This window comes from Ixodes scapularis, unplaced genomic scaffold (assembly GCF_016920785.2).
Source record: "Ixodes scapularis isolate PalLabHiFi unplaced genomic scaffold, ASM1692078v2 ptg001158l_1___fragment_3__unscaffolded, whole genome shotgun sequence".
Lineage (NCBI taxonomy): Eukaryota > Metazoa > Arthropoda > Arachnida > Ixodida > Ixodidae > Ixodes > Ixodes scapularis.
In genome coordinates this window covers 1,027,936-1,100,024 of record NW_024610108.1, presented here as the reverse complement: position 1 = coordinate 1,100,024, position 72,089 = coordinate 1,027,936, and the positions used below count along the sequence as shown (strand labels likewise).

General features: G+C 43.3%; 1 protein-coding gene across 1 annotated transcript; it reads right to left on the bottom strand.

Moving 5' to 3' along the window:
- Positions 1 to 26,658: 26,658 nt before the first annotated feature.
- Positions 26,659 to 63,138, bottom strand: LOC8033227. Its single transcript, XM_029993703.4, has 5 exons — positions 63,018 to 63,138; positions 60,562 to 60,577; positions 41,292 to 41,439; positions 37,963 to 38,347; positions 26,659 to 27,674 (listed from the first exon to the last, which is right to left on the bottom strand). Exons 1-5 carry the CDS (start codon positions 63,066 to 63,068, stop codon positions 27,363 to 27,365), a joined length of 912 nt encoding a protein of 303 aa, XP_029849563.3. The 5' UTR covers positions 63,069 to 63,138; the 3' UTR covers positions 26,659 to 27,362.
- Positions 63,139 to 72,089: the final 8,951 nt, after the last annotated feature.

Below are 72,089 nucleotides of genomic sequence, written 5' to 3'. Positions count from 1 at the left end.
AGTTTGGGTGTTGACCATAAAGTGGCGCTTCAGTTGAAAGCCAACATCATCATCATCATAATTAGCCATTCAGCGTCGTGTCATTTACTTTCATTTACTTAATTTACTCTTAAATTATCATTTACTAGTTGTTGAATTGTCATTTATTGCCATTTACTTTATTTACTGTTGAATATGTATAATTTGGATGGAGGTTGACAAAGAAGAAAACTGTTGTGGAAGTAAATGAGAGCTGTACGCTGTGCTGGTTTTGAGACGGTACTGTGTACGTCCCTTTTTGTTTCCTTGTCTGAAGGTTTTATTTCTTAATTATGACTAAAAATAGACGCGAATTATCATCATCACCAATTACGTCTTCGTCCATCGCTGGATTTTTTTTCCGATATGCTACTCACTTTTCCTTCAGTGGTGCTTGACGTGCTTGCGAAAGCGCCGGCAGTATCCATCGGTCGTGGTTTCGGTTTTTTTTTCGGATTTGGCTCGGCTACAACACCGGCAGCGAAGTGGTCTTCTCAAACAGCTCGCTCCCCCCTCAAAGGCCACGTGAGAGCGTTTCTGAGCGGCCATTGGCGGCGCCCCCAGAGTGATTGACAGGACTCGGCAAAGTTTCAGCAAAAGCTCGCTCCAGAAGCGAGGTGTGCGCGCAACTTTTTTCAGATGCGCGCGTCCTTTTCGGACTCGTTCAGACGGCGCAACCATTTCGCGAAACTACATTTCGCGACACTAGATGCGCGAGAAAAATGCATCGTGTGAACGGGCCTTAACTAGCCCAGTTCTCATCTCTGCCGTCCTTCAATATACAGCCGTAACATAAGGCATACACTGGTGCCACATTTGAGACTGCGCTCGCCTATTTTATAGATATACGTTGGTATAAGAGCATTGCTATTTCGCACAACGCGGGACTGGATTTGCGCTCGCTTTCTTACGGATTCTCTAATGAGGCGACAGCACTTATACAGGAGCTTACAGTCGCTATACTCGGGAACAACTTTCCTGTACAATGAAAGGATTGCCAATGGGAAGAGTTTCTGCACTTGCATTATTCCGCCAAGTTCGCTTTCATTTTCAATATTTTTTCTATGTTTCCGCTATCGGAAGAAAATGCTAGATGAATCCTATTAATACTTCTAAAATTGTTTCTAGGGAGACCTATACACTTCGTTGGCGTCAACACTGAATACCAATTATAAAGAGAAATATGCCACGCGAATATATTCCTCGCAAATAAATATAAACATTCACATGCATTATGAATGCACATGAGGAGGTACGAGGAGTAGATACAAAAATAAATAGAGAGTTTTAGTAGATCGTTCCCATGACTCCGATATCGATACCCCATACTCCGCCACCGCCTCCCTTGTGCATGCATAGTATCGTTATCAGGGCTATCGGAGGTATCGGAACGATCTACTAAAACTCTCTAATATCAGTACTCGTAGCGTTGAGGTGATTTTAAGGAAATATCTCGCTGCACTCATTGTATTTAATCTACCCCCCTCAAGCCACTGACACTTCGTACACCGCACGAGCTCGTACCTATACCAAAATAAATTATCAGACTGGCCAGGTTCGTGTCGATCGCGCCATCGGGTTCCCACGCTTCTAATTCTAGGCGTTTCACAAGGGTGCACTTCCGCCACCAGATATCCTGGTGTACAAGAGCGATGCCTTTGTGCAGCAGTTTCCCTACAGCGGCGAACGAAAAGGTAGCTTTTCGCTAGAAGCCGCTCAGCACAGGGCGGACGCCATTTTCACTTCACTGACCGGGTACTTCCGAAACCTGGGACGGACCTAAACCAATAAAGCCCCGTTTTATCTAGAAAGGGATTTTTTTTTAATTTTTAATATCCAAGATTAAGAGGTATGTTACAATAATTATAATTTAAATCTCAAGCACGACTTCTTGGACTACCTCAAGGACGACGCCTAGAGGACGACGTCTTGGACGACCCCAAGGACCACGTCTAGGACGACCTCAAGGACGGCCTCGAGGACGACCTCAGTGACGACGTCTAGTACGACCTCAAAGACGACGCCCAGGACGACTTCAGGGACGAAGTCTACGACAACCTCAAGGACAACTTCAAGGGCGACCTCAAGTACGACTTTAAGGACGAGCTGAAGGAGGACCTCAAGATGACTTTTAGGACGACCTCAAGAACAACCTCTCGGACGACCTCAAGGACGACGGTGACCTCAAGGACGACTTCTAGGACGACCTCGAGGACGACATCTAGGACGACGCCTAGAAAAATTCAGCCTTTCCACTCGGGTTTTCACCAGAGTGGAAAGGCTGGAAAGGTTGCCGATATCTATGAGCGAGGCCGGCAAGCCGGTTGTCTGGCTGCCGCAGTCGCTCATAGATGGCGGTAGCTGTCCAGTGTTTTGTTTTGACATTTCTTTGTGGGGGACACGATCCAAGTTTTATTCGACGATTGAAATGGATGTCAGGCACGTCTCAGATACTGTTGACCAAGTTCTAGCCCGAATAGAAGTTTCGGTGCCGCACCAATCGAGCAAACAGGCGCGGTAATAATAGCGCCGGGAACGATGCCTGAGACCCCACCGAGGCGGCGGCAGAAAGGTGAACTAAAGTGCGCCGAAGCGTGACGACAACGGGCTCCTCGTCTGGCGATTGGTTCAAAAGATAGACGCGCTCTTGGTTTCGATTTCGGTGGTGAGATGTGATGAAAAAAGTTTATTTGAACGTTGGATAATGTTTTGAAGTTGTACCTGGGAATTAATAGGTTTCATACCGTGTATAAAATCATAATCTGAAGCGATCCCTCCGTTTGTCACTTGTTGAACGCATCCTGCACTGCTACCTCGGGCGCGTAACAATCATCGAGCAACCATGGACAAAAAAAGAAAAAGAGGTACGAGCGCCGGGGGCGGCGGACTTTTGGTTTTGGTTTCGTGGGTAAGTGAGATGGAAGTCATAGGGATAGCTAAAATTGCAGCATTGAGGACGTGGGCGCTAAGCAAATTGGTGACTTCATCAATAGACAGTTTCTTAAGCGGTGTACAAGCGAGCTGGGTTGCCTGGCTGAAGACAGACCAGTTTGCTTCTTCAAACTTCCAACGGGGAGTTTGTGTAGGCACTGTAACAGGTGGATTTAGTCGGTTCAGAATGATAGGAAAGTGATCGCTCCCATAGGGGTTAGGATCGACAGCCCAGGAAAACAAAGGAAATAATGTCGGATCGCAAGGAGACAGATCAATAGATGTAAAATAATGAGTTGGGGCACTGAAATACGTAGACTGCTTTGTTCAGCAAGCTGTTGAGGAAAGAAAACGCTCTATCATCGAGCCACGTGCATCTCGTGTTCTACTACCCCAAAGAGGATTATGAGCGTTGAAGTCACCGAGAATTAGGGCAGGTTGGGGTAATTGGTCGTGAAGTGATTCAAGCTCTTCGCGGGATACAGGATAGCTTGAGGGAATGTAAAGTGAACAGACGGTTATTAAACGGTCCAACAGAACACGAACTGCCACGGCTTCCAGAGTGGTATTCAAAGGAACCTCAATACATGGGGTAGACGGCTGGACAACTATAGCTACTCCACCAGAACTGTGCGACAAAAGAGGTCTGTTCTTGCGAAAATCCTGAAAGCGCCTTAGGATATTAGAGTGACTGTTGTTTAAGTGTGTTTCTTGAAGACAAAATGCTATTGGATGATGCTGGTCTAACAGAGAGTGCACGTCATCGTAGTTTCGAAGCAACCCTCGACAGTTCCACTGCAGGAATTCTGCCGTTTTGCATGAATTAGAAGAAAGACCATTCATCAAGACCTAAAAATCAATTTTGATGCGGAGTGCATTTTTCTTTTTAGATGTGTCCTTCGGCCTACCTGTGTTACTTCAGGAAGTCGAAGGTAAGGACTCCCAGCTTGAGAATTCGGGCGCCTTCAGAGGGACGAGAAGGAGGTCCCCGACCTCGAGGCACCTGGGTTTTGGATGGCGCAGGGATTGAAGAACCCTGCGCTTGAATGTACCCCGAAGCGATAGGATCCACCTTTCGTTTTGGGGTTGAAGTGGTTTGTGCCACTCCAGATGAGGTTGAGGAGGCCTGAGGGGGCGGGGGGGGGGGGGGGGGGGACGCAGGTCGTCCGTTGACGTCTGCGTTCCCGTTGACGCCGTCGACCGCGCCGGTCTCCTGCGCGCGGCCTCGGCGTAAGAGCCTTGATAAATAAAAGAATATATTTTCCGTGCTTCTGAGTAAGAAATATTTTCTTTGGCCTTTAGTAAAAACATTTATTCTCTCTCTTCCACAGGGGACAGCTGCGAAAATATGCTGGGTGTGTTCCTCGGCAGTTGATGCAAAGATGGGTATTGTTGCCACAGTTGTCCGAAGGGTGGTCAGTGCTTGCACATTTTGCACAGGTGGCTTTTCCTCCGCAGGTTAGTGACCCATGTCCAAAGCGCTGGCAGCGGAAGTAACGCCTTGGATTGGGGACGTAGAAGCTAACTTTGCAGTTGAAATACCCGGCTTTAACTGTGGAGGGGAGCGTTGTCGAGTTGAACGTTAGCACAATGTGTTTTGTGTCCCGTTCTTCACCGTCGCGACGGATAGTGATACGTCGCACAGCTACTACCTCTTGATCTTGAACTCCCTCGAGTATCTCGTCGGTAGATATTCCAAGGAGATCATCTTCAGAGATGACACCGTGCGTGCTGTTCAGTGAGCGATGTGGAGTCACTGACACTTTGTAATCTCTTACTTGGTTGAGTGCAAGAAGTGCTTTGCTTTGCTCAGCATTTGTGACCTCCACAAGCAGGTCGCCAGATGGAAGTTTTTTGGCTTTAAAAGATTTTCCTATCACAGTTTCTAGGGTCTTTGCGACCAAGAATGGGGAAAGCTTTGCAAGTGGTTGACCTTTGTTTTCCGAGTGCATTACAATAAATTTAGGAAAATGCATGACTGGCAACGTAAGGTTTCTTGATGTCTCTTCGGTCCGGACCCTTTTCGGGGCCCGATCAAGGAAAGATGTAGTTCTGGTACTCATATGAATGGGAAAAGGATTTCGGCACCTGCGGTGTGCCGCCCACCATGGAGCCCAACTTAGGGAGTAGTCAGCAGCCCATAACAAAATGGGCTTTGCTGGAACCGCTGATCTACTAGCACTTGCCCAGGTGCTATACCCAAGTGTGGTAAGGATAAGGGTATCTGCCACCACACAAGGTTGGCCCTTGCCACCAAAAAAGGTGAAAGCGAGGGAGCGGGAAGGGGAGAAAAGAGAAAGAGGGGATAGTAGAAGAAATGGCGACTAGGCTGAATCCTCCTGGCCGGGCCTTACCAGGGCTCCCGTCTACGAGAAGCGGGGCCGAAGTGGTGTGTTGCCTCACCCGGAGGGCCCTGAAGGGTCCAAACCTACCGCGGGCTCGGCTCAACCACCAGGATGCCCTTTTCCCCGGACACGGGCTCGCCACGCACAGCCAGACGTGGGTGGGTCTAAGCCACTTTTTGCTCAGGGTCTGTGGTGTCGCCAATGTGGCTGGGGTCCGTGGTGACGCTCCTCACCAAGCACCTAGCACCTAATGTGCAGGCGCCCCCTGCGGGGCTCGGGGTCCGTGGAGACGCCACTCTTTAAACCAGGGTGTGGTACCGAAATTTTTATCGGTTCGGTTCCGGTTCGGGTTCACGGCTTTCGGTTCGGTTCCAGTTCAGTTCCGGGGAACAAAAAATAACGGCTCAAAGCGGTTCGAACCGGTTCGAACCGGTTTAAACCACTGAATTGAGAATATCTTTTTCGCGTTGTTCTGGCAATATACACTATTTACGCCGCGAAACGATTAACTCTATTGTTTCTTCGATCGTCCGTGCAATTTAATTTTGTTTTTAGGTGAGAAAATATGAAATTCAGTTATTTAATTTCGACGCAAGAGTAGAAACAAATCTACAGGGTGTCACAAAAGAAGATTTACACGGTCTTTCTTACCGCGAAAATAAACTAAGCATCGTCGAACGCTCATTCTCCGCTCAAAGGTAGAGCTAGAGGTCACAACCAGATGCCAAAGTTTCTGCCCGATCCGATAACTTAATAAAAAGTTACAAGTGAATTTTTCAAAATTTCAATGGGAAAATGGAGCGCATTTTCTCCCGTTTTGGGTTTGTGGTACCATAGAGCCCCATGTATTCGAAAACTCTGTCGGCCGGCATTTTCCCATTCAAAGTTTCAGAAAATCACTTATAACTTTTGATTAAGTTATCGAATCGAGCTGAAACTTTGGCACCTGGTTGTGGCCTCTAGCGCTACCTTTGCGCGGAGAATAAGCGTTGGGCGATGCCTAGTTTATTTTTGTTAAACAAAGACCGTGTAAATTTTCTTTTGTGACACCCTGTACATTAACATACATAACGTCGTGTTCATACGACTCCACATCCCTTTGTTTACCAGTAACATATATTTTACCTGAATCAAAATGTTTAAGTGCAAGAGTAAAGAGTTTAGCCATGGTTGGTACATACCTGTAAATAGATCAGCTTCTAATTTAGAACCATACTGTATTTTATTGTGCTTTCTTCGTGTTTAAGTAAAATTCTAAAGTTCAAGCTTATCTATTTACATGGTATAAAATGTTGTCGCAAAGTGTGTTAGGTCGCCTAAAATACCCGTGATGGGTACTACTTTGTGTCGCAGTGTTAAAAATGAAATCGTGATTGTGTCCTTGAACTAAGGAATGAATTACATCACATAAAATTATGAAATGAGCACTTCGGTGCTCATGCTAATTATGAAATAAGGTTTACGAAATACACTTCACAATATATATGTATATGATGACGACACAACTGAACTAAAAGCAATTAAATTTTCAGAATGTAACAAAAGTTTTAGGATAATTCCTTTCAGTGTATTTTTTATAGAAACACCGAGCGGTAATCCAAATGCTTGTTGTTCTAACCAAACATTTTTTACACTCAGCACCGCATGCATGCCACTAATCATGCAGCAAGAAGTCATCGCAATTGTTCACTCTGATATATACGCACCTTCGCACTCAGATCAAATCCGGCCCAAAATAGCGCTTGTCCAAGTGAACATTTTCTTATGCAGAATAAGCGGCATAGCCTGGCTGTTGAGGTTTGTTCTTGACAAGATGCCGGTCAATTTAATTTGCAAATGAGAATCACTTTTGCTAAGTGATGATTTTAACTCGATAGCGTTAAGGAGCTCATGTCGCAGAAAAACCGATGTCGGTGGCGTGACAGGAAAATCGTGATTGGTCGATAGGTTCATGACGTCAGAGCTGCATACCCTCGCGCAAGAATTTCGAGCAACTCAATATGCTCACGTGAAACGTGACATCACTCGTGGAATGAGAGTGATTAAAACATGACATGTAATGCGAAATAAAGGTCGCCGTATGTCTCAAATGATTTCACTTTTGAAAGTAATTATTTTGCCTTAAAGAAAAAAATTAAGAATTTTTGCGGGATTGGAATTTACGACCCTTTAGTTGCGAGTCAGACGCTTTTCGCTAGGAACGGCGCGAGCGTCTGGCACGACAAAAACGTGCTTTTTGGTAAGAGCGTTTTTGCAAGCAAAGTAGCTTCCGGAGTCACGCTTGTTGGTCTGCGCCAAAGATGCAGGGAAGAGGAACCTTTACAACACAGTATGTTTTTAAAGCTACATCAAGTGACTTCCTCAAATTAAATCGAGTTGACGCGGTGAATCACGTGACGTCACGAGGTCACGTGACAACATGTATTGACACCATGGCGTCACGTGACAACGTGAGACATGGTTAATCATGGTGCCATGAAAACCCACAACTTACCATACTTTTCAATTCTGTATATGACGATTTGATCCATAGATAGAAATACAGCCGCCAATTTTTCATTCCCATATGTTCATTTTGTGATACTAACAAAAAAAGAAAGAAAAAAAAGAAATATTACATTGAACCGTTTTGAACCGGTTACCGTTATATTTTTTTTCGGTTCGGTTCCGGTTCAGTTCCAATATGGTGGCGAAGATTTCGGTTCGGTTCAGTTCCGGTTCGGCTAAAAATAACGGTCCTCTTCCGGTTTTCGGTTCGGTTCGGTTCCGGTTCGACACCCTGCTCCAAACACGTGCTTTCACAGGTGCCCCCGGCGGGGTTTAGATATTTTATATCAAACATAGCAATATTTTGTGTCTCGAGTCACGGTGCTTCAAATGCCACGGAGGAAATAATTAAACTATAATAAAAGATTTTATAACATTTTAAACTACGATGGTTGCCCAAGAAGTGGACGATGGCTTTTCTTCATTTTCAAAGTCATAATGCTTCAAACTTACCTGTTTTCGACGCATTTATTTTATGGACATCAAACAAACTTATTGGCATGTAATAACATTTATTTTATGGAATAGATATAAATCGCGATGTATAAGATTTTCACTGCAATCTTCCTTTGGTTTCTTGATAGGTGTGCAGCTTAGCTGATTTTAAAAACAATATAACTCTTTCGGTGTTTTGTTGCGCTACCTGACGGATGGCAGACAAAACTGCTGATTTCTAATGTTCATGAAATCGTCGAGGGCGGCGTTGGCGTCTGTATCATCGTCAATGTCCGTGTCTTTTTAGCTTCACATTTAGAAAATATATTGGAAGATTTACTATCGACAAATGAATGGTTTAAGGCTGCGGTCCCACGGCAGCCATCTTGAACAAGGCGTTAGTTCAACCAATAGATGGCGACACGCACCCGTGGGTGGCCGAAACATTGGTTCACAGGGGGATGGCTCGAGCACCATCACGTTCCCCTCGTGGCCTTGCTCGCGCGGCTGCCAGCTTTGCTCAGCTAGCTCAAGTAGCGCGGCCCAGCAAACGGATGTATGCGAGAATGTCAGGCTGGGTATAAATTGTTGTCTGATATAGGGAGATGCGGTCGGCGGTTGTAACGTGCTTTCGCAATAAATCTTACCCAGAAGGAATCAAATGTTGATTGACGTGTCAATATTCTATCAATGAAAATTTCCTCTGCAGGAATGCACGCTCAGTAGACTCAACCAGTGGAAGCGGACGTCCAGTAAACTGCTTCGCGATTTACGGTACTTACCTCACCATTTTAATGACGACTAAAATAACGTCACGAAATATTGTGTTTCACGGGGTCCGGAAGATGTTGTAAAGGTTGTTATATTATAGTTCCCGGAAAACAAACGCCGTTGCAATATTTTCGGAAGTACCGACACACATTATGTTGTAAGTACAGCTTAGGGAAACCATCAGAAGAAATAGGAAGACGTTTATTTGCAATGAAGACGCTATGAATGAACGGCGTTTAGCGACGGCAAGTTATGAGCGTTCGGGAATTTATAAGTTGACGTGATTGCTAACCATGGACATGCGGACAATGAAGACCAGTTTTGTCGGGAGATGGTGTTGTGGTGATGACCGATATCGGACGACTCATGGCAGACGAACAAGCAAGTTTCTTCTCAGCGATTGGTAAGTGTCCAGTTTCAAGCACAACACCTGGCTACCGACGTTGTCAACGTTTCGAACACTTACCGCTTTCGACAGAAGTCCTGGCACCGGGGCTAACTTTGTGGAAAGACTCGAACAGTAACTGAAAACGATCCACTATTCTGTCGGTGGGTGGCGAAACGTATCCACATCTGCGGAGTCATGTACGATGCGTACTCTAAGTGGCTGGAAGTTTACACGATGTCTGCCACGACGTCCAAACACGTCATTGACGTTCTACGGTCTCTTTTACCTACTTTTGCCCTACCGAAAATACTTTTCTCTGATAACGCGCCAAATCTTTCTTCAAACAAAATAAACAAGTTTTTGAAGAAAAAAAAAACGGCATCAGGCATCACATTAGTGCACCATACCATCCTGCAACTAATGGGCAAGCAGAACAGATGGTGTGCGAAACAAAAAAAAATCCCTTTTGAAGCTTACGGAAGAAGCAGTTCAGTGAAGAATCGCCAGGTTCTTGTTGCGGCAGCACGCGTCGGTCTCATCTTACACGGAAAAAAACCCGCCGAAGCAATATTCGGCGGAAGAATAGCCACACCCCTCGATCTCATGATACTATCGCTTACGAACAAAGATCGAGAAATAACCACATCGGGAGTAATGGCAGTTTATTCGGTCGGACAACTCGTCTACGTGAGGAATTTCAGCGGAAGTCTGGCCTTCCATGTAAAACTTGAGTAGAAAAGGCTCTATGTTGGTTGACCAGGAGGTGTCATCTCTCTGAATAGGTTGGACATCAATGCCCTTAAGTGTAAATATAACTAAATCACAAACCTTTCTTTGTGTATTGTGTAACTGCCCTTGTATTTGATAGTAGAAGCTATGGTGGTGACTTGACCTTTCGCACCAGACTCCTTTTTCTTATTTTTCGCCTCATACTCCTTTGCGGTTTAAGTATGCTTCAAGAATCTTTTGGAACGGGGACACTTGACGTCAACGAGGCCATTTGTTCCAAGTAGTCAATCAGGGAATGCTGCTAGAAATCCGTCCCTCATATTAACGAATAAGCCGCGCTTCTACACAGTGCAGTTTTCCTGTTCCACGTATAGTTGTAAAGCAACATCCTCATTGATTCTACCATATACTGTTGCGGGTGAAGAAAGTCTTTGGGTACACGATACTTGAAACAAGTCTGGCACTGTACGTTGTGGTTCAACACCCATTAATGTCGTCGTCCTTATAGAGCCTCATCATTTAATTATTACCTCGTCACCTCATATTGCTCTTCATCAACAGTAAGTACAATAGGCTACCGCCAGATTACAATCCAAGAATTGAAAAATTAAGTCGTTCAGTCCTTCAACCAGTTTATAATTTATATAATGTTATTACGTTACATTACCTCGAGACGATCGACGTCCATTGTCGATCTTCAAATACTTATACCTGTATATAAACTAGACGCACAAGGGGGGGTTGGTTGCCGAGTGCATGGTCTAGCGCACACCAGCTCGGAGCACTTGGAGCGAAAGCTCGCGCTGCAGAACCCACTCCGCCCCTGCCCGTTTCGATCTGGAAGAGCATCGTACCGGCGTGCGGTCGTGCATCACTACTGCGTGGCGCACGTTGAAGACCCAAGGTTTTCGGTTGTACCGCACTGGCTAAATTGCTCATCTACAGCTGAGACACCAGACGCCCACTAAGGCAGACTAACTTCCGGCTGAATAAACATACACACAACAATTTGCAATTAGACGCATAATAACAAAGAACACAGTGTGCCGCCTTTTTTCTTTGGATGCCTTTTTTTCTAAACCAGCGCAAGCTCGTGCGTTCTCTCTTTTGAGACGGTTAGAACGGTCGCGTATAAAACCCGCGTTTCTCCTACCCGCCCGCTTCCTCCTCTCATTATGTGTATTTGGTTATAACTAAATAAGCTATAATAATGGTGTATTATTCATATTTACTTTCAGTTTCAGTCAGGGAAAAGGAGTTTCGCGGCAACTAGAGCCAATAAATGAGCTGCGCTTGGAGTATCGGCACTCTCTTCCCCGACAGTGTTGTGAACGCCGCCATTTTGGTGCTTGTGCAGAGCAGGCGACACTGCCGATCGTCATGATTTAAAAGTGCGACATCGTCAGCATTAGATTCGGTGTGAGGAAGCTCATGTAATGTTGCTTTGCTTTGTCGCAAACTGTTTAAAGTGGGGGACGGAAAAGCGTTTCTTGTGATTTCAGATAAAGCTTCAAATAACTGGCAACCATAATTTTAAGCCATACTAAGGCCAAGCGTGGCTACTCTGAAGCGTAGCTTATTTAATAACACTATTCACGCTCTTGTTCAAGAGGCTCGTAATACCTAGGGTGCCTCAATGTCCTTCTGTTTAGGGTGATGCCACCCTCTGTAGTACCCGATGCCGGCAGCACGCGCTCAAGGGGAAAATACAAAGAAATCGACGAAAACAAAATGTCGCCATAGCACAATCAGCGCCACGAGCGCGTGCAGGGACACGCTCTTTCACGCGCTTCTGAACAAAAAATAAAAATAAAAGAGGGGGACAAAATGCCCAGATGTCGTGCTCCACCCTAAGCAAAGGGCACATGAAGTGCTCCACCCAGTAATACCTGGAGGGGCCATATCGTAAGCCCCGTGGATTCCACAAGCCACTACCTTTTGACACCTGCCTCTTCTTCATTGTTCCCGCTTATGCCAGTAAATTAGCTACGGTTCAGAGTAACGACACTTGGCCATATTGTGGCTTAAAATCATGATTGCCAGTTATATGAAGCTTTATCTAAAATCACTGGAAACGCTTTTCCCTCCCTCACAAATGTTTAAACAACCCGCGACAGAGCATTGCAATATTGCATCAGCTTCCTAGCACCGCATCTAATGCTGAGGAAGTCGTACTTTTAGATCACGATGATCGGCAGTTGCGTTTGCTCTGAGCAAGACCCAAAATGGCGGCGCCCGAAACAATTTTGGGGAACGGAGTGCCGATACTTTAAAGCTCATTTAGTGACTCTAGGCATAAAGTGAACTCGGGTGTATTCTTTTCCTCTTCGTCTTCATTGTTTATTGATTTCAATCATATCGAATAATGAACACATTATATCACGCTACGCTTGTGTAAATATTGGTCTTAGATTTATTAGCCTGACCCAGTACTTAAACCATTCAGTTATCGATAGTAAATCTTCCAATATATTTTTTAAATGTGAGGGTAAAAAGACACGGAGATTGATGATGATACAGACGCCAACGCCGCCCTCGGAAATTTTTTGAACATTAGAAATCAGCAGTTTGTCTGCCATCCGCCAGTTAGCGCAACAAAACACCCAAACAGTTTTTAATTGTTTTTAAAATTAGCTAAGCTCTACACCTATTAAGAAACCAAAGCAATATCATTGTGAAAATTTAATACATCGCAATGTATATCTATTCCAAACTATAAATGTTATTAAATGCCAATAAATCTGTTTGATGTCCAAAACAGATATGCGTCAAAAACAGGTAAGTTTGAAGGGCTCCTGGAGCGTTATGACTTTGAAAATGAAAAAAAGCCATCGTCCACCTCTTGGGCAACCATTGTAGCTCTAAATGTTATAAAAGATTTTCTCATAGTTTAAATATTTCTTCAGCGGCATTTGAACTACCATGACACGAAGCACAAAAAAGTGCTACGTTTGATATAAAATATCTAAACAAAAAAAAATTTACACAACATTAAATTTTTTTCTGCATATTACCAATTATAAGCACTACATGTGTAGCTAAGTTCATTGCCCTAGCTCTTGTCATTAAAAACATATTTGTGCGGGAAAATGTCAATTTTAGGGCAATATTTGGAGGGATGAAAAAAACAAAGTAGTGCAAATATCAAAAACGTGGATCGTTAGATTCTGCTCCGACATCATCTTCACAAAACTGCTATATTGGAACCGTGCTATCTTTAATGGATCGTTCATAAAACATGAACTAGCGGAGCATGTGAGGGTCCGCGCCATCATATTCGCAACGCTACAAATGCGCATGAACAGTAAAAACCAACACATACATAATATCAAATGAAAGAGGATTGCATTGCCTTTCAAATGACATCAATCCCACAAAACAGTATTTAAAAGAAGATGAGTAATGGCCTGCCGAAAAGTACTTAAACTGCCACATTCAGTGGGACCGTGGCCTTAAGTACTAGGTCAGGTTAATAAAGCTAAGATAAATATTTACACAAGCGTAGTGTGATATAATGTGTTCATTTTTTATATTATTAAAATCAATAAACAATAAAGACGAAAAGAAAATTAATTGAACCGAGTTCACTTTATGCCTAGAGCCACTAAATGAGCTGCGCTTAGAGTATCGGCACTCCATCCCCCGACATTGTTGTGGGGCCGCCATTTCGGATCTTGCGCAGAGTAGACGCAACTGCCGATCGTCATGTTTCAAAAGAACGACTTCCTCAGCATTTGATTCAGTGTTAGCAAGCTCACGTAATATCGCTTTGCTCTGTCGCGGACTGCTTAAACATTTGTGGAGGACGAAAAAGCGTTTCATGATAGTTCAGGTAAAGCTTAAGATAACTGGCAACCATAATTTTAAGCCACAATATGGCCAAGTGTCGTTACTCTGAAGCGTAGCTTATTTAATGACACTATTCCTGCCCATGTTCAAGGAGCTTGTAATACCCGAAGGGGCCATGACGTAAGCCCCGTGGGTTCCACAAGCCACTACCTTTTGACGCCTCCCTCTTCCTCATTGTACCCGCTAGTGCCACTAAATTAGCTACGCTTCAGAGTAACGGCACTTGGCCATATTGTGGCTTAAAATCATGGTTGTCAGTCATCTGAAGCTTTATCTGAAATCACAGGAAACGAAATCCCGTCCTCCACACATGTTTAAACCGTTCGTGACAAAGCAAAGCAATATTACATGAGCTTCCTAACACCGAATCTAATGCTGAGGAAGTCCCATTTTTGAATAATGACGACCAAAATGGCGGTGCCCACAACAATGTCGAGAACGGAGTGCCGATATTCTAAGCCCAGCTCATTTAGTGGCTCTAGTTCCCGCAAACTTCATTTCCTCTAACTGAAGCTAAAACTAAATATAAATATTACACCATTATTATAGCTTACTGAGTTATAACCAACTACTCATAATGAGATGAGGAAGCGGACGACTAGGAGAAACGCGGGTTTTTTGTGCGACCCTTCTAGCCGTTTCAGAAGAGAGCACGATCGAGCTTGCGCTGCTTTAAAAAACATAAATAAACGATTTAAACAAAAGAGGCGGCATGTTGTGTTCTTTGTGATTGTGCGTCTAATTTATATACAGGTATATATATTTGAAGATTGACGACGGACGTCGATCGTCTCGGAGTAATGTAACGTAATAACATTATATACATAAGAAACATAATGAAGTACTGAACGACTAAATTTTTCAATTCTTGGATTGTAATATAACGGTAGTCTATTGTACTTACTGTTGATGAAGAGCAATATGAGATGACGAGGTAATGATTAGATGATGAGGCTCTATAAGGACGGCGACATTAGTGGGTGTCGAACCACAACGTACAGAGTCAGACTTGTTTCAAATATCGTGTACCCAAAGACTTTTCTTCTCCCCGCAACAGAATATGATAGAATCAATACGAATGCTGCTTTACAACTGTACGTGGAACTCAAAACTGTACTGGGCTAAAGTGAGGCTCATTCGTTAATATGGAGCACGGATTTCCGGCAGCATCCCCTGAAGGACTGCTTGAAACAAATGGCCTCGTTGAGGTAAATTGTCCCAGTTCTAAAAGATTCTTGAAGCCTACTGAAACCGCAAAAAGTATAAAAAAATGAAAAGAAAAAAAGGAGCCTGGTGTGTAAGGTCTAAGTCACCACTGTAGCTTCTACTACCAAATAATAGGGCAGTTACAAACTACGCAAAGAGAGTTTTGTGATTTCGTTAGATTTACATTCAAAGGCATTGATATCCAACGTATTCAAAGGGATGACACCTTCTGGTCAACCCACATGGGGCATTTTTAGTCAAGTTCTGCTTGGAAGGCTGGACTTCCGCTGAAATTCCTCACGTAGACGAGTTGTCCGATCGAATAAACTGCCATTACTCCTTATCTGGGAATCTCTCGATCTTCGTTCGTAGGCCATATTGTCATGAGATCGAGGGGTGTGGCTCTTCGTCCACCGAACATTGCTTCGCGGGTGCTTTCCCCGTGGAAGATGAGACCGTCGCGTGCTGGCGGAGCAACCTGGTGACTTTTCATTGGCCTGCTTTGTCCGTAAGCTTCAAGAGCGCTTTCTTCGTTTCGCACACCATCTGTTCTGCTTGCCCGTTAGATGCAGGATGGTATGGTGCAATAATGTGGTGCCTAATGCCGTTTTTATTTTTTTTTTTTATTTTGTTTACTTCATTCGAAACAAGATTCGGCGCGTTATCAGAGAAAATTGTTTTCGGTCGGGCCAAAGTAGCGAAAAGAGAGCGTAAGGCATCATTGACGCGTTTGGACGTCATGGCATGCATCGTTTAAACTTCCAGCCACTTAGAGTACGCATCGACCATGACCCCGCAGGTGCGAATACGTTTCGCCATCCACCGACTGAATAGTGGATCGTTTTCATTTACTGTTCATGATGGCGCTAGACTCGAGGAAGACTGAGTCTTTCCGCAAAGTTAGCCCAGGTGCCAACACTTTTGTCGAAAGTGGTACGTGTTCGAAACGTCGACAACGTCGGTAGGGACGTGCTGTGGTTGACACTGGGCGCTTACTATTCGCTGGGAAGAAACTTGCTTGTTCGTCTGCCACGAGTCGTCCGATATCAGGTCATCACAACAACTCCATCTACAGACAAAACAGGCCTTCATAGTCCGCATGTTCATAGTTAGCAATTACGTGAACTTATAAATTCCCGAACGCCCATAACTTGCCGTCGCTAAGCGCCGCTCATTCATAGCTTCTTCATTGTAAATAGATGTCTTCCTATTTATTCTGATGCTTTTCATCATAATCCTCCTAAGCTGTACACACAACATTATATCTGTTGGCACTTCTGAAAATAGTGTAACGGTGTTTGTTTTCTGATAACTATAATGTAACAACCTTTACAACATCTTCCGGATTTCGTGAAACACAATATTTCGTGACGTCACTTTTCAGCCGTCATTAGAATGGTGAGGTAAGTACTGTAATTCGCGAAGCAGTTTACTAGACGTCCACTTCCGCTGGTGTCTTGGAAGATTGAGTCTACTGAGCATGCATTCCACCAGAAGAATTTTTCAGTGACAGAATAGTGACGTGTAAATCAACAATTGATTCCTTCTTGGTAAGATTTATTGCGAAAGCCCGTGTCAACCGCCGAACCGCATGTCCCTATATCAGAGAAGAGCTATTACTCGGCCTAACATTGTCGCCTACATGAGTTTGCTGGGCCACGTTAATGATCCAGCTGAGCACAGCTGGCAGCGGAGCGAGCAAGGCCACGAGGGCAACGTGATGGTGCTCGAGCCATCCCACCGTGAACCAATATTTCGGCCACCCCAAGGGTGTGTATCGCCATCTATTGGTCCCACGGCAGCCATCTTGTTCAAGATGGCTGCCGTGGGAGCTCCGCTGTAAAAACTGGAATCCTTTCTCGAAATAAATAGCGCGAAGGTCAAGAACAAATTGACGGTACAAGCGCTAACTCACAACTGTTGTTTTAATAATCACACAGAAGACGAGAAAGAGGTAGCGTTTCTCTCTCGTCTTTCTTTTCGGTATGAAAAAATTCCCAAAACGAAATTGTCTTGATGGAAGAGGAAGTTACGTTGAGGGAACTGAGAAATAACAATAAAGGAAGAGGGCGTTACGTAAAAAAAACTGAAAATTAGCAGAAAGAAAGGAAGAAGTTATCCACAGTGAACCAAACAAACCACCTTAAGTAGGAAAGTTGACGTAGTTAAGTTCTTTTTCAGTTAATGCCACTGATGGTGCACTGACACACGAGTTCTCCTTTTCTTTTATGGCCATTGCCTCGTATATTTCCCTTGATGTCTTCTCACGGTACCTTCGAAGGATCCTTGTCTCTGTAAGTTTCGGCTTGCAGTGACAGTTTCTTACGTGCACTGCGAGATGCCCCGATGGTGTTGATTTGAGTGACGCAGCGTGTTCACGTATCCTGGTGTTCACACACCGGCCAGACTGACCAACATATACTCTGCCACAGGTGAAAGGTATTTCATATATAACCTCGCTTTGGCAAGGTATATATGTTTGCTTGTGCCTCTGGCCGCATTCTTTGCGGCGGTCTTGTGGGGAATTTATCACAGGGCAAAGCTTCTTTAGTTTGTCTGGTGCTGAAAAGACGACAGGGATGTCATACCTGGCAGCCACCTTTTTCATGTTTTGTGATACCCGGTGAATGTAGGGTATTACAGCCGGGCGTTGTCCTTTGTTCTTGGCTTTTTCTTTCTGTCTGTGGATGTTGATAATTTTTTCTACTATATCGTACAAGGTGGTACTTGGATAACCAGAGGTCTTGAGTCGGTTTATCTGTGTCTCAAAGCTCTGTCTTGCCGTGTGGTCACATGACTTTTTTAGGGCTGCGCTAAGAGAATTTTTGATTATAGCCATTTTAATGAGTTTTGAATGAGAGGACTCATATTGGAGTAATTGTAATAACCTTCGCGCTATTTATTTCGAAATATGCATATCCAACTAGCCCACCTTAATATTTTAGTATGGAATCCTTTCACTTTTCTCGTCATAAATTTTATTCCAGAGGCAGAAGAAAAGAAAGGGCCAGGTTAAGGGGAACAGCCTGGTAAAGAAGGTTGTTTTCCCTTTTATCCCAGCGCGCATGTCTCAGCGTACCCCCTTCTCTCTCCCCCCCCCCCCCTACCAAACTGTTTTTTTCCCGCCTAATTCTGTTCCAGCTCCCGGAGGGAACGGAATTTATTACCTCATTTCTGCCAGCGCCTGCCCGCCCACGTTTATAGGAAATCAAAACGCGTTCACCTTCAAATGCAGCCCCACCGTGCATGCCGTTTTCGTGCTTTTTAGGGGCGAAGCTCCTTAGGGTCTAGCCTTGTCCATCCGGCGTCCGTGCTCACATCGATCTTGCTGGTGCTCGTAATCGTGCTCGTGAGCTCACGTGCTCACGTGCTCACGACCACGAGCACGTGAGCGCGTGCTCCGTGCAGGGCAAAAAAATAATTAAAAAAATGTTTGCGCAGTCGACAGGATTCAAACCTGTGCGGTGAGACCCGAATAGATTTCTAGTGCATCGCCTTAACCACTCGGCCACGACTGCGGGACGAGTAGGGGGCTCTGGGATGACTCAAGAGCTGGGGATGTCATGAATGAAACGTTGCATGTAGCCGCTCAACGTCTATACAGGAGAGCGCGCTGCGGACAAGTGCGTATATCATCGCGTTAAACTTTGCAAGCATTGGATTAACGTTTATAGACGAGAGGGCGCTGCGGTCAAATGCTCAAATTCGTATATAACCACGTTCCATACAACACATTGTCTTTCTGACATGGATGAAAACGAACGAAAAACTCGGCATGCTGCGGCTCAGCGTCTACGAAGACAAGCACCACCAGAGCTTCGCCCCAATCAACATCATTCACCACGTGGAGATGCGGTAAATTTTTTGACGGCTTATAACGTTCTTTCTATGTATCCTACAATTATAAAGTTAATGTCAAATTAAAGAGCTGTCTTTCAATGATACTTCAATGTCTCAATATTACAGTTATTACCGGTAGTTAGTTAATTATTCAGCTTTTAAAAGACCACAGTCTCTAATATAGAAACCATTATTGATCGAGTTATAACGTTCCATCGACCGCGATATTTTACGTGAACGTTCGGTTGGATATAATGAAATAAAAAGTAGGCGATGAATTGTACAGATAATGTATATTTTAAAATAAAAATATAAAGTTTAAAATGCTATTATCTTATGGTGCTCTCAAAACAGGAATCACGTCAACACATCGAAATTACAAGACATTAAATTATGAAGCATCCTTCGATATTACATTTTTCAAAACTTCCGTATTAATATATTACACGTTAATAATGCTATTAGTCGTGAAACTTTTCCCATTCAGGTACTGCAAATTGCAGTTTCTTCATATAAAATACAGATGGCGACACGTGTTCAGGAGTAGTTTGATGTGCATCTTCCGTCGTGTGTTGCTTGGAGCGCCACGTGAAAGATAGAAAAAGCGCCAGATATCAGGGTGTCGCCTGGTTGCCCGCAGTTACCCGCAGTGAGCGAGTCAGAGATCTCAGAACTAGTGCCACTAAATAAGCTACGCTTCAAAGTAACGACACTTGGCCATATTGTGTCGTAAAATCATGGTTGCCAGTTATCTGAAGCTTTATCTGAAATCACAGGAAGTGCTTTTCCGCCCTCCACAAATATTTAAACCGTCCGCGACAGAGCAAAGCAATAATACATGACCTTCCTATCACCGAATCTAATGCTGAGGAAGTCGCAGTTTTGAATCATGAGGCTCGGTCGTTGCGTCTCTTCTGCATACGAGCCAAAATGGCGGCGCCCACAACAATGTCGGGGAACGGAGTGCCGATACTCTAAGCGCAGCTTATTTAGTGGCTCTAGTCAGAACAACAAGCGCGAGGCTCCGGGTGCACCACAGCTGCTTTTGAGCGCGTTCTACTATGCTTCCGTACACATGCCTAACGTGATCCAAATGAGACGGGCGCCATGAAAGGGATTCCGCCACATATTCGAAGAGATTTGAATGTTTTTCATCACTTGAAAAAATTATTTCCGCAATCAAACTACACTTGTCGGAATGGCTCGACTTTATTTTGTTTTAAAAACCGCTTCGCTGGCTCTTAAGTGGCAATGATATTAAAGGGCCGGTGCAATGATATCCAGTAGGAATGTCTTTCACTTTAAACGAGCTTACTGGCACTAGTATGACTCAAGGATACCAACACGCAACGCCACTGGCCAAAAAATTCCTTTGTTGCGGTGTAATTTCAAGGACAAAACCGAGCGTTTCATTTAATCTCTCCTTCGCGAAACTTGATGACGTAGCTGGGCGGGAGCGGTACCGAAATGTGACGATATTTAAATGCGGCTCATAAATTGGATCCGAGCATTGCGTAGGCACTGTATTTGGGCTCGTTATGATCGATAGCTCGAGAAGCATTCGGGTAGTGGCCCGTGTCCAATCGCTGCGATGACGACAATAGCAGAGCCGTAATAATGTCTGGAACTCAGCGCGTGGATATGATCAACATTGGCGGCATATAATCGGCACCAGATCACGTGGCCGCTTGGTCTCGCTGCAAGTTGAGGTGGTGAACGCTGATCGTTTTTCGGCAAATTGGTACTTTAGACTTGTAAAAAAAACGATCTCCAAACTCCGGTTTAGAAACATGCTTTTCGTGCAAGGCTCGTCAAATTATGAGGCGCTGGAGAAATGCAGCCTTCTGCGTTAAGTCCATATTTCGAACTCTTTTTGTTCGCCTTCCGCCCATTGAAAAGCATGCGGGAAGGGCCTTAGAACTCACCTGGTATCGCTGCGCCGCAGCGTTCTTCCGCAACATAAAGTTCGTCTGCTTTCCTCTCCGTCACCATGGCAACGAACGCCGACTGCATGGAAGCACGCGCGGTACCGCCGCGTGAAGCTAGCAACAGCTGACGCCATTTTACGAACGCCGTCTGCTAGCCAAAGCCGAACGCGGTGTGTCAGATCAATCGCCTCCGGCGGTGCGCCACTAGCAAAGACGACGAAGCTGAGACACGCCGACGGCGATCGAGCAAGCAACAACACCGCGGGACGACTGAAACGGCGGCATTTATTCGGATCAAAGGCCGCCTTCGCCGGTGAGGTGCTAGCAAAGACGACGAAGCTGAGGCACGCCGACGGCGAATGGGCGAGCAACAGCACCACGGGACGACTGCACCTGCGGCATTTATTCGGATCAAAGGCGCGAAATAAGCAAGAACAATTTTTATTTGAATCATAACACCCGATATCCAAGTTGGGGACCACATACCCTTGCTGGGTCTTTCCTGTGAACTTTTTACAGAGACACGGGGTGCCGCATTCAAAACACAGCTCCGTTTGCAAAATATGGGGGCCCTGAAAAGGACCGTTTCGACCGCTACCACAAATGGCGCCATGAAGACGGCACTAGCTGAACGCCATGGCACAGCGATGCTCGCCTCTGGAGGAATAAAGCGCCGAGGGGGAACTGCGCGCTTCTTTGCATTTATTATTTTTATTTCATCCGCCATTTTTTACCTCGTGACACAATTCTAACAAACTCATTGGTTGATCGGTGGGACCACACCATCGCGTGACAAAACAAACGCCAAACGTATGTCCACAGACGGCATCGTCACAGAGAAGGGAGCAGTCGAACCCAACAACAAAATGAAGTAACAAAGTGAATAAAAAGACAAAAAAAAAATAAGGGAGCCGTTGGAGTTTGGGACGGCGTCTTTGATGAGAGGAGCTGCTCTGGCCAGAGCGGCCAGAGCAGCCGTGCGGCTCTGGCTGCTCGAAATATTCCTTTTTTATTTTGTTTTCTACTCTACAGGGTGCCACGACCCTTATTTGAAGCTGATTTGTTAAATTAATAACAAACAACGCGTTGGAACGGAGGAGGTAGAGAATCGTGGCGTCAAAATTTGACGTGGTAGAAAATAAAATAAAATAACGAATGCACAATACATACCGTATGCCAAGACAGTTATACTCCGCACTTGGCGAGGCCTTATGACGGCGCCGACGACCGTTAGGCTATTTATTTTGTTTCTTTAGATTTTTTATTGTGACGACTACTCCACTGTGCCTCGGAGTCTCCAGCGGAGATCCGGCAGTTTTTAATAATTATTATTATTGTCGTTTGAAGGGCGCTTTTCGTTCCTAACGCCATAAAAATATGGGGCGGGATTACTTTGCACCACGTATAAAAAAAATAAAAAAAAAGTTTAAGTTTAGTACATGGTCGGATTGGTTTGTGGATACAATTAGTCCAATTAAATTGGTCCAATAATTGATAAGTACGATTATTTAGCTTCATTATTAGCATCTTTTGCGTGCATGCCTGAAATACAGCACCCAACGAGAAGACACGAGAACAACGCTGCAACTGCTGGACAAAACTTCCTTTCTGCATATGTGCTATACTCTCAGTTTTCACGTGATTACACACTTGATTAACATTATTGTTTTTCTTTCCACTACGATTCAGCTCGTGCTCTTTTGTATGCTACATGCATGGAGACCAAGTTAACCGAGAAACATTCTTTTTTGCAGATTGTAAAAAAAAGAAAAAAAAGAGAAAAACTATGCGACTTGCCACGAGTGCCACAATCAATACAAAATATTCTTAACTTCACATGTGGCCGCTTGCGTGAGCAAACAATGTTGTTTGCCAAGAAGTGCCGATTGTATGAAATCACTTGGGAAAAACTCGTTCTAAGCACGCGACCGTTGGCACGCAGTGAATACTCATCAGCGGCGCCGAGATTATTGGCAGGTATCAGCAGGTGGAGTTTTTCTATCAACCCAGAGCTAGAATGTTTCCTTCTTTCTGTTGTAAGCAATCAGGAGACAACTTACACAAAACTTGAGGGTAATACAGTACTATGGACATTCAAACATTACGGCCTGAGCAGTATACGTGTGCAAGCTTTAGCTTTAGATGCACCCTTAACTTTCGATACGCTCAACGCTAGTGTAAAATGTAGCGCTGTTTCAGTCTTAATCAGCGTACCATGTGCGTGTTTACACTCTATTTAGATGACGTCAAACTCTACCAGTTTGCACCTTTTTCATTATTGCAAACCACTATTTGCGCGTATATGTCACCAAATTAAGACTGGTACATTGCTTGAACTGTGTGCCCCCCCCCCCCCCCCCCCCCCCCAAGGGCTATCTATAGACCCAAAATCTTTGCCTGGCCAGTCATTGCAATTATCACTGAACTCGTATTAAAAACAATTCTCAAATATTGCTGCGAGTTAATTTCTAACCTTGACATTTTTTTCTATTATCACTGCCGCACCAATCCTTTTTTGGGTTTACAAAACTCATCATCCAAACCTGAGTGTCATTTTTTGTGTTTTCCAGACTCGTGGTTTTCGTCAAAATAAATACCCAGCTACCTAAATGAGACACCTGACCGCCCAAAAAATAGTTCATTTGTTTTTATTTTTGAGGTTTTTAATTCCTTAAGCTAGAATTTTGGAAACCCAACTCTATCACGTCATCACGTTTTCTTGGAAAACCACAAAGAACCAAACGCGCGCACGACAAAAAGCCCGGCCCGCCATATAAATTGATCATATTAAAGTATGTGTGATTGGCCTTCGGAATCCCCGCGGCGTGCTAACGGAGCACAGGCAATTTTAAATTTTTCAACCCGTCGGTTGTTTTGTTGTGCATGTGTGTCGCCATTTGGCTAAGGACGATTTTCGCGTTTTGTTCTGACCACATTGGCTGGAGACGTGAGCTCGGAGCGTAGGCAACTGGCCCCCTTGCACGAGAACTGGCGCAGCCGCGCGCGCTCCAAAGAAAGCTCGTGCAGAGAAAAACAAGCGAAAAACCAGGGCCGGTTTTCTCGAAGCGTGGGTAAACCCATTTTGGTAAACCACGGTGCCTAGGAAGGAAAAAGTACCTAGGTACTGTAATAAACGGTTGGATATAGAACAACAATAATTATTTTTGATTGTGCAGTAAGATGCGCCATCTATCGGTGAAACAAGGCATGCAGTCATTTTGTTTATCCTCTTTTTCCGCTGGTTGTTATCGATCTAGTATGGTATTTTAAGTCAAAATATAGAAATATCGTACTTGAAGACCAATTTAGTTGCTTCAGATGGTACGAAGAAATTTTAGCTACTATGCTAGAGTTTGCCGACGAATATTTAAAAATGTAAGAAACATTTCCTTCAATATGTTTCGCCATAAACAACGTATAACTTTCCCGTGCGCCCTCCAGTCTGGCAACGCCGATGCTGTAGTCTCGTTTTTGTTCCTTGCGACGCACGTTTCTACGATTGCTGCTGATCTCAACTGTTTGCCCTCTCTTCCGTTTGCCGAACCGATCCACCGGTGACGAGGAGCTAGGCTTCTCCTCTCCTTTTAATTTCTGGCCACCGGGGATACGCAGAAACCTCGATGCTGCCGGCATACTGTTGGCGCACCGCGAACAAAAAACCAGTACAATGTCCCAGCTGTTCAAACGGAACGAAGAGTTTATCGAGGATAACCCCCTTTCTTCGCAAAGTAATCGCTGCTCACGAGTTGGCGTGCATAGTGTAACAAATTAAACGTGTTAGTATAAATATATACCAACACTCGTTCCCAAAACATGTTTTTACTCACCATAAAAACACTTGCGAGTCTTATGTACCGTCATGTCTTGGATCTGGGACTGCTGCAGATGCTGCCGTCGGTTAGTTTAGTAGTCCCTTTGAACTACCGCTTTGCTTGACGTGCTAATAGGTTGATGGTGCGTCATTAATATAACAGCCGGATCGAAATGAATGTTCAGCAGCACCAAGAACTGTTAGCCCTCATTAAAGGGGCGATGCAACCATTTTTGAACTTTGCGCAAACACCGCTTAGAACAGATCCCTGACGTTAACGACCTATGAAACACGCGTTCGTTTTTCACTTCACGCAATAGAAGTCCCAGAAAAAATTTAAAGAAAAACGAGCAGCGTTCACCGCCTCAACTCGCAGCCAGAACAAGCGGCCACGCGATCTGGAGCCTATTATATATGCCGCCAATGTTGATCATAGCCACGCGCTGGGGTTGGCAAAGCACAGGACACGCGCTGAGTTCCAGACATTGTTATGGCTCGGCTATTGTCGTCGTTGCAGCGATTGGACGCGAGCGACTACCCGAATGCATCTCGAGCTAGTAATTATCACGAGCCCAAATCGAGTGCCCACGCAGGACTCGGGTCCAATCTATGAACCGCATTGAAATATCGTCAATTGGGTGTTCTGCGATCCCCACGTTATGTCATCAAATTTTGCAAAGGAGAGATTGAACGGAAATAATTGCCTTTCTCCTTGAAATTTCACCGCAACAAAGGAGTTTCTTGGCCAGTGGCGTTGCGTGCAAGTATCCTTGAGTTCCACTAGTGCCAGTAAGTTCGTGTATAGTGAAAAACATTCCAACTGAATATCGTTGCACAGCTCCTTTAAGCGACGTCGCGGCCATTTTGCTTGTATTTACTGCTCCTCCCTTGGCGTCCCTGCTCTCCCAGTCACGTGACCTAGAATTCCCTGTTCTAGGGACAATAGTTAACTTTAACCCACGGTTCGCGTTCTAGAAAACTGGCCCCGGGATGTCAAATTCAGGATATAGAAAGATACCCCGCTGTATTGAAGCGCCACCACACACGATTTCTCGCTTTAACGTACAGGCCTGAAAGGCTATCCCATCGCCATCTGTTGGTTCAGAACCATACTAACCAAGGGTGGGGTTGCAACTTAAGCCCTGGGGGATTGCAGTACCCATGTTCGTTGGTTTTTGTAACCCAACCCGGAACCGGGTCTTTAGAACAATAAAGTGAAATGAGGTGAAGTGGAACTTGAGTGAACTGACCTTGCGCGTTTTCTTTTGAAGTGCGTTAGGAGTGCTGTCTTTGGTTTGGACGGTCGTGGTTTGGAGTGGACTGGACTGGTGGGATCTCGTGAGACAGCGGAGCAGCGGCGCGGTTCACGCCGTGCTGCTTCGCCCTGTCCCGCTGGTTTCTTGCCCTTTCCCTCTTACGCGTAGGAGAGAGTCTTTCCGCACGCTTCCAACGACGTGCCGCTGTTGACGCAAACATTTCTTACGATGGCCCCGAGGTGTGGCCACAGGGTTACGTTTCCCCAGTGTGCGCAACGTACGCGAAAACGTAAAACCGAGGCGCAGCGGCAACGCCTTTTTCCTGTAACCAACGACGCCCGAGTGAACACACTGGTCTTTTGTAGAAAACCTATGCAAACCGTCTAAAAATATATATTACAATGGCTGCGATGTTTGAAATTATATCCTTCGCTGAGTTGGAACCTGTGCGCTAAATGCTTAAACAGTTCGCCCGGAATTAGCGTAGTTACAGCAGCGACTTCTGCATTTATTTCTATCTAGTCTATTAAAGTGAAGCTTAATATTAAAACTAGATATGCACATTAACCATACATCGTTAAAAAAGCAAGCAAGACTGTCGTGATTCTGTTCATTTTGCCTTTATTTGATTCTTTCAACTGCACTCAGTACCTTTCCCTACGAGACTGTTATGAATATAGAAAGTCGCCAGTTGAAGAACCTCACGCTGTTAGGATGTTCAAACATAGGCATTTTTTTACTTATCACCTTTATGTTTCATTTTGGCAACGAAGCTGCGGCCCCCTTCATGCATGAACGTAGTCAAAAACTCTCCGTTTCTCTTTGCATATTTTTCAATGCCCATCGCCGCCACCAATGACGCTTATATTAATGGGACAAGAATGCTTAAAGATCACGAATTGCTAAAACGTCAATCGACTTGTTTTGTTTTAATTAATTTACGTTCTCCGTATATGTGGGTCTAAAAAACAAAAACAAAAAACACTACCTTTGAGATGCTCTGTTTAGCGACATTTGGTACTAATGTCCGACAGCTATTCCACCGGAATAATACAGTGGCTCGATCCCGCTCAAGCGTTTGGGATGCATTCAGATAATATTTTAAAGGTTAAAAGCTGTCTAAACAGTGGAGAGGACCTTGCGTATAAGCCATATGGATGTCTCTGGGCGATGAACGGCGTTTCGCTAAAAGATTTTACATGGCAAAGACGTCAGCTGACATTAGGATGCTTCCAGGAGACTTGTTTTCAAAAGCCTGTGTATAGGTACTGTTGGCTGCTAAAAGGCGGATAGATTTAAGATGCCAACTTATGAATTATGGGGGAAACCAGCTTCTGTTGCTGAACTATCACGATGAATACTGTAAGTTGTCGAATTCGATCGTGGTTTGTCTTCCTCGATGAGATCGAACTGTGTCAGTTGAAGCCGCGTGTCACTTCCGCCCACGCTTGTGAAGGTTCCACTGGACATGAACTGAACTTGCCCACCTCCGATGCGTTTCAGCAGCGGATCTTGAATCTTTGAAATGTGATAAAACCACATATTGGAACCATTTACGGGTCTTGTGTAGGCTACGGCGAAGTTGCCCCTTGCTCTGATTTCGGCAGTCCATGGTATTTCCTGTCAATATGGAGAACAACGTTTACATCAACAAGAGCGAAAATTAGATTTTGTAAAAGACCCCACCTATTTTTACAAAATATATTTATTTTTATTGTAAGTCAGAGTACAGCACACGTCACGAGCCTAAGGACAATCAAGAGGATACGAAATGGAAGGTCACGGCTCTTTTTTTTTATCGTTCTTCCATCCAAAACAACCGCCGTGACCTTGTGCTTTCAGTATGCGTATATCTGTATGTATTATAGAATTTGACTACGCTCTGACTTAGAGTACAACGAATTATAAATTCCCCATATTTAATTACTATTAACACATAATGTGTTTAGAATCTGCGTTTTATGGGAAACACGTTATGCTCGAGCGTGAGGAAAAAGCGTTACATGCAAGTCAAGACCACATAAAGTATACACAACCAATAGCAGACATATACACTCCGTGCGACGCGACTGGCACGCCGCCGCGCGGCCGGTACCGAAGGTAGGCAGTGAGAACCCCAGAGAAAACGAAACCGAAACCACGCCGCGTACGTTGGTACGCATTGAAGTCGGAGTGGTGCGGTTGCGCTGGGTTCACAGCATGGAGTGCTTGCTGCCTGTGCTGCGTCATTAAGTGCTTCAATAGTTATGCGTCGTATCTCGTGGAGACAATGTTTCACAGTTTTTCACCTCGCCGATGTTTTGTGGAAACGCGACAACGATGAAGCCGTGCCGTACGACGCGAGGAATTTGGTCTCCCGATCATGTCTGCCACTGTGTCGGCACGGCTGACATATTCTAGCTACACTGCCGCATTGCGCTTTGCGTTTGTTTTCGTACCAGTAACGCCTACATCTGTTAGCGCCGATGGGACGAACTGAAACGCCATCCCACACTCGCGGGTATGCAGTGCCGATTTCGTTGAAGGAATGCCCTCCAAAGAAGTTTCGTCCCCACCGTCCGTGTCGATGATATTTCCGGACAAGTATGGCACGCAATCTGTACTTCATGAAGAAAGATTCGAACGGTAAAAAAAGTGACAAATATAAGTCTAAAGAAAACAACAATGAAACTCGGAATCACTGGAGAATCGACGTTTGAGTATGGAAGTTTATGTGGTGTGCTTTCTTTCTTGATCAGCCTCCTTTTGGATGTGGAAACACTGACACCCCGAGTTCTGTAGACAACAATTTGTTTTTTTTCTCGGCTTTAGAGCCACCCATTGCAAAGTGGTTCGAACTGGAATTACCGTCCACTGGTCCCTTCCTACCTGTAAAGTGTGCACCTCCCACGATGAGTGGTATTATCTGACAGCCTTTGACGGTCAAAGCCAGTTCCCATTTAGTTACGCCGCCCAAACTAAATTTCCACCTGGTTTCGCTATACCAACTCTTTCTGTTATAATAAGTGTTGTGCCAAGTGACGGTCATGTCAAACTACCTGTGAGCCGAAAATCAGCACCTCGCATAACAGGTTATTACACAACAGCAGACCGCAAAAGCCCTTGGCGGGCAAACCGTGTTTTGGCCGACAACTTTGTTTTCTCGGCTTTGGAACTACCTTTCGTAAATTGTTTCAATTGGAAGTACAGTCCACCCTAGTCCCTTCCTACCTCTAAAGTCTCCACCTCCCCCGACCAGTAATATTCTCTTGACAGCCTTTTCATGGTCAAAACCGGCTCCCATTGAGTTACGCCGCCCAAACCAAATTTTCACCTGGTTTCCCTATGCCACCTTTTTTTTGTATAATAAGTGCTGTGTCATGTCTCTGTCAAGACCAAGTACCTGTGCGCCCAAATCTGCGCTTTACACAGCCCGCTACAACACAACATTTGGGTCGAATATTGGATATCCCGTACAGCTTTATTTCTTTATTCATTAGAAACCTAACTTTCACACCGGCTGTCTTAATGAAACTTGGCACACTTCGTGCACAAACTTGGTGAACATCTCACTCGCCTCCAAATATCATCGTTCCAGCAGTCCTAGGTTTACAGCGACAAGCGAAATAAGTTTCCCACCCAGAGCAATCAAAGTGGCGGCCGTCTTGTTTTTCGGAAAATTGCTCCAACTCCTTTTTCGGCCGCACCTAGAGAAATTACTCCTAATAACGACTCAAACTCAATATATAAGAAGTGTAGAACAGCTAGACCGCCCTTCTTAGGTCTACCCCAGTACTCATGCAACGTCACCCTTAACTTATCGGCTCAAAAAGCAAAAGTTTCGTCCGTGCGCGCTTCCGCCGCCACAGCTTGGCATGCGAAAAGGCGCCGCAGGCTGCTGAACACGCCTCACAGTCGAACGCCAGCTCCTCCGCCAGGGGCGCTACGCGCGTTTTTCAAAGCGCCCCCTATAGTTCCCGCACGGAGTGTATAGAGGCCACGGCTCCGCATACTTAATTATATGTAGTATAACTAGGCATACGTATTTGTTACAATAGAAATATACGAAGTGGCTTAGTAAAACTGCAACTCCGAACCGTGCGATTCGCAGCCAGTTCAACACCATTTCTCGGAGCAACTAGGAGTGAACATATAAGCTCAAGGCCACTACCCAAGTAGGACACACTGGAGCCTGCGGTATCCTAGTGGATCGTCGGAACGGATCACAACGCACCAATGAATAGCTCGGTCGTACGACGTAACATAGCAAAGCAGCCAACAGAGCGCGTATCCGGTATGGCTGGCCCCTCCCACCTTAGTGAGTACTTCAGCCACCACAAGGAGCTCTTCGCAAACCAAGAGAACTCTCAAGGAGCAACGCACACCCTCTAAAGCAGCGGAATTCATGGAAACTTAGGAATAATGCATACTCCCGGTACAATCCCCTCGTTAATAAATATCATCTTGTTTTAATAATTATGATAAACCCGAGACGTACCTGACTGTGCCGTGTGCGCAGCACACCCGAAACCACCCAAAGGTCCCCACAACTAAGAGTAAAATATCATAACGCACGTATGACAATGAACGCACGACACAATCTGTGCTTCCCGTGTTTATAAAAGTTGTAAGTTCATATATAATTTTTAAATAAACATTCGTTGTTGTAGCAGTTAGTCAGGGCAAGTCACTGCAATATTTGATACAAAAGCGTAATATAGTTGCGGGCAGAGATAAACTCTGTTTTAGCCTATCGTGAAACGGAGAAAGGGCTAATGGCAAGGTAGCAGTGTATTGAAAACCTTATAGCAGCTCGTGCAATCGAAGCACCTTTGAAAGCGAAGAGCTCGTTCTATCTGCCTGATCTGTATTCCAATCAATTAAGCGGACGACGATCGAGTCATTCCATAAAGTGGCGGTAGCTGTAAGAGTAACCCCATGGGTTGCCCCGTGCGACTACCACAGTTTAATCAGGTGATGTCATGTGTTTTGAAACAAAGGAAACAGCCGAGCTAGCTCATTTTTCATTACGAACACTCGTGCCGAGGATCGCCAAGCGAGCTCGCACCAAATCGGGCGTCTTTAGGGACTGACGAAAATAATCCCCGGAGAAGGGGAACAACACTCTAATAAATAGGGGTTTTATAGGCGTACACCCCTCGTCCGATATGTAACACCCAAAACAACAATTCGACGATCAGTCCACAGACGTCAAACCGACGATACCAACTTTCACAAGCGGCTTGATAGTCGACCCATGCAACTTATTAAAATACCTAATGTACGCATTAAAGGCTACAGTAAGATAATCGAGGTTTTTTTGGCCCGGCTGCAAAACCTCGGTGTTTTTATTTTCCTCTAGCCTTTGATGCCCACATTAGCTATTTAGCACGTTACATCCCACGACTATCAAGCCGCTCGTAAAAGTTGGTATCGCCCGCTAAACGTCAGTGGATTGAACGTTCAAATGTAGTTTTGGGACGCTACATCTGGGACAAGGGGTGTGCCCCTTTACACCCCCTATTTCTAAGAGTGAAGGAGGACAAAGGACAAACACGTAACTCCAAACACAGCTGGGTAGGTGACTGACGCGCGACCGAAAAGAATCCGCCCGGTCCTGGTATCGAACAAGGGACCCCTGCATGTGTTCGTCCTTTGTCCTCCTTGTTCCCTTTCTCCAGGGATTATTTTCGTGATTTATGTTTAGCTCGCTCGCACCTTGGCATTCAATTGCACTATCGTCTTTAGGAAGCTTTTATGCTTGCTCAGGATTTGTTCAGGGTGGGGCTGCTTGCGCTGCAGTTCTTGCGCCGCCTGCTACGCAAGTCGACATCTTGAGTCGAATATTAGGCTGTTTCACTTTTTCTCATCTTCGCAAACGGTGGTGAAGACAGACTCGAAAGTGTTGCGTCGGCGTGAGCAATCTCATTAGAAAGAGGTTGCAATGCAGTAGTGGAAGCTTTCAAGAATAATAATTTCAACAACCACTCTGTGTTCAGTGTTGACGTGCAAGACCTTTTTTATTCTCTTCCACACCAAGCATTACTTGCCTCAGTCAAGTCCTGCATTGAAGAGCAAGGGGAGCTCTCCTTCAGAAACTCTAGTGGTGTTTCTTTAGAAGGCTTTCTAGAACTTCTGCAATTCTATTTGAACTCTATGATCGTTGGCTGGAACAATGGTACCTTTACGCAGCGGTCAGGTGTGTGCATAGGATCATGCGTGGCCCCCGTTCTTAGTGATATTTTTCTAGCAAGTGTTGATAGAGCTATTGAAGGTGCCCTTAGCAGATCAGAAGTGTCAAAGGTGTTCCGATACGTTGGCGATTTTTTGCTAGTGTATCCCAAGTCTGTTGACGGTGATTACGTTGATAAGGTTATGAGCGTATTTTCCAGGTGCGGCTTTGGTCTTAAATTCACTGTTGAAAAACCTTCGGACGGAAAGTTACAGTTCCTGGACCTTTCGTTATCTCTTCATACAAACCATATCTGCTGGAGTTTCTCTCCTAGGTCGAAAAAGGGCATCCTTCACTACACATCCGCACATTCGAAAGTTGTTAAAAGGGGGATTGCGGTTACCATACTTGGGGCTGCACTTACGAAGTCCTCCTTTTACACTGTTCGTGAAAGTTTTAATGCTCAAGTTGAGAGACTCCAAAAGTCGGGCTTTCCATCACAGGTCTTAAACGAGGTGGTGGCGGTTTTAGTACGCAAGACTAAAGGGATTCGAAAAAAGAAACCTCGAGATCCACAGAAACGAAAGGTTGTTGTACCATACATGCACAAAACCTCTCATAATTTAAAAAGAGCAGCCCAAAGGTACGATGTGCCTGTGGTGTTTTCGGCTCCAAAAAGAATGGCGCAAATCTGTTCAAAGGTTCGCTCGATAGCGGATAACCTCAACAAAGGCAAGTGCCAGAAACGCCACAGCCACCCTTATGTGCCATGTTCAATTGGCGTGGTGTACAAAATCCCATTAACGTGTGGTAAAAGCTATGTGGGCCAAACCGGACGGTGCCTAAACGATCGCCTTCTCGAGCATGATCGTTCGCTAAAATCTACGGTGGGTGGTCACCTTCCCGTTCACTGCAATTCCTGCTCGTGTACTCCGATTCTAAAAGGCACAACAATAATTGGACACTATCGAGACAAGACAACTCGCGAAATCTTAGAAGCACATTGCATCAACAGCCTGGGGGACTGCTGCGTCAGCCACCCATCAGTGACACTACTAAACACTGAAACCTTGTTTTTAGAAAGGACTATGGGGCAAAGACATTGCAGTTAGATGGTGTTGTGTCGCGTGTCATAAGCACTGCGTGCCCTGCGTGTCTTTCAGAACGGTTTCTTCTTCTTTCTTTTGTGTATAAATTCAGTTGCGAGTCTCTGTCCTTGTCTTTGTGTGCGCTGTTCTGTTCATCATGTCATCATACCAACTCGCCCAACTTGCTACACTTTTGCAATGCTCACTGCTCGAGAAATGCAGGGCGTGTTCTGAGACCCTTATGATCGTTCCGCAGGAAATGAGCGTGCGGCATTAAGCGATAAGAACACACGCAGAAAAAAAGACGCCAAGATAATAATTGATTTGTTTCTGAAGCTGTCATGGTTAGAGCAACCTCTTAAAACAGCATGCGTGTCGTCTGTTCCTTTCGTGACCCCATAGTGCACTGTTGGGAGCGCTCTCTTTTGCGCTAGGAACATTCGGTAAACTTGATTCTGGAACTACTTTTTTGTCCAAGTTATATAATTTGTGAAGTATTCGAGTCACCACATCGGTGTTGAAACTTGAATCGACATTTAGAACGAACGAAAGGGACAGGCTAAAACATTCCCTGGATGAACAGCTAAATGAAATTTAGCGTTGGTGCTCTTGAATGTACGAAGTGAGGTAATCATTATAGTTCTTGGTGCCGCGCTTTTAGCATCTTAGCTTAGTGTTTATACTCTGGTGGTTGAATCACGTACCGTGACTCTAGCCGTCACTGAGTGGGACCACGCTAGAATTGCCTCGTAGCCTTTATGTCAGAGTCGATAAACATTAGTGCATGTTTAGATTATTATCTGGGGAAATATTGGTGAGTTCGTCCCAAGCGTTTTGTGCAGAATTGTTGGTAGTACGGGCGCGTTTTGCGAGCAAAGCAATTTGCAGAGTAACACGTCGCGCGTCACTGCTCCTGGTCGAATGGCACCAGGTGTTGACATAAAGGATTACTTCCGCACACAAGAGCAGAGAGATTTGTGATTTTTTTGCCGATATCTTGGTACTCGTGCCCGTCCTTCATCATGTTCTTTCTTACTGAGCTGGACAAGGCATATACAATAATATAACAGCACGTCTTTTACAGTGAGCATCTTATCATCCTCGAGCACTTTAAGTGCAAAACATATAATACGGACCAAGCGGTTTTTTCACGAAAAAGCTGAGTTTCGGAAAGCAGGGATAGCCACAAGCCGTTTGCTGCGCAAAGTTTATTAATCATGGTATATAAATCGTTCCTAGCACCAGCTTTCCGGTTTCATTCTGGTCAAGAAAATCACTCTTGGTAAAAAACTTTATTTGCCTTAATGGATTGCATTCAGCACGTGAACAGATGAAAACCGGCCTTGAGAATCTTTAGATTTAGTTAGGAGACATAATCTATTTACACCGCTACAGCCCAGGCACAGATATCATTTCATGCCGCGAAAATCGGACGCAGTGAAAAAAGCAGGGAATAAATCCTCTTGCAGAAAGTTTTAGAAGCCGTATGCCATTTTTAATACATAAGCGCCTTTATCTCAATTGTGTTTTACAAGAATTTTAATGCTTGCATTCGAAGTTCAACTGAAACGATTGTTGAAACTAGGAAGATCTTCCAATTTTGTTTAGAAGCATTCCTGGGTGGTTTCATTTTTAATCGAACACGCTTGGCAGGGTTGGTGTTTGGATTTTTTTTAGATATATGTATTTGCCCCACGTCTGCAAAAAACAAAACCGCTTTTGGAAATAAAAAAAAAATATTGAAAAAAAAATCTGGTTTTTACTCCGGGATTTTTATACCAAGTCATGTACACTGGTCTGAATACGGAAAGCATAAAAAACTAACGGCAATTTTTCGTGTGCTTGTATACCATGCCGAAATTTTTTTAGTTTAAATGAAAATACTTTAGTATTTTTTTAATTTAAATAAAAGAATGACAAACATCGCCTGTTCGACAATTCGGTAGCATATTCAGAGGCTTGTATGCCACGAGTTATTATATGTGACGCTTGCCAAATACTATACGGGTGTAGTCTTATACATCGGCTACCGATGGGCATAAGTTTCGTTTATTTTAGTTTCACGGAATATTTTATATTAAATTTGAAATATCATCAAAAATTAGATTTTATGAATATTTTGAACCCACTTTATAAAGGAATTTTTTTTCTTCAATTTTTAAATATTAATGCCGATCATATTAAATTTTAATTGGCTTGATACGATTTCTCCCTTTTTGTTGAATGTTCTCAAAAAGTGGTCGAAATCGCACCCAGGCTCTCAAAATTGCCAAACGCTGTTTCGGCAGGTCGGCTTTGCAGCAAGATTATACTGCTCATTTTTCTGATTAAATGCAGCGGATAAATTAATTTTGATTGAGAGCACCCGTGCTTGGCTACATATCGTATTTTCTTAATTTAGTAATGATGGCCACTGACATTCCTTAGTTCGATCATTAGCGCACCGAAGAATGACCGCGGTCTGGCTACATGAAGAGCTCGTCCCGTTTCCTCCGCCCTTTGTGACCTGGCTTTAGACATCGGAAGATTGAACATCCGCTGCACCGCTTACGATCGGACAAAGCAATGTCAGTTGCCATCATCACAAAATTAAGAAAACACAATGTGTAGCCAAGCACGAGTGCTCTCAATCAGAATAAACTTACCCGCTGCATTTTAACAGAAACATAAGTAATATATCTTTGCAGCGAAGCCGACCTGCGGAAACTGCGTTTGGCCGTTGTGAGAGCGTGGCTGCGATTTCGATCACTTATAGAAAATATACAACCAAAAAGGTGGAAATCGCTTCGAGCCATTTGAAAGTTAATAGGATTGGCAGCAATATTGAAAAGATTAACGAAGAAAAGGAATTTTCGCTAAAGTTTCTTCAAAATATCGGTAAATCTAATTTTTGCTCGATATTTCGGATTTTATATAAATTATTCCGCGAAAATAAAATGTACTATTAAGCCTGTCGATATAACATATACAGGACGATACTCGCATAGTATTTGGCAAGCGACAAATATAATAACTCGATTTACAAGGCTCTGAATATGCCACTGGACTGTCAAAGAGACGACGTTTGGTATTTTTTATATTAGTAAAAGAAATACTACGGGAGTTTTTTACTAAAACGTTGTCGGCATTGTATACAAGCACAAAAACATATTACTGTCAGTCTGTATGCTTTCTGTATTCACGCCAGCGTAGAAAACTGGGTAGAAAGATCACGGAGTAAAAAACAGATTTTGGCCCCGCTCCACTAAATATTATTTGTAATGCGAAAAATATTTAAAAAAAGTTTTTGGAAAGCGGCTTTGTTTTTACAGAAATAAGGAAATTACATATATTAAAAAAAATCAAAATACCCACCCCGACAAGCGTGTTCGATTTCAAATGAAACCACCCTCCTGTCCATAGGCGTAGACCACGGGAGGGGGGGAGGGGGGCATCGGGGCTCGTGAATCCTTTGCTGAGATCGGGAAGGGGGGGGGGCAGAGCCCCCTCCCCGGGTTTTGATCATTACCGAGGCACTGTTTACGTGCCATGTAACGAGCTTCTTGTAGTGGAATGTATATAAAATATCGCACACTGCGACGTACACATGGCGATATACACACGCTGTGAAACGTACCCCCTAAAAAAGACTACTGATACTTTCCGGTGTACGAAAAATTGCGCGGAAAAGCACCCCCCCCCCCCCCCCCCCGAGAACTTCTCAGCCTGCCCTCCCCACCCCCTCCCCCCCCCCCGGGAAAATGGAGAGTCTACGCCGCTGCTCCTGTCTACGTTTTTATTTTTCTAAATAAACGTTCACTGTTTCGATCCGAAGTATATTATTCCGCAGATGGCTGGTTTGTGTTCCCATCTACCTTTCTCTTATTTTCACGTTGATCAAAGAAGTAACTGACTGAAATGCTTTCACCACACGTTAAAACAAAATCGAAAGTTAAGCAGCGTTATATTTTGCGCGAAAGTCTATTTTAATTTTTCTTGAGTGAAATTTCAAATAGTGCCAAACCAAAATTGTTTATATAATCGGCAAAGCGGCGCATGCCAAGAAACCCGCTCAGTGTTCTTCGCTACGATATGAAACTTTATGGAACGACTTCACACGGAAGGCCTTCAATATGAGCATTCAGTCTGAAGGTCATTTAGTTACCAGCTAGTGAGGAATCAAACAAACTTTATGGCTCCCTCAAGAATTTCATTGCCTCGAGCCTTCTGATTTTTTTTTTTTTTTCAAATCGATGCAACCGGCTAAATATATTTTGAGGGATTTTTTACGCAGAATAAATCATACGTATAGAATGAAACTAGGAGCATGGCTGGAATAACTTCTTGATAAGAAAACATTTGTAAAATTATCCGCATGGTTTTCAAAACGGTGTGAAATTATGAGCATTATGTAAGGGTAATGCCGTGCAATCTAACATATTATCAGTCACGACAGACTGTGAGCTCCATTGTCATAAGTAAAATTGTTTAGATCCTTTATTACGTTTTATTAAAAGAACGAATAAACCACGAGCATAACTTCGAGTGAAGCGAGAACACTGACACTTCTATGTGCAGTTTACCAAAAACAATTGGTATGCGCTAATAGGATAGTTTGTGAACGGCAGTTACATCCTAACGCTCCAGAATTCTCATCTCCATAAATACATCTTGAATCTTCTCTGCTCACCTGAACAATATCGTTGACGACCCACTCGACCTTGACGGACTTGCGTGGTGGCACGGTGATGACGTGCTTGACGAACTGCTCCTCGGTTTCCGTTTTGACCTTGCTGTCGGTTTTCGTGAACGAGACTGCGACCGAAATCGTGCCAGTGATGCTGACGGATCCCGGCAGCGGAACGGTGACCGAGAGCTCCGTCTTGAAGCCGAAGCCTTTCTGCGTGGTCCAGGTGTACTTGGTCTCGTGCTGCATGTACCTCTGGACGGTGACGCGGCTGGCCTCCGAAGGCTGCTCGTTGTGGATCCACTCGGTGTGGACCACACGGGGCTTGGTTTCCCTCTTCTGCACTTCCCCGTATTTGATGGGGCCGGCATTTACGAGCACCTTGTGCCTGCAGGAAACAACAGGAGTGTGAACAACGCAGAACTTTATAAAACGCTTGCTTGGAAGTAGAAAGCGAGAACGGAAACAACACTGCCCAACGCTATGCCTGCCTCGGACTGAAAGCTTAACGAATCTAACTGTAGTATGTGTCTAAACCTTTGCATGGAACGAACCTCCTCAGGTGTGCAGTAAATATATTTTATGCCCATCGAGTGCTTCTAGAAAGAACCGACCGTTGATAATAAACGATTTCTTGTAAGAAAGTTTTCACTTAAGCCTTTACATATGAAAGATAATTGTCACTCACTAGGGAAGCTTGTACAACAATTACTGCAGTTTCCGTGGACTGATGCCGACGTGGCCATTATAGTAATACAATGTTGGCTTGCTTGTTTCGTTAAAAAAACATATTAAAGGGATTCTGTACCAGACATTTCAGTGTCTATAATGAGTGGCGCACTATGTTTCCATGAGTCAGCAGCCGGCGATGTGCGCGAGCACACGCAACGAAATTGACGTCATCATATCCCCCCTTCAAGCTTGTTAAGGGTGAATGGGGGATATGATGACGTCAATTTCGTTGCGTGTGCACGCGCACATCGCCGGCGGCTGACTCATGGAAACATAGGGCGCCACTCATTATAGACATTGAAATGTTTGGTTCAGCATATCCCTTAAATGGTTTTGTTATTTTTGTTTTTCTTTTAACATCCTTAAAACGTAGATGTTCTTGACATGACTCATTTATAACATTTGGTGATTAGGTATCTTCGTAAGTTCTTTGCTGTCGCTTACGGGGCGGAGCATTCGTTGGATGTTTTCACCGCCCTCATTCTGTATCCCATCTACGAGACTAGGTTACATAAAGATGTTGAATTAAAAACAATGCACGCAGTAATATAAATGCATATTCGCGGATTTTACTGGTAGAAATATTACACGTCCGCGTTTCTGTAAATTGAGCCCTCTGGCGACTCCAAGGCCGCCCTGCAAGATAAGGCGCTTGGAGGAATAGTTCAACCTAACCTGCTCGATCAGCGGCTATATCGGTCCTTTAAGACATGGCCTGTGTTTCGGGCGCCTTTCTAAACATTACCCATAGCATTTTTTTTTCCCTCTGAGCTTGAGTCGAAACTCTCAGATAGAGCGACGCCATACCGCAATAATCGAATCGAGCTTATATATATATATATAAAGGGCTTGCACGCGCTTGTTACGTTTGACTAACACATTTCTATCCAAAGTCACCGTCTCGCTTTCGTCACTGAGAGATGAAGTAATGCAGAGCGTGGCGCTCTGCGCTTCTTAGGCCGCCAGCGACTCTAACGTCTTTATGTGTTCGTGTCGGCCATTCGACTGAATTTCGGAACTCTCAATATGGGGACAATATTGATGCTGTTTGTAAGCTCCATTATGATACGCGGAATAAAAAAAAAAGAAATTGATAACCTCATTCATAGGTAGAGAGAAGGAGCTTCGACGTTTGGCACAACTTTTGACAAACACGTCAAGCCCTTCGCAGGCTCGTCAGCTCGGCGACGTTTTCCAGCATTGCTCTTGCTGATGAACATTCTGGGCACTAAGCCGATGACTTGGACAGCATTTGAGATGAATTCCGTGCAACCGGAACCCGTTCTGATATACTGTGTGGATGTTGTTCTTTCAACCTGTGATGCACAGCTTTAGTACAGTGCCGCGCGCGCACCTGACCAAGCAGACAGCGCGCTCGTGGCCTAACGGTTATCGCGCTTGCCTTCCACGCAAAAAAGCCAAAGTTCCAATCCTGGCCGCGGATACACTTTTTTGTTGACTCTGTATTGTTGTGTTCTGGCAAATTTGAGAACCGTTTTGGCTGATTCGAGGAAAGAAAGTTTTATGCGCGAAACTTGTACGTCGATTTTTCCAGGACCCCACGCGTGTACAAAAGGGGCTCCGCGCGGCAAGCCAGAGTCAGTCTCGCTCCAGCGCCCGATCCTGCTGTTTCGCCGACATCGACGCCTGCGACGCTAGCTTACTTCGACTTTTGGGAAGCACAAGTTCGCCCCATTAAACGTTCAGTTTCTTCAGTTATTCTTCGCCTCATCGTTTGTCATTCATGACAACAATATACCTTGAATTTTAGCGGTGAGGTGCGCAGGTCGATCCAGTATAGAAACTAGAGTTTACATACTGAAAGTATAATATTAATATACTATGGAATACCTAAAATTATCAATTGGATAATTTCCGATGGGATAAAAATAAATTAAATGGTTTTAGATATTGAATGTGTTGCTCATCCCCGAGGTTAGTTTGTAGCGATGTGCAGGCCCATAATCTTCTCTTTTATTGCACTGAATAAATCCTATGATCACCTAAATGCTAATCTTTTCTTTTTGTACTTGGCACTGATGGTTGTACCCAACGTTACTAGGGCAGTTGAAAAAAGTGCCATTGGAGCCGCCTTTGGAGAATTGACTCTAGCACTTCAGGCCCGAGCTCGACGAGATTGTAGTGTCGCCGTTTCTCTCGCAGCGTACAGTACGGCAACTAAACATACCGAATCAAAGAAGATTTCCGGAAAGAAGAAGATTTTGAAAGAAGATTTAGAGAACAGCCTCGCCGTTCTGCGGCTTCCTCGCGAACTACCCAACCACGAAGGCGCACCAGAGCAGAGTAAAAAGAACAAATTCTTACCTATATTTGCAAAGTGGATGTTCGCTGACCCCCTTGGCTGAAAAGCTTTGTCCTGCCAACTCGTAAATAAACTCAAAACGAACTAGCGGAGCGGACTAACCATTAAGGTGCCGCACTGTAATCGAATCTGCCTCACAGCGGCTCGGTTCTAGTGAGCGGGAAGGGCCCGGGTTCCAAAGGCGAGTTTCACAGCTCAGTTATTCTAGTGAAGTTGCTTGCACTTGAGTCTACGAACTCTGATTATAAAGGGTAGAACCTGCAAACGAATAACTCACGGTCTTTTCGGGAGCTTGTACCGGCGAAACTCCGGGTTGGTCCCGTACATGTCCCACCAGGCTACCCCGACGTTGTGCTTCTCTTCAAGCTTCTCGACGTACTCTTGAATCTTGGTCTCCAGGTCGAAAACCAAAGGATTTGACGCAACTAAAGGAGTAGTGTGAAATGCACCAAAAAGGGATTTCATTAAAAACGAGAGAATTTGAAATCTTAAGCCAGCCTTTCCGCATTATCATAGTTTCCGCACCGTAGTCAACGGACTGCGTGTGCTTAAAAGAATAAATTTTACGTGGTTCCCAGGAGCAACAAACAAGGTTTCAGTTTTTTTTCAAGATCGAGACGGTCATGGCTTTTGTGAATGACAAATTATGTTGACGCAGCTTTCTTTACAATCTAAACACTTCTTTGTGTGCTAATAAAGCAGGCACCCTTCAACGAGTCGGGTGTGTGTGAAAGTTTACGTCCGGATTATGAACTGGATGCGTAATAAAGGACAGTACTTGTTTCAGCAATTATTGGCATTTGTGGATTGTGTGTGTGGATTAAGGTTAAAAAGTACGGTGCTTGCCTTATCATACCGTCAAGTTGCCCTATTACGTTCGTATTTGTTTAATTGGTGCACTTTTTTAAGCGGGATTTTAGGTATAATAGCACAGAAGGAGTATTATTTCCGTGTCCGTAAAATCTTACACTCTTCACATTCTTTGTTTTGTCATGATTGTAAAACTCTTTGAGTGTTATATTTTTTTCAGTTGCCTGATAAAGCCAACGTAGTAGTCTGGTTGAATACATAAGGCACGCCTTTCAAAATTTTGAAATAGAGTACCAGGTTATTATGCCTTTTTTATGCTTCTTGCGTTCACTGATGACCGTTGAATTCTCATTACGCATGCATGGAGCAATACTTTCGGTGATTTTAGATCTTTTTTTGCATACTTCTGAGTACAAATTGTACAGCGGCTACGTCTGAGCAAACGGGAAGTTCCCCATATATATATATATATATATATAATTGAAAAATTGAGGGCTTAAGGACTGACCCTTGTGGAACGCCCGATACCACAGGGAGTACTCTAATATAGGTCTGCCTATATATATATATATATATATATATATAACTGAGAAGAAAAGGAAACCCTTGGTGAAAACAGCAACAACGGACGATTTATTCCTCGACGTTTCGGCCGGAGTCCGGACGTTCCGGCCGGAATTTGGCAGGCCAGACTCGGGCCGAAACGTCGAAGAATAAATCGACAGTTGTTGCTGTTTTCACCAAGGGTTTCCTTTTCTTCTCGGTTAGACCCACGCCTTTGGCCCCCCGCCATCATGCCTGTTGGATATATATACATATATATAGGCAGACCTAAATTGGATTAGTCCCTGTGTGCTATCGTGCGTACCTCAAGGGTCAGTTCTTAAGCCTTCACTTTTTCAATTTTTATAAACGAAATCACTGCCAACATTCCTGTGCGAGCACTTTTTTTGCTGAAAATGTGGTTATCTTCACTGAGGTAAATGATGTTAGTGACCAGGCTATATTGAACAGCTGCTTATCCATGATATACGATTGGTGTGACTCGTGGCAGCTGTCACTAAATGAATCTTAACGAATATATTTGAATTCATATAGCCCGGAAAACTAGTTTTCTTTATTATAATTCTTCCAATAACAATACTGTCCTACCCGCAGTGACTTCCTATGGATACCTAGGTGCAATCGTATCAAATAAACTGCGTTGGGACAGCCATATTAGGTACATTGAGCACAAGGCATTAACTAAGCTCTGGTTTCTGCGGCGAAATTTAAAGCAAACTTTATCCAACGTAAAACTAACAGCCTACAAAACGTTTGTTTTATCTAAATTAGAGTATACATCCGTTGTCTGGGAACCGTTTCCTAAAACCAACATAAATTCACTTGAGTTCATTCGGAGAAAAGGCTTGTATTTCGTAAACACCAAATTTCAGGGACAATACCCGGTTTCAGAATTATACGTCTGTTCCAGCATTAGCTCATTAAATCATAGACGCATGTTTCAAAGATAAACATTTTTGCTCGACCTACTAAACAACCGATTTAATGTTGACACGTCTAAATATACTTCACCTGCTCTTCATAATTATCCCACGCAAAATATTTATTGTAGATCATTACAAGAATACGGCTGTAAGGTCGATGTATTTGAGTTCTCATTTTTCCCAAGGACCGTTCATGATTGGAATGCCCTACCCACTCATATAGTAAATGCTTCATCCGAGTCATCACTCATTGCTAACCACCGCAGTTTCTGTAACTCCTGCGATTGACGGTATTTCTTGTAGTTTTTTTTTTTTTTGGTTTTGCTTTATTGTTTCTTCGACACCATATTCTGATGAGGTTGATTGTCTTGTTCCCGTGTGCATAAAATGACTTGAGGTGTATACCTTTATAAAAAAAAAAAGTATGATGTTTCCCTTTTTACCACATCTCCCGCAGGCGATTGTAGTATCAATAAATAAATATATATAGTCAGTGAGAAGGTAAGAACGTGTGGAAGAAGGTTCAGTTCTCCCACTTGAGGCGCGAGATCCCTGCCATCGGCAAGGTTTCGGCGGCTTCGAGCGTTCATGGAGCGTTTGCTGGAGGCCGAACTTTCAAAAGACCCTCCCTGCCGTACTCATTCGGTGTTACTTTAGCTTCAAAAATGTTCTAGAGTACACGCGATATTTTTCCGACGAACGGTGTTACCTAAGCCCGATTCGCAAGGTTTGATTTCCCTCGCGATTCCGCCGCTGCAACGTTGAAAACCGCAGCTTCCACCATTTTTTTTATGCCTTACGAACAGCGTCGCAGCTGCGAAATCTCAAGTGGAATGGCACCATGCGGATTTGGCTTTATATTGAACGATTGTCGCGATTTCGGGCTCCGGTGAGTGCAAGCGCTAAAACAAAACGTGTAGGTGCCCCAAAACTGCGCATTGCACGCCACATTGTTAGAGAGACATCGCTGTAATTTTAATTGTGCTAAAAATTGGTTGGATGGAAAGTATGACAGCTACAGCATACAAGGGACGATCGACGTCTTTAACCTGCGTTCTATGTATTGAAACACGGTATTTTTGGTGTTATATTGCAGAGGGTTCAACTGAACCTTGACATAAAGATATTTAAGCACATCTAGATGTGATGTCCCTTGAAGCCAGACGGTCAGGGAAAAGGTGTGCCTTACCTAATTTGCCAACAGCACACGAATGTTCACGATCAAAACTCACCGAGTCAATGGGCAATTTTCCACCACAATATTTATTCCCATGTAATCACCGATATGGTCTATTAAAAACCTTGAGGCTGTAGCCTATAGCACACCCAATCCGGATCTGCAAAGCTTATGCTGTAGACATGCATCATCATATGAGCATGTTTCTCATCAATCTTAAACATAAAACGCTAGTTATGCAACGAAACTCCCATATCAGCACATTTTGAGCAATCTGAATGATCCCAAACGACAGGGACAAGGCGCCCTGTCCCTGTCGTTTGTGTTATTTCTATTGTCCCTGTCTGTTTGCGCTTTTAAACCTAATACCTACCATGGACCAACTAGCCCAAACCAAAGTTTTAATGAATGGTCCCACCTGTTACACTTTTAGCTTTGGAAGTAAACTGATTCACAATACCACCAGTGTCATGCATCGTGCCAAGCATTAGTGCCGCATGTGGCAACAAAATGTTTTAACTAGGGAAGCAAACCTAATCGATCGTGTTGATTAAATCACCTAGGTACGGGAGAAATTATCAACAAAAAAGGTCACTTGAAAGGAAAGTTTTCTCGCTGAACGAACATGCCTTTTTATTGGTCGTTCCGCAATGTAAGGCCGAAGTCATTTACTCCGTGATCGGTACAGAAGCATTTGCTTAGTGGTCGGTCGTGCGTGATAAAAACAAGAACAAAAACAAAGGTGAATTAGAAACGCGATAGATTCGCCTTTGCACGGGGTACTTACACTTAAAATCGTGTCAACATAAAGCGACTATGGCCCAGCTTGCTAACAGCAATCTTAAAATTTATCCGTGTAGTCGTCACACCCACACCAACCGAAAGCGTTGCTGCAAGTCCCTCCACCGTCAACTTTGAGTCGCTGTTGAGTCTGAAGAAGTGCTCTATGAGGTCCATATCCAGCCACTGAGCACATACGCAAGCACAGGAGGTAATAATCGGTTCCAAGTACAAACGAAGAACCTGGGGCGGAAAGCCCTGGTTGCCAAACGATCTGCGTCGGGTGACGGCGACTGACTGCGTAGTAGTTGCGCTCCTTCGACGAATGCATCGCTGATCGCTGCGGCGGGTGGTCGAAGCTAGTCGTAGCAGATCGTGTCACCTCTGTTGCTCGTACCGAAACAGTAGAGCCGCGTAATATTCTTGCTGCCGAAGTTTATAAGCCTACGTTCCCGGCCAACGCACTTTACACAAAGCCAACGCACAGCGAACCTATCCCTCTCTTTCTCTTTCGGCGACCGGCCGCCAGGACGGTGACATCGTCGCTGAAACTCGCTCGCTGTCCGACGCGGTCGGGCGCGTACTCGCCCCAACAAAAACAAACGAGGCCTAGCATTTCGAAAGTATGCCCGGCATTGTGAATCCCGGAGAAAAGCTCACCGGAGAAAAACTCACCGGAGAAAAGCTCACCGGAGATAAGCTCACCGGAGAAAAGCTCACCACAAAAGTGGCGGATGCGGAGAAAAGCTCACCGGCCATTGAGCGTATGCGGAGAAAAGCTTACAGATTTTTTTTCTTCTATTATTATGCAGGCTGGTGAATCATGCGTAACATAGATCAATTTATTATTATTAAAATTCGTCAGCTTCGTAAAAAAAGACATTTTTTGTAATATTCGTTAAGCTTATTGGGTATACTGCTCCCAAAATAATAATTGCGGGCGAGTATTTCTGTGGCTCTCTCTAGGACAACGAAAGTCTAACTGACAACTTTATGAACTTGAAAAACAGGAAAAAGTTCGAAGACTTAATAATGTCTGCCTAAAACCTAAAAATCAAAACTGTAAATGCCGAATATCCGAAAGGGCATGCGCAACAACGCGATGCCTGAAATTCTCTTTGAAGCTTTTGTTAACTTTTGAAAACAGTATAAAACAGTCAGTGTGATATTGAGGATTCCTTCTTCCACGGATATGCACGTTTTCTAGCCGTTCGTGCTGGTGTTTCCACACGTTGCCTTTGTGTGATAGGGCCCTTCTACAATGAGCCAGCCATGACCTTCAGAGCTGCACACTGGCTCCGCTGTTACTCGTCACCTATGTAAGAAGTAGTTTTCGGTAAGGTAGCGAATAAAGCGAGTTGGTAAACGTTATACATGATGAAAACCGCTCAAATGACGACGATGGAGGGAAAACAACGAACACGACACGACGAGGTTGTTTTCGCAACAAAAGTTTTCTTAATGAAATTACTAGAAAGAAAACAGCGTAGCGTACACTGATGATATCAATGAACACGAACTTATCTATTAGACAGCACACAATATTGGCAGCTGAAACCGTTCACACACCGCTATTCATATTAGCTCGCAAAGAGCAAGCGTTTTTATCTAACAGAGCTACCGACGGCACACTGTCAGCTGTCAATAAATTGTCGTTTTTTTGCAGGAGTACGATGTTCTGATTTTATACCCTTGCGGCTTCATTAATATACAAAATGGGTGATTACTAATATCTGAGGAATTAGCAAATATGCCCAATGAACTTCAAGAATATTACAACCTAAAAGGAGACTTATTTTTAATGAAGTGACGAATTCTATTTGTGTTAAATTGCCACGTTTTACGCAGAATCCGCTCAGTTGAAAAAAATCGGTGAGCTTTTCTCCGCATCTGCTGACAGGCCGGTGAGCTTTTCTCCGCATCTGCCTGTTTTGCAGTGAGCTTTTTTCCGGTGAGCTTTTGTCCGGTGAGCTTATCTCCGGTGAGCTTTTCTCCGATGAGCTTTTCTCCGCCGTCCATGCCCGGCGGCAATCAGTTCATCAAACAAACGATGTTACATCGCAGATCGTTTTGTCGACGCAGCGACGTTTTAATGCGAGTTTAGCTTCATCGAAAAGTTCCCGTGTTCGTTTCCTCGACAAACCTTGCGACGTTTCATCGAGAGCGTCTTTCCGCGCTTTTCTCCTCGGTCGTCGGCGTCGCCAGGTGCCGGCGACCGAGGCGGTAGGAGCACGCCGAAACGAGCCTGCCGAAACCTTGGCGGTTCCTGTGAAGCCTGGTGCGAGTTCGCGCCTCGAGATTCTAAAGTAGAGAGTGGATATTCTGCCGGCAGCCGACACAACAACAAAGAAAAAAAGAAAATGTCGGCGGTTGTCACAACGAGTGTATAACGCTGTAACGTAGCTCAATGGCAGGCAATAAAAAAATATTATGTAGCTCCTTTGAAAGGTGTCCGCTTCACACGGAACGGAACCAGGTTCGATTCAATAAATAGAAGCATTTTTGTTTTGTCAAAAATTTGGCGATATATGCAAATCTCTTTTTTACACTTTATAAAGTTTCACGTTAATGCTCTTAGGCCAAAGGGATGGTCGTATCCGCTATGCGTAAATAAACATATTTTCAATCAATATTAAATTTCCCCAAGCGAATCGAGGGTTTTTAGCGCGTATTGCGGACTGTTTGGAAGTGGATAAGCGCTCGGCGAATTTATTTGTGGCCTATCAGAGCCGCCTGGGTGATTCCGCTCGACAAAACATCGCAGGGGTGTCCACGAATTTTAACAGTGCCGCGAAGTCATGCTCGCGCGCGTTTAATTAAGCATTACTTTATGCGTTTACTTTCTCGGCGGGTTTGCGAGTCATTCGGCGGTACGGTTCATAGTTTCAACCATGGTCGGGAGTCACCGAATTGGGAAGAACCTGAACTCTTTAGCGATACACTGCTTCATAGAGCCCAGCGTCGGAGTTGTTTTATCTTGTAATACTTGTCTGCTTTTGAGATTTTCACTTCGGATTTTTGTTTCGACCTGTGTACAACTTCTCTTGTACTCGTGGCTTCGAATGTGTCTTCTATTGTTCATAGCAGCCCTTGTGAACTTCGTTTAAAATGTTTATTTGCCCTTTGTATGCTGTTGTTCATGTGATGGTTGTATTTGCTTTTGGGCTCTTGCCATTTTCATTGGTGCTGGAGTTATACTCCCGATGAGATGTCTGAAGTCTGTGGCTTTTACCTTTCGAATTTGACATGTCTGCATATGAAATTTTAACCAGTGTTCCTTTTTACATAAAGCAACAAGTCGTTATTTGTTTAATAGTGAAGCTGCCTAACTAAAATCTTGAATTCAGGGTGGGGCATGAAGTTTTTGTTGCTCAGTATAACGTGACTCTACTGTCTTGCTTTTTGGACCTCATTATCCAAGATTTAAAAAGTCATTAGACATAACTTTGAGACGTGCGGCGGCCACTCCCACTGTTTACTGTGTAGTGTGTAGGGGAAGGGCTTTGCATATGGCCCACCTTTTTTGCCATGTTTGTTATGGTCGCAACAGCACAGTTTACTCTGCGTGGCCTTATGGAAAGACTTCAAAATATTTTCCTGAGGTGTTATATTAATATTTTTTTCATTCAATATAATGATACAAAATTATTCCTGGTTCATTTTTATCTCCACTCACTACTCAAAATATGGTAATAATGAATCATATCTCGTAATGCCATATGAAAAAAAAAAACTGTGTGGCATATATCATGAATTTTTTCACAATGTTGAATGCACGTCCAATTTGATGTTTGGCTCGGGTAGTCTGCCAAACTTTTCCCGTCAGCTGATACATATTATGAATTTTTTTACAATGTTGAATGCACAGCCCTATTTGATGTTTCGCTCGGGTAGTCGCCAAACTTTCCCCGTCAAATGACACATAAATGACATTGTTTTTTCTATATTTTTGTAATCGTGTTCCAGTTATGAATGTTTTAATTCCATTGATGTGGCATACAGCAGCCGACAATATGTTTTGTGTATAAGTGCATATAGTAAGGGAGATTGGTCTTCAAGCTCTGAACATATGAAGGTCCACTAAACAACTACTTAGTGCTCAGGTTTTTCTTCGTATGGGCTTTTGACATGGCATAATTAAATTGTGAGTAGTATGGGTGCATAACAATAAACTGTAACAATTATTGATCGGTTCAAATATATTTAGCACCCATGATACCTTTCTATTCTTATTTCAGTAGGTGTGAATGATGTACCCTCGAGCAAGTCGCACAAACTTTTTAACCAGCTTTATGGAAGTGAGGCGAATCCTCCATCATTTACAAAATCTTGTGGCCATTTGTAAAAAAAAAAAAAAATTGAAAAATCTTGGGTATATAGTATAACCATTTTGAAACTGAAATAAAAGTTATTTTTCCGTTGTTTCGAGGGCTGAACCATGTTAATGTGCAATCTTGAGCAAGATTTACTTATTTTGTTGATTTTGCTTTTGACAGTCAAGAGCATCGGCGTCTGCTTTGAAGACAAGCACGACCCACATCGACAACGTGGAGAAAATAGCTCCTGACGTAAGAGGTTCCGTATAAAGGATGACACAAGCAAAATTTCGCGTCCACAAAAAGGATTTGCCAGCAAAAACCCTTCACAGCTGGATACTTTGTAAGTGTATCTACCTTTTGAGCTTAAATTTGATCTGCTTGTCATGTGAAAGCTACATTCTTACACAAAACATAGCTGCCATTGGAAGACCCCCAGCGACTGCTGATTTCTTACAATGCTTTGATTTTGGAACACTGTGTGTCACCCGCAGTTGCCAAGCCGACGGCGTCCCTGGAGGAGTATGCCTTTTATGCGGAAACATTCCCAAAACCTTTCTGTTTTAAATAAAAAGGTATGTTCTGGAAATGTCATCTTTATGCCGAAGCAAGGCAAAGAGTAGGAGTCGAAAGTGTTTAGTGGTATATAGGGTTGCATAAATAGACCGGTATGCTGTCAATTGCACCAGAAAAATTGGCTGTTGTGTGTAGCTAGCTCAAATTTTTCATCACAGGCGTACTCTGGTGTAGTGCACATTATCTTGTAAACTACTAACGCGTAGATCCCTTTCTGTGAGAATTAAGGACAAGAATCCTTGTAGCCTCTATGGCGGGCACTGATGCAGGCAACCAAGTCGCAGTGAGCGGTTAGACCGCGATGCGAAATTAGTACCAGGGTTGGGCAGAAAAAAATGTATTTGGACCTACAAATACTGGGATACTTTAAAATAGTACCTAATATACTGATACTGAAATATATCTGTAAAAGAGTATCGCGATACGTATCGGAAATACATTTTAAATAGAGGCAAAAAGTATTTGGAAATAAAAATACAGGAATACATTTTAGGGAGGGCAGAAATACAAATACAGAAATACTGATACTGCAATACATTTTTCATATTTATTTGAGATCAAAATAGACGAAACTTGGAGTTGGAAGTGGAAGTTTTTGATCCTGAAATTACTTTCCCGTGGGCTTGGCACTTTGCCTTGAACGTAGTGATTTCGGACGACGAGGAGTCTTCAATGAGCTCAGAAAAACGTTCCATCGAGGGCTGACCATGGTCCCTTCCCTAACATCCTGTCTGTCTGACGAGGGATGCGAAAAGACTTCGACCTCTAAATAAATTCTCTGTCATCCTAAATCCCGTCAAAACGTCACCACGCCCCTGTCAAATAAGGACGCCCCTGTGAACATTTGTCACATGACGTCACGGTGGAATGAACTGGTATTCTTTATCTGTAGGTGTAGCCTTGAACATGAAACTTTAAAACGCTGCTGTATGAAAGGACAATACGTATTTTCGTTGTAGGTTACCTCGTTGAAGATCGTGCAGGATTTTCCAGAATGGCGGACCACCTGAAACATCCTGGAACACATGCCGTATATTTTGTTGCGGTTGAAAAAAACAATACGGTGGCATCCCTGTAGTGAAGGTGCTTCCTGCTGACCCTCCACCACCGACGCATGGATTGCAGCCATTAAGCTTCGCCTTGCATACTCCAAATAAAAACCTCGTGGATTGCGACCTGATATTGCCGGCAGAGGTGCGAGCTCTCCGAGAAACAGCGCGCTCGAGACGAGTCGCAGGTGTACGAAGTCTGAGTTGGCACAGCGAGGCCACGTCTGACCTCTTTCCTGGGTTTCGGATCACCAGAGCAGCGGGTCACTTTCACGTCGGCTGGTGACGTGCCCTTGAGCCGTGCAATATTACGGGCGCAGCTGCAGACGCATTCAAATATCTGTTGAACTTCACTCCGGCAGTTTTCCTACTATTTCAAGCCAACCACGGCCAGGCTCGTGCAGCAACGGACTGCGACTCAGCTTTGCCGGATGGGTGTACTGTGTACGTCAAGGCAAGAGAGACGGTTAGCAGCGGGCTTTGGATGCCCGCAAACAATGACTCAAGAAACCCCTACCTAAGGACCTGCGGTACAAAATGCTCTGGCTCCACTCCTGGCAGACCACCTAGTTCGAGTTCCCGACTGCGCAACAGTTCTGAGAAGAGAAAAGAGGAGGCACAGAAATATAGTTCGGAGAATCGGAAGGAACCTTGGTCAGCATGGTAACAATGCCCCACCATCTCCTTGACCCTGGTGCCCTCAAAAGTAAAAAAAAAAAGCGTTCGGATTTTTTTTTTTTGGGGGGGGGGGTATTTTTTAAGAAATGTGACGAAATACATTTCAACCTGATTGTATCGCGATACAAAAGAACATTCAAAATGTATTTCGATACAGAAATATAGATACTGGTGAAAAAATATGTATCGCGATACAGAAAAGCAGATACGAAATGTATTCCTGAAATACTATCGCGATACATTTGTATCGCGATATTGCCCAACCCTGATTAGTACTCACATTTCACATAGAATGGCGGATTCATTTCGCAACGGGCGCGGGTTGAACCGAGCAATTAACTGGCTCTAACAGAGTCACTGCGACTTGGTTGTCTGTGTCCTTGCCCGCCATAGAGATTAAGATGAATGGTGTTGTTGTTTCTCACAGAAATTGAGCTATACTTTGCACGTTTACAAGATAACTTGTGCCATTAAAATACTTGTTTGGTAAAAAATTTATCTAGCTGTGTGCAGAAGCTATTTGTTAGGGACCAATGTACGACCAATGTACTTAGGCCACACCATACACCGGGTGTTTGCTTTTCAAAATTTTGAAAACAAGAAGTTTCATTAGGTAACTTTATTTTGCAATTAGCTTACTCTACTTGGTGGACACTACAAACAATGTTGCTTGTGCAAATAGCGAGATAATTAACATAGGTTTTTAATTAACTTCTAATTAGTATATGGGACCATAACCTTTCAATTAGAAACTTGCTGGTGATGGACGAAAGCTCTTAATCTGTTCATTAGAAATGTTGTGGGCACATGCATTGTTTTGACAGTCATTTAATGTAAAATCTATGCATCTCACAGAAATAGGGTCGGCACCATATTAGTCATAGTCAAGGGAACCATTTAATGAGGCACGTAGTGCTTAGGATAATTAAGTTTTTAAATAGTTTTGCAGACAATATTAATAATCAGTCCCAGTTAGAAACTTGCTGGACATAATCGGAAATCACTAAATCAGTTAATATTAGAAGGATGGGAGCACGTACAAAGTGTGGTATTTCACAAAAGGTACCAATTTTAATGCAGGCCCAAAGCTGGCAGAGCGAAAATGTGGATATGAAATGGAAGAACATGGGGGTCGCGACAGATTTGCAGGAGACAGAGAAACAATACATGGGCTCCTAGTGTCTAAAGGTGAATGGTTTAGTGGCTTCTGACGATGCTCATCAAGGTTTTAATTGTAACTATATGCTTATTTTTCTAACGAAAAGGTTAATTAAAACATCTGTTGTTCCTAGTGGCCGCCAAGTCAAGTAAGCTAATGGTTTATCAAGAGTGTCCTATTGCAAATTCCCTTCAATCTTTTTGTCCATAGAAAGAATACCAGGTATATATTCAGGAAATGTCATGGTTGAGAGCCGAAGCGGGCAGAGTTAAGGGTCGAAGTAAGTATGTTCAATAAATTCCATTTAGTTTGAGCCCTAAGCACGACAAAGTTAAAAAATAAAACTGCAGTTTCTAATAGTATGTTGAAGAGATGCCATCTGGTCAGAGCCCAAGCGTGGCAAATGCAAGAAATAAAGTGGTTATTTACAAATATTACAATATCTCATGTTTTCTTTCTTTAACGAGTTTCACGACTTCTTTTGTGGCAAATATCCAGGAAGGTGGGGAAGGTGTAAATTTGGCGTGCTCCCAAAGTGATCAGTGGTTTATTTTAACTGATCTTGAATATTTGATTTCACTGGCATTTCTATCCCAGAGAAAAAAAAAGTTCCGAAGCTGATCTGAGAAATAATATACTTAATTTGATTTCGGGTAATTAAGAAACCCTCTAAAAAGTTGCCAGCCTGTGAGCTTTTGAAGCTTGCAAAATGGTTCATGAGCCAAATTTGTAAACATGTTTCCTTCAGAGGATTACAGAATACGGCTTCTGTATTGCCGTATTCTTTAAGCCGTGTGTGGAAACAGTGTATAAGGGCAGGTATGAAACTGTAAGGTCTCGAAATGCCCTTTCACAAAGTGGTTATTAATCATGATTCATTAATCAAACAAATTATTGCCATGTTCTTCAAAGGCCCTTTGTAATTTTTCAATAACTATTCGAAATTATTCAAACAGTCTTCACATTCGCATTGAAAAGTAAGACTCAATTCTGCCCCTATAAAGGTCTTTACTCCTACTTTCGAGACTCATGTGCGGTGTCAGCTTGTCTTCCGAGAAACGTAGTCCAAGTCCGTAGGCGAAACAAAATCTAGTTAACCGATCCACTCGGAAGATGCCACTTTCTGGATGTTGATGATCTGGAACTACATGCCAATCTGCCAAGTCGAAGCAAGGACTTTTATTGAACTGGAATTCAGCGTCTTACTCAACAGTAGAGAAAGAGTGGATAATAACGCAGGCCTTGTTAAAAGCTAGTGTAAATGTTTGTTAAGAATGTGGCGATAATCGTATTGTAATAAATAGTGTACGCGATAAGCTGTTGCCGTCTGCCGCAAGGGCGACAGAGAGCAACAGCCGACTCTGACAAACCTTTAGCATTCACACAATGTTATCTTTTGCAGGCTTGAATCACTCCAGGCTTGTTCCTGAGCTCATGAGCTCGGGAACGATCGACTTTCTATTTTCGAATTTTGTGAAAAAAAACGTTTCTCTTAAAGACGAAACAGCATTTCTGCTAAAAAGGAACCGGCGTTTCTGCTCTACAACTTTGTCAAAAAAGAACTTAAAAAAATTGTTAACAAGAAAGATTAGATTCCATTAAAAGCATGTAACAGAGTTTACACAATAAAAAAACTGTCCCAGAGCATCGAAAAAAAAATTTTTAAGTCCGAGTTTTACTAGAGCGACATAAGCAAAAGCCGACCCAGACGAAACGCGAGTGCGTGCAGCATTAATGCAAAGCGAAGTTTGGTATGCTTACAGGAAGCATGACTGATTGCAAACATACCAAACTTCACTTTACATTAATGCTACACGCACTCGTGCTTCGTCTGGGTCGGCTGTTGCTTATGTCGCTTTAGTAGGACTCGGGCTTAATAGATTTTTTTTCGAAGCTCTGGGATAGTTTTTTATTATGTGAACTCTGTTAGGTGTTTCTATGGAAACTATGTTTTCTTGTTAACAATTTTTTAAGTTGTTTTTTACAAAGCTGTAGAACAGAAACCGTGTTTCGTGTTAATGAGGAACTGTTTTTTCACAAAATTCTAGAATAGAAAGTCGATATTTTTACGGAGTCGCAGAACAGACAACCATTTTTTAACATAAATCATTTTCCCACAGAATTGGCCCAACAAAGAGTCGATTGTTTTACAAAGTTCCAAAACAGACAATCCTTCCTTTAACAAAAGCCGGTGTTTTCAAAATATTCGACTACAGAAAGCTGATCTTTTTACAAAGAGTGGCCGAACAGACACTCTTTGTTTTAACAAAAACCGGTTTTTCCCAAAATTTGACAACAGAAAATATCTTTTTTTACAGAAGAGCCAAGAACAGGAAATGCTATTATTTTAACAGAAATTATGAAAACATGGAAACAGGAAAAAACAGAAACTTTATGGCAAGAAAGTTGTCAAGCTTTTTCTGTTTTTTACACAGTTATTTTTTACAGTGTAGCAACACGATGTTTATGCATGTTAAAGAAAACCATAGCAACTGCGACGCAATCCTTCCTTTTGTCACTTACGCCTATAATACCGCCCGACAAACAACTACAGGATTTTCGCCGTATTATCTTTTATACGCTCGTATTTTGCAATACGTAGGAAAATCGTTTGGATATATACACATCTGAGGTCGTATCCCGAGCCGAAGATGCCCGCCAACTTGCCCGACTGCAAACTCTGCAGTCCCAACAATAACAAGAGCTACGTCATGCGGACACTCACGTACCAGTCGTCTATAATGTTGGTGATCTCGTGTTGCTCAATACACCAGTTCACCAAGCCGGCAAATACGAAAAGCTCCTAAAAAGGATTGTTGGGCCGTACCACATTGCCCGTTCCCTCTCCGACATCAATTACGAGATAGTACCCGTGACCCAGCCCCGTGGCCATCGCTCGAGGTGCCAGGACATCGTCCACGCGGATCGCATCAAGCCGTACTTCCACCCAACCTAACCCGCACGCCAGTGCCGGATGACCTGCACTACCACCACCGGGGAGAACTGTTACGAAGACGACGACGACGGACACTGTCGCGAAAGACGAAAAAGAGCCCGCGCGGCTGTGTTGCACCAGCTGGGGTCTTTTCAAGCGAGATTTGTAGCAGCCATCGCTGTTGTTCTTGTACATATCATCCTCAAATATATTGCCACGCTCGTTGGCGAGCAAGCGCGTGTGTGGCCGAGCGGTTACCGCGCTTGACTGTCGCGGGGAAGGTATAGGCTCGATTTCAGTCCGGCGACTCTCCTTTTATTTATTTTTTCAACTTGGCCTTCTCGCAAGTTCGAGAACATTCTCGTCTGATCTAGTTCCGAATATTCTAGGCACCGAACGTTCTACGCCGAATGATCCAGAAATCCACGAGGGTACGCAAGGGACTCCGCATAGCGACCGGAGTCAGTTTCGCCCCAGCGTTCGATTCTGCTGTCACGCCGTCTTCGACGCCCGTGACGCTCTGCTTTCTTCTGTTCCCTTTTTATTTTGGGGCACAAGTTCGCCCCATTAACCGTTTAGTTTCTTCAGTTATTATCGCCTCATCACTTGTCATTCGTGACAACACACACACACACGCACACGCACACACGCACACGCACACACGCACACACACACACACACACACATATATGTATATATATATAGTAATAAATATATAAATATATATACCCCCTGTAACCCGTCCCCTCCAGGCCGTCATGTCATACTTATTGTAATGAAGTGCAACAACAATATATATATATATATATATATATATATATATATATATATATATATATATGTATATATATATATATATATATATATATATATATATATATATATATATATATATATATATATATATATTGTAGCGGTTGCGGTAAGGCGCCCGCGCGATTTTTCCGCCTCTTATCTAGCGCTTAAAGTCTTTCTAAAAATGACTGATTTAGTGGTTTTCGATAACGCTCAGCAGCTTTCTAATTGGAATCATATGTCTATTTCCACTAATTAAAAAGTTAATTAACAAGTATTAATTAATTATCTGGCTAATTAGTAGGTTTTTGGCAATTGCTGACGTCCGCCGTGGCTGGTAATTTGTTCCCGAAGAGAGTTTCTCCTTTTTTCAATCGCCCTAATTTTTAGGATTTTTGAAAGTCTTCGCAAAAACACCCGGTATATATATATATATATATATATATATATATATATATATATATATATATATATATATATATAGACAGAGAGAGAGAGAGAGAGTTTTTTTTTAACTTAACAGATTTGTTTTGAAAAAGGCGTGAAGTCACTCTAATGCGGTTTCTGCAGGTGAGTTATAATACAGTCAGGGGACATAGAATAGGGGGCTAATCGTAACGATCAGTCGGGTAATTAGGTAAAATTAATTATTAACTTTTGAATTAATGAAACTAGACATATGATTCAAATTAGAATCTTGCTCGGCGTCATCGAAAACCACTAAATCATCTCTTTGTAGAAGGATATAACAAAGGGGCAGTATATTACGGTGTTAGGTTAAAATGCTCAATTTGGACGCGTTCCTAAATTTCGATTTGTTATCGGAGCGCATCTCTGCGCCCGCGGTCCTGCTTCCCAGTGGCTGAGACGCGCAACACACGTGCGCCCTACTTCCCTTCCTGCTGCGAGAAAGGCGAGTGGGAGCATCGCGCCGCGACCACCGGGAGCCAGGACCGCGGGCGGAAAGATCCGCTCCGATAAGAAAGCGAAACCCAAAAACGCGTCAAAATTTAGCGCTTTTTAGAATGCCGTAAAATGCTGACCCTGTGTTATATCCTTCTAAAAAGAGTTGATCTAGTGATTTTCGATGACGCTGAGCAAGTTTCTAAGTAAAACCATATGTCTGTTTTTATTGATTAAAAAGTTATTGGCAAATTTTAATTAATTAACCGACTGATCGTTCCGATTATCCCTCTATACTATGTCCTCCTGACCATATAACTCACCTGCAGAAACCGCATTATATAAATATCACGGCATTTTTAGAGCGCAGCTCTTAGGCGCCAGTGTCGCCTAAGAGCTGCGCTCTTAGGCGACACTGGCGTCGGCTTGAGCAGTGTCGCCGTCGCCTTCGGCGTCGGCGTAACCGCACGGTGCATTACGGGAAAACTTCTCTAAATTTAGCAGAAAAATTTTCCCGATAAACTTGTCGGAACATTTTCAGCGCTAAATTTAGCGCAAAAATTTCTCCGCTATATTTAGCGGATATATTTCCCCAATAACCATAGCGGAAAAATTGCCCCACTAAATTGAGCAAAAGAATTTTCCCGCCAAATTTAGCGGAAAAGTTTCCCCTAAATTGCAGGCGAGCAGGAGAGGAGGAGGGGCATAGCCTTTTTTCCGTACCTTCCCGTCCTCCTCCTCAACAAATGCGCTCTAATTTGGCGTTACAGGGGATTGTAAACGTCTTTAATTTTTTTTTTAAATCTGTTAAGTTAAAAAAAACACCCTATATATATATATATATATATTGCACACTTGGCAAAGCAAGTATTTTATATTTTCTTTCTAGTGGTTTGATAGCAACAAAAATGTGACAACAACCGTCTCTGCCGTTGTTATTTTTTATTTAAAGCATGAAATGCCTTTTAACGGAATTACCTAATCCCAACATTTTGCCCGTGCGTCCATGCATTTGCCGATAAATTTAGCGCGGAAACAAAATTGTCGTTAGGTCACGTGATGCGAATTCGCGTGACAATACACCGATTATATTTGATGACACACCAGTTAAATTTCCCCACCAAATGCGGCGGAGAAATTCATGTCACATGACCTGTCGTTACGCGACCTATGTAACAATTCAGTTTCCCGCTAAGTCTGGGGGGGGGGGGGGGGGGGGAAATTGATGTAACTTGACCTCCCTATACACCAATTCACTATAGTCGCTAAGAGTAGCGGAAAATTTTGATATCGCGTGACTTGAGGTAGCAAAACCTATACATCAAATTAGTTTCCCCGCCAAATTTAGCGGAAGTATTGGCGCCAAGTAACCTGATGCCAAGCGAGCTATACACCAAATCAGTTTCACCGCTAAATTTGGTGGGAAAAGCGATGTGATTTAGCTTCCCCGCTACATTTAGAAGAAAAATGTTTAAAAAAATTTTATATTCCCGATGGGACGGATTAATTTCCTCTAAATAAATTTAAACGATCGCACCTTAAACGCTGCATTTCACGCATTCTTAAAGTTCGAAGATACAATCGCTGCGAATGTTTTTTTTTTTCAAGTGATAATGACATATTATTTTTAAAATAATAATGACATATAACCCATTTGTAGCTTTACCACTCGCGCTAAAATTAAAATTTAAACCGAGGTCAAATGTGAAAGATTTATCAATATATATGTAAATTTATAAACAACGCTAGGTTCCGAATTCTATATTCCTTCATTTCATTAAATAGCTTTTTTTTTACACTTTCGACATGTGTAGCTTTTCAGGAATGTGTTAATAAGAGTGTCTCGCACCTTGCTAGATTTCTGTGTAATTATTGCGGGTTTAATCATATGGCGCACCGTGCATTCACGAGCGCGCCCATTAAACCACTCTGGCATCGTTGCCGCGAGGCGGCTATGCAGTTGCCTCGCATTAGACACGAGTCACACGACCACATGGTCCTGTCGCCGCGGGGTCGATTGGGTTTCGAATTCGGCTCCCGAAGTGCCGCTTTCTCTCCTAGCCACTGGATGGCGCTGCAGACGCCCCAGGGCGGGCGAGGAGAAAACTGCTCGCCCGTCGATCGCTTTATAGAGGGGGGACTGGGGGCAAAAGTCTCTTAGGACTCCGGGCGGTACCGAGAGCAAACAAGAGTGTGCGACCGGATCTCGAGTAGTCGCGGGACACGAAGCCTGGGGGCCCTCTTTGTGTTTAGCTTTGGCTCTACGTGCGTTTGGGAATATTTGTGTAATGTCGCGTGCATTTGTAGTGTACATCAGTTTAGTTTAGCGTTGTGTTTCATGTACCAATAAAAGGGGGCGAAATCCCCCTCCCGCGAAAGATCCAGGCTGGACTTGGGGTGTTGACGGACCACGTGGGAAATGGGGACTCGGCGGCAGTACGGCGACTTCCCAGAATTGGCGCCCCACGTTGCGCGCCATACTCAGGATCCTTGCAATCTGATGATTCCTGCGTGAAACTTTGCCTTCGATGTGCTGAATATTACGAAGTCTAGCAGCATACTCTTCCTGGTTTATTTTGCCACTGTATTTAACTGAAGAATCCAGGCTTCGGCAGGAATATTTTTAGGTATCACATCAAATAGATGTGACACCATCAGTGTTTGCGAAATGCTGAGGATAGTTCGCAAATGCGGCGAGCCTCCAGATGGCCAAATTAGTCATTTGTACATATGTTACCGTTTTCGAGCTTCCGGTGCACTATATTAGAATATGTTCAATTTAAACAGAATTATCTTCTCGCTAAAACACTTAAAAACAATTGATACATGCAATTATGATTTATATTCAGACAATTTTAGAAGAAGAAAAGTGGGTAGCTTACCCGCAACTTGTAGCACCTGTGGAGATAAAACAATGAAACATTTTATCTAGATTGTTTCTCAGTATAATCATATAAGCATTTCATCTCTCACAATTGGTAGGTTTCAACTTGGATACGAAATCAGTCAAACTTTGCTGAGCTTTACTTCAAAAGTGTTAATAAAGCGTGAGATGACAGCGGTACTTCGAAAATAAAAAAATCACTCAACGAACTCGGGCGAAATATAGGATTACCTAACACACGCTAAACAAGTTCCTGAAGCCACAGATAGAAATTGCGATTAAACTTTTCGCGACACAGTCGATGTCTTCTCACAAAGACTTTACATGACTCGTAGATAACGCCATACGGATATGCCCACGACGTTTTATACACGCCCAGGCGCAATATAACGTAGAAGAGAAAAATTTCAACGTGGTCTTTTGCTCCGACTGGTGTTCCCACATCCTCTTTATTTATAAATATCTGCCAGATTGTGCAGTGACTTGAATCTCTCTTTGGGTGTTAGCCCTAGCTTCGCCAGGCCGTCTTGAGAGAGTAGCGGGTCTCAGTCCTGAAGTCAGCACTGCGGGGCGCTCAACCTATACGCCAACGCGCTGTTCACAAACAAGCCGGCGTTCTCGGACACCAGGTACGGGAAATGCGCGTGGGCAGAAACCAGATTAGAATGAGGTAAAGGAGCGTTGTGCGCATGCGCCATGCCGACAGCAGCGCCACCGCTGGGATGCAAGGTCAGAGCCGCGTGCTGATTATTATACTGCTGCTGGGCAAAAAAAAAAAAAAAGAAAAAAAAAGTAACAAATAAAAAAAAACGACTTCTCTTCTCTTTTTTTTTTTGCAGTTTTGAGATTTAATTTGGTGTATTGTGTAAACGAATTTATTTTGGCGGTTTTGATACTTCGCGAATGGGGCGAAGTGTGGTTTTCGGACATATTTCAGTGGGTAGAAATTGTTGCGAACGAGAGTGGTACGCTATGCATTTGTGACCTTGAGAAAACATTTTTCGCGGGATCTATTCTTCGCGATATTTTTCAGGTTGCGAAATTGACCAAAGAATCGACCCTGTGAAAATCATATGTTTTATTGTATTTGGTATTATTTTCTGGAGGTCTAGCCGAGCATATCATTAATCGGAAAGCCTTCTGGTTTCTTACAAATTTGTTTTGGTTTGTTCGTAATTTTGAGTCTGGGGTTTCCGTTAAGAGCAATGGCGCTTCTGCTAGGAGGGCCATCGGGAAGAAAAGGTGTGCTGAAAAGAGACCTGACAATCAAACTATTGCACTTAACCTATAACTGATTCCTGTTTCCGGACATTATATATTTGTATTGACTTCTTCGGAGAGTCTAAGAGTATAAACCTCATGCGATCAAGGAGTGAGAACACTAAGGTGGCGAGTGTGATCAAAATGGCCTCACTTCATTAAGTCTTTTCCTCCAGACTTCCGTACCTACATAAATATATACGCATTCCCATTATGGTTGTGTCCTAAAGAACAACTCTGATATTCAAATTTTCTGAATGTGTTTCGGGCAGCAACAAGAAGCGCGTTTCCACCGACTCTTTTAAAATGAGCGGGTCGCATTGCTTGAGTATGTTGTTACACGAAACCCACCACCGATTAAAAATTTAGAATCCAAAATTTATATCTTAATCTCTTTTTTTTTTTTTTTTTTTTTTTTGCAAATGAGGGGGAGCGAACCTCTCCTAACTGTGATGTTTTAAATAAATATTTTCTTCTTCGCCGCCCCTTGGCAAAAGGTAAATTATGTGTCGGCGCTCCGAGGGGAGCGCTAGTGCCTTAGCTTGTATGACTTGTCGAGTTATGTTGATAAGAAATATCATAAACAGAAATGACAAATCTTGATTTGCACGTGTTAAAGGAAGTGAGTAATAATTGCTATATTTACATCTTCTTTTTTAACATCGTATTAAAAAATAAAAATGCACCCGTACGTTTCAGACCCCATACCAGATGGAGGACCAATACAGAGGAACATTTGAAAAGTAGGTATTTGTCTTAACGAACAATACAGGTTTAAGTTGTTCACGATAATCTACCTGATCGTATACACGTAGTATAAAAATAAAACACACTACAATTATCGGTGCTCTTTGCCACATCTACTAAATTTAGATAGAACTGATCGGAAAATTATTAAATACAGGGGAAAACAATGCATTCTGTGTGCTATCTGACAGGGAAAGTGTAGTAGAAAACCATGACCAAACATAAAATCGACTCGTGCGCCCTACATTGAGACAAATGCATATAATTTCCATTACAACTATATAGTTGTTAAGAAAATGGCCAAGCCTTTTGTTTATTCAGGTTTAAAATAATTTTATATATAATTCCATCAAAAGGGATCATAAAAGCGTTCAAATTTTAAGCATTGCCACGTTTTTTTCATTTTTCTATAACAACGTATTAAAGCGATGACGTGTAAAAACTCACAAGGGAAGATAGGAGGCTTCCTCCGATGAGGAACAACATCGTTGCACTCATAGCTGCGTTCTCACCGCTTGAGGTTCTTGTGCAGAATAAGAAATTTAATCGCTTGCGCTTTATTAGTATCTGCCATTAGTGATCAATTCGCACCACCATTATAACAGACGCGATAAGATGCTTGACGCCGACGGCAGATACATCACAAAAGCACCCGATTGTCTTTCGCTAAATTGATTTTCATGCAAGCGATCTGGCTAATGGACTGGTCCGTCATCTTGCTGGAGATCTGCGAATCTCTGCCTATCAGTCGAAACTTTGTTCGAGGCAGGTTGCGTTCAATGGGTCGAGCGCTAGTTTTATCGCGTCTCGGTCCCTTCTTTTATCTTGAAATGGATGCGCTTCCCTGACTCGCCAGGTTGCCCTTATCACGCACTGCTGGTTCAAGAGGCGCGCTTGAGAGAAACATGGCTGCTACTGGGCATTAGGAATAGCTCGTGCCATGTGCCTGCGTAATCGATGTGCCGGGTGTATAAATGGATCTTCCGAGTAATGTATCTCCCGAAGGTTTAACTAATTTCCTCAAAAAGAGGAAATTAGTTAAACCCAGTGGGCGCCTGGTGTCTCGTTGTAGTTGAGAAATTCAGCCAATGCAGTACATCTGCTGGTCTGGGGTCTTTAGTGCGCAGCACGTGCTACACAACCGCACGCAGGTACGATGCTCATCCAGATTAAAAAAAGAGGGGGGGGGGGGTGACTAAATCCCAGTATCCCCGCGTTCTGTAGCGCGTGCTTTCCCTCCACGTACCTTTCCTACCTGCGGTGCGAAACTGCACCTGGTTTCGAATCCAAGAACTTTACAAGCAAAACAATGAATGCGTCTTCACTGGTCAGGAGCCATAAAAGCAGCGCCGTATTTACCAGAGTTAGTGTCAGCGTGGGGCGCCACGCTTTGTATCAAATTGCAGGTCATTGTTGAATGCCAAATTTTAATTGGCTCAGATGCTCGACATTGTGTATTTATAACAATTTGGCTGAGATATAAGACCACATTGAACCTACGCGTATTTAGTATTGGTATGTCTACATTGGTTAGATTATATTTTAAATATTTCGCATACCTATCTCAAATACCTTTTTTTTCTTGCTTTCAGGAGATTTTGCCATCGGAATGACTTCCAGCAGTATGGCTTGGTGGGGTCGTCAAACACCTCAGCGCAAGTAAAACTTGGGGCAAGACACCAATCCATGCTCGTGGCACCAAAATAATGGCGTCGTGCAGAGATATAAAAGCCTGTCTCAATATTTTGGGCGAATATTATGTTGTAGACCTGGGTATGCGAAAAAAAGGCAGAACAGCGGCATAGAATAGCGACACGAAGTGTTGTAATCCGCTAAATGTGAGCCATCCTCCGTTTAATCTAGGAAGCGTAGGTACTGCTCAATTTAGAGAAGCGTAACTGAACGAGACGACGGGACTGCGTAACCTGAACATTCTATAAAAATTCTACGCAAATGCAGTTTTACAGAGTCAGCCAAAATCGGCGAAAGAAAGTTTTCTCTACTTTGCGACGTGCCTTTGTGTACAAAATTTGCTCACACGCAGATAATTTTTTTTCATTTTTAACACAAGTACTTCAAGTTTTACAGGCTATGTCGGGCCGTTGAAGTCATCATGATTTATAAGGCCTCAAAGAAGTACAATAAAAACACACAATGCAAGAAAATAATTATAATAAAAATGCTCATCTTTGTTTACTAAAACAGAACAAACCTTGGCAATTGAAAGTTTGTCTCCCTTCATACATAACATATGAACTTTGATCCTACATTTCTGGAGACCTACAACTCTGAAGAAACAAATATATCAGATTCCATTTCCTTTCCTATAGCCATTGCAAAAGATAAAGATAAAACATAAAAGCTCCTGCAGGCGACTTGACCAATAAATAATTAAAACAACCTTGGGCCGTTGTCGTAGGCGTCGCAATACTGGCTGTAAGCTGGAACCTGATATCACTGGTTTTCTGGTTTTTTTTTTCCTTTTTTTAAAATTAAAAGAAACTAATCAAACCTGATTGAGTGGCGGACAGTGTTCATTCGGGACCTCCACTTAAGCCGTAAAGATTAATGCTCTTCGATGCATGTGAGAGTGAAAAGCTTAAAACTGCCGAAGTCGTGTTCGTCTTGTGTCGCGCAGTGTACATCTATGTCTACGAAAGTGAGGCAAACAATAATGTGCTCAGCGGGGGTCGCTGGGTGGGTCGTAAACTTGAAACAAAAATTGAACTTGGCTTCTCTTCGGTGGCGTCGTTGAAGACGAAGTACAGGTGGCGGCTGAACATCGAACCGGAACTAAGAGTAACTGTGTTCAAAATCCGCCCTCGTTTTGGGAAACTATGTGCTCCAACAAGTAAATTCATTTATTAATTAGAAAACTTTATGCCTCCTGGCTTGAATTTCATGTGATGGTTTATAGCCGGCCTTATTCACTCTGACTATATTAACTGTAAAATTAAATTTTATGGTATATTTTGTGTATTACTCTTCATGCACTGCAATCTACAATCTCATGGGGTCGCGAAAAGACCGGGCGGGGGGTCGCAGTGGTATGTCTTTGTTTTTAGTTAATTGCAGGGTAGGATAGAGTTTGGAAAGTGCTGTTGTACACGATAAAGTAGCCCAAGCAGCAAATTCCCCTTACAAATTCCCCTTACGAACAAACCTGTGTCACTTCGACATGGTTCGATCATATGTACCTCTCTGCATTTTCGCTGGTTTAAATATATGATTAGAACAAAAACAAAATGCGTAACGGTGATGAGTTCAGCGTGTTGATATATACTTAGAAAAAACAGCCTGCACGTAGAAAAACAAATACCAGAGAGAGAACAGAAGGGATGACATGAGACGGCTGACTACCAACGAGTTTTAGTGAAAATGTGTTCTTGCTCATGCTATGGCGTCCTCCAGAATATAAAAAAATGTTCTTCGTGGATCATTTTTTAGGAATGTCTCTGCTGGGGGACGCCACAGCATGAGGAAAAAGAAGTTTTCCCTAAAACATGTTGGTAGTCAGCCGTCTCGTCTCATCTCTCCTGTTTTCCCTCTACATTTCTTCCTTAAGTTGAGGCTTTGTTTTCCAAGAACAAATAGGGCTTACATATTTTATTGCGATTAATATTCACAATTCCGTGAACACACAATCGGTGTGCCATCTACCGCTACTGAAAAGTCAAATCGCTTATCGCCAAAGCCACACAGAGCGACCGATATCCGATGATGTGATTATTAACCTTCGTTTCAACTTGCTACTTTCGGCTATCATTACAATTCTCCGATAATGTATGAGCTCACGCATAAGGTTCACGTTTGACGATGCTTGAGTGCGATCCCGGATGATATCAAGCGGTAGCATAACGATGAATTTATCTGAACAATTGCTGACGAATGAGAAGAAAAAAAAAAGATTATTATCACCGAACGTAGGCTAGTCTACAGCAATTCGTAAAATGAGCTTTTTCCCACGTCCGCAAACAAAATCGGCGATGTTTTTACCGATAAGTTTATGTCCATTGTTCTATTTTCGGTCTCCGGTTATGGAATACGTTTCGAAAAAATTCCAACTAGGATACTGACCATATTCTTCTGCTATTATCTCGAGCGTTTAGCAAAAACCCTTCACGGCGCAAAATTAGTTCTAATAAATAAGTTATGCTCTTGAGTAAGCTAAGGAACACAATGTGTGAAGATTTGAAGCAGGGGTCATCAACCTCCTTGACGCGGAGGACCGGACAAGAATATCGAGAGGAAGGGAGAGAGAGAGAGAGATAGGAAGCCACAAAAGAAAAAAAAACGATCAGACTGTGGAAAAAAAAATATATATCACAATTTAAAAGCGATGTAATAATACGTTTTCTTTGATCTGAGCCCTTAATGTAAGATATTGCTGGATCCCACACTCAGTTAATATTTTGAAGCTCAATATTCCTTTCCAAAAAGCGGACATTCATGTTAACGCTACTAACTGAAAGCCGTAAATTATTTTAAACAGCACATCTCTTTTTCGCAAAAGTACGTTCGAACTATGGTCTTCGTCTTGGAAAAAGTACGTTGGCAGATATTAATCATAAAACGAGCAGTGCGATTGAAGCTCTTTTAAGCTTCAATAGGTTATGGAAATAATGACTCAGGAAGGCAAGCTTAAATCTTGAGATAGCCGTTCACCGCAAATGAATCCTTCAACGTATTGTGTGCTTGTTGAGCAGCAAGCTTTATATAGTACATCTTGATCATGATGTTTATTTTTTCTTCTTTGGAATCTTACGCTCAATCAGAAGCTTGTGGTTGATTTCATCTCAACTCAGGCACGGATTTAGGGTCGAATTTATAATTTAAAAAAAAATATATGTTTTGGGGCAATTCCTATAATAAAAAAGGACGAAAACAAAAATTTCGTCGGATTTTTTGTTCTCAAGTTATGGACTGTTGAAGCGGCCAAGGTGGAAACTGACATTTTTCCCGCTTATCGGAGGTGCCATATTTCACTCCATCCCTTTTCCCTACTTCTTATGCTACATCAATATAAATTTTTGGGAACACTCTAGACATAAACTTTTTCATGCTAATTACGCGTCAAGGTCATAACATTCTCAATGATTTTATTTTATTTGTCAAACCGCATCTCTCCGATTTGACGAAGTTCAGCAAGCTGTGCTGTGTGACGCAATCAACCTCTTTTATGATACTTATATCCCCGTAAAGCCCCAATTAATATATTTCTTTTGAGTATAAATTAAATATTTTGCAATAAGTGTATAATGCGCTACATTTGCCCGAAGAACAAAAATTTCGCCAAACTGGCAAGTTTGGAGTCGATTTTCTGAAAAATCCCACTTTTATTTCTTTTATTTTTTGTTTACAGTTAGTTAATATAGTAGTCTATTAAAATTAACAAAAAATTGTAATATGTTGTTTGTATGGTCGCTATTAAGACTCAAATCTTGTGCTATGAGCGTTTTGAACGGGACTTCGCACAGGCGCTCTGCTGAGCAGAATTTTGGCCTATGTAAGGTTTTCGGTTTATCGTTAGCAGCTACCTCAATACCGAACCATAAACATTAATAAAATTTGGAGTAGTGTACTTTAAAAAAATTACTTTGAAGTCCGTATGCACAAGTGGGGGCACAGCGCTTACTTCCTCACAATACGGGGGAATGCAGATCGTTAAAGAATTCCTCTGGGGCCTTTTGCTTGCGGCTTTGAGTTTGAAATACCGAACGTGATATGTAATTGTCATATTTTTTTATGTAAAACCGATATGCAGTCGTATACTTATGTAGTATTTAGTATCTGACCCCTAGGAAGTACGGTTTATCTTGTGTGCGTACGGACTCTTTCGTAAAAAAACAAGCATTTTGTAGCGTGTAAGGCTTCCAACGTGTTAGTCAGGTGTTTAGGTTCAATTTCTATTTTGAGTGATTCATGCTGTGTTACTTAGACTTTTCCCCTTGAATTAAGTTTGTCTGGGAGTCTAGATGTTACGTATCTTCTCCGTCAATACATAGGGCGAAGTTCACACACCTTGAAAGTCACGCCAGTGCCGAGTAAATAAATATTGTTGGGGTAAATTTTGTTGCTTCACTGGCTTTTACGCTTAGATATTGAGGTAAGTACTAACATTGAATAGAAAACTTTACATATGTGAAAATTCCGCTCAGCTGAGCCTCTATGAGAAGTCCCGTTCAAAACTCTCACAGCAGGAGATTCGAGCCCTAATAGCCGCCATACAAGCAATATATAACAATTTTTGTTGAAAGGTCCTGGCAGACTATTTTAATAACTAATTGTAACTAAAAAAAACGAAAGAAATAAAAGGTGTTTCCTTTTTTTAGAAAATCGACTTCAAACTTGCAAGTTTTTCTAAAGAAAGACTTACAAGTTTGAAGTCGATTTTCGAAAAAACCCAACTTTTATTTATTTCATTTTCTATTTACACAGCTAGGTAATATAGTAATCTGTCAGAACCTACCAACAGAAAAGGTAATATATTGTTTGTATGGCCGGTATTAGGACTCGAATCTCGTGCTGTGAGAGTCTTAAACGGGACTTCGCATAGACGCTCAGCTGAGCAGAAATTTCACCGATGTAAGGTTTTCTATTAAATGTTGGTACTTACCTCAATATCTGAGCATAAAAGCCAGTGAAGCAACAATATTTATCCTAACAATATTTATTTACTTGGCACTGGCGTGATTTGCAAATCGTGGGAGCTTCGCCCTATGTATTGACGGAGAAGATACGTAACATCTAGACCCCGGACAAACTTAATTCAAGAAGAAAAGTCTAAGTAACACAGAATGAATCACTGAAAATAGAAATTAAACCTAAACACATGACTAACACGTTGGAAGCCTTGAACGCTACGAAATGCTTGTTATTTAAGGAATGAGTCCGTACGCGCACAAAATAAACCGTACTTGCTAAGCGTCAGATACTAAACCGTACATATGTATATGCACTGCATATTTGTTTGACATAAGAAAATATGACAATTACATGTCAAGTTCGGTATTTCAAACTCAAAGCCAAAAGTAAAAGGCCTTAGAGGAATTCTCTAACGATCTGCATTCCCCCGTATTGGGAGGAAATAAGCGCTGTGTCCGCACTTGAGGATACGGACTTGGAAGTATTTTTTTTAACTACACTACTCCAAATTTTATTAATGTTTATGGTTGGATATTGATGTAACTGCTAATGATATAGGCCGAGGAACGCTTTCTGTACGACGATGCTCCATAGCGATCTTGGTGCGACTTTTGTTATGACCCCTTCGATGCTTCGAAGCCTTGAAAGGTTCCAAAATGGCGATCACCATGGCGGCCACCAGCGATGAGCCAATCACGTTGAGAGGTTTTGTCGTCTATGTGTTGGTATTTGTTTCTGTCCGACTACCAGGTGTGAAGGCAACGGCGCTGCTTTCCCAGACCCAGTGACCTTGATCTTCAAAAGCGCACCACCTTGGTATTCGTCATTTTTCTGTACGTGTTCCATCATAGCTGAAGCAATCGTCAAGGAAAGGGTCGAGTGGCTTGCGCTTTTGAGGTTGCTTCATTGGACCCATTATCTTGTAGCGCCGGCTGAGCCTGGACTTAAAGGGCAACTCCGGCCACAGCTGAAAATGAAATAAATTACTGGTGTCACTGTAGTGATACAAAATACGACCCCAGCCAAAATATTACGCCCGGGGGACGCCACGTTCTCAACTAATGCCGAAAATAAAAATGCGACCCGCCGCGAGCCGCTACTGCTTAGCGGGCGGTCAGCGGGTTGCCGATCGCTAAAGCAACACTGGGACGTGACGTCATAATTGTTCTCTTTTTCTCCTCCGGCTCGGGCGTTGCGCGGAGTGCGCTTCTTTGAGCCGCTGCCACCGCTACTTCGGTTTGTGACTGGCGTGTTTAGCCGTTGCTTTTATCTGTAGTCTGGGTAGCTTCTGTATAGCCTTTTGTTTATTTGCTTGTGAAGACTCCAAGACTCGTTTTAGCGAGCAACTTGGTGCGCCCAAGACTCTGCTGCTATTCCTCGAAAGAAGTCGAGTACAACTTGTAGCGCTGTGGGCTGCTCAAACAACCCGCTGCGAAACCCGGCGATGCTTTTTCACAAGTTTCCAATGGACCGAAAATGGGAAAAGGTGTGGGTGAACGCTGTTCGACGAGTGGACTTTGGACTTCGGCTTTTACGCGCCCGAGGAAAAAAAGAACGAAAAAACAGACGTGTACAGCCCAGCACACGTGTGTTCGGGCGCCGTGGCCCACGCCGGAGAGCCTCAAAGCTTCGTGTCTGGGACTGACCCTTAGCGCGAAATCGAGAGGGTCTCCAGTACTGTACGTCACGGGCAGCGCGGCGTAGAGCAACGCCGCTCCATCCACGGAGCCCCGATGACAATTTAGGGCTAGCGACGAGTACGGAAGACCGCACCCACAGCGACAGCCGCCGAGTACGGCACCGAACGAGTTCACTCGTCTTCCAGTCGCTAGCTTTTGGGTATACCAGCAACGAGGCATAGCGCACGCACGTCGGTGGCCGCCGAGTACGGCCTTGAACGAGTTCAAGGGTTTTCCAGTAGCTAGCTTTTGGGTATACGCACTAACTCTTCCTACATATACTGGATAACTACCGCGTATACAGAATTAAAACAAAATCAGCTTACCTCCTCTCTTTAGACGGCTAGCGCAACAGGGTAGCTGCCGCTCGGCTTGCGTACTCGTTGAACGAGAACGATCCTGATGTCACGTTCACTTGAATGGATGGATGATTGGTAATGGCTATACCCTTTATAAAGGGCGGCAGCTTGCGCCACCTAGCATAACATTTCGTCATTCCTTTTTTTAATTTGTATTAACGTTGTTATAACAGACCCCCCCCCCCTCTTTTAAAGTGATTCCATTGCTTATTTTTATCAATATATTTTTTATCCTTCCCTAGATCTTTTCAACCAAACTTCCAATCTCCTCTTATTTACGGAATTCTTTCCCTATCCATTCGTCCATCCATGTCCGGAAAGCCCAGTGCTCCCTCCAAATTCGTAGTCATCCCCCCCAAGAGGGTGGGACGAAGCGCCGTGCACCTTAAAATTAGTGTTGAATAGATTCCCTTCCGCGGTTGCATACGTCGCACAGAGTGTCTACTTCCTGGAGTATAGCATGGCTCAGCGTGTCAAACGCATTTCTAAAATCTAGTTGCACCATATCAGTCGAAATACCACGGTCAAGGTTGTCACTGACGTAGTGCATGATCGTATAGCCAGTGCTGTTTCACAGCTCCTGTTCTTCTTGAAGCCGTGCTGTGCGGGAGAAAGGACGTTGTAAATTTCCTCGTAGAATTCAAGTAGTTTACTGTTGATCATGCGCTCAAACGTCCGACACAGTATAGATGGGATGGACACTGGGCGGTAGTTGCAAGCAGAGTTTGTTGATTTTCCTCTGCCCTTGTGAATGATGGAGATGAAAGCCCGCTTCCATATGTCCGGAACAAAAGCATTTTCTGCAAATGATTGCAGCATGTTCAGCAGGGGATGCG

Excerpts from the sequence above, each read along its gene's own strand:
- LOC8033227 (XM_029993703.4), bottom strand. The coding sequence starts at position 63,068 with ATGAGTGCAACGATGTTGTTCCTCATCGGAGGAAGCCTCCTATCTTCC. Across the intron at positions 38,348-41,291 it reads TACAAGCTCCCGAAAAGACC|GCACAAGGTGCTCGTAAATG; the intron begins GTGAGTTATTCG and ends TGTTTCCTGCAG. Across the intron at positions 27,675-37,962 it reads TCGTCAACGATATTGTTCAG|GAAATACCATGGACTGCCGA; the intron begins GTGAGCAGAGAA and ends CCATATTGACAG.